This window comes from Diplotaxodon limnothrissa, linkage group LG8 (genome assembly GCF_057381915.1).
Source record: "Diplotaxodon limnothrissa isolate DT_005_m linkage group LG8, D_limnothrissa_male_GT1.1, whole genome shotgun sequence".
Lineage (NCBI taxonomy): Eukaryota > Metazoa > Chordata > Actinopteri > Cichliformes > Cichlidae > Diplotaxodon > Diplotaxodon limnothrissa.
In genome coordinates, this window is record NC_140603.1 from 16,427,746 (window position 1) to 16,498,240 (window position 70,495).

At 41.5% G+C, this 70,495-nt stretch overlaps 4 protein-coding genes and 2 long non-coding RNA genes across 9 annotated transcripts; 3 read left to right on the top strand and 3 right to left on the bottom strand.

Annotated features, from left to right (window-relative positions):
- Positions 1-12,537: 12,537 nt before the first annotated feature.
- Positions 12,538-22,954, top strand: adprh (ADP-ribosylarginine hydrolase). 3 transcript variants are annotated; one of them, XM_085361392.1, is made up of 8 exons: positions 12,538-12,846; positions 13,980-14,103; positions 14,273-14,381; positions 14,700-14,798; positions 14,872-14,977; positions 18,998-19,264; positions 20,517-20,731; positions 22,090-22,954. In XM_085361392.1, exons 1-8 carry the CDS (start codon positions 12,839-12,841, stop codon positions 22,236-22,238), a joined length of 1,077 nt encoding a protein of 358 aa, XP_085217518.1. In that variant the 5' UTR covers positions 12,538-12,838; the 3' UTR covers positions 22,239-22,954. The 3 variants fall into 3 exon arrangements, with proteins under 3 accessions (XP_085217518.1, XP_085217520.1, XP_085217519.1); XM_085361394.1 differs by having other exon boundaries at positions 20,517-20,766; positions 22,090-22,142; XM_085361393.1 differs by lacking the exon at positions 12,538-12,846 and adding an exon at positions 12,865-12,901.
- Positions 22,833-33,506, bottom strand: atxn2l (ataxin 2-like). Of its 2 annotated transcripts, XM_085361391.1 has the most exons (24): positions 33,313-33,506; positions 32,807-32,913; positions 31,459-31,498; positions 30,450-30,506; positions 30,115-30,186; positions 29,814-29,973; positions 29,512-29,633; positions 29,309-29,400; positions 28,913-29,161; positions 28,301-28,746; positions 28,129-28,215; positions 27,937-28,050; positions 27,722-27,802; positions 27,553-27,614; positions 26,470-26,825; positions 26,286-26,355; positions 26,032-26,172; positions 25,752-25,815; positions 25,277-25,455; positions 25,032-25,173; positions 24,821-24,930; positions 23,828-24,007; positions 23,573-23,732; positions 22,833-23,464 (listed from the first exon to the last, which is right to left on the bottom strand). In XM_085361391.1, the coding sequence occupies exons 2-24, from the start codon at positions 32,857-32,859 to the stop codon at positions 23,415-23,417; spliced, it is 3,087 nt and encodes a 1,028-aa protein (XP_085217517.1). In that variant the 5' UTR covers positions 32,860-32,913; positions 33,313-33,506; the 3' UTR covers positions 22,833-23,414. The 2 variants fall into 2 exon arrangements, with proteins under 2 accessions (XP_085217517.1, XP_085217516.1); XM_085361390.1 differs by having other exon boundaries at positions 32,807-33,506.
- Positions 33,507-34,824: 1,318 nt separating this feature from the next.
- On the top strand, positions 34,825-38,175 carry mto1 (mitochondrial tRNA translation optimization 1). Its single transcript, XM_085360699.1, has 12 exons — positions 34,825-35,014; positions 35,098-35,297; positions 35,401-35,518; positions 35,626-35,924; positions 36,014-36,126; positions 36,430-36,620; positions 36,773-36,903; positions 37,010-37,214; positions 37,309-37,480; positions 37,569-37,678; positions 37,759-37,916; positions 38,008-38,175. The coding sequence occupies exons 1-12, from the start codon at positions 34,825-34,827 to the stop codon at positions 38,173-38,175; spliced, it is 2,055 nt and encodes a 684-aa protein (XP_085216825.1).
- A 129-nt stretch (positions 38,176-38,304) lies between these two features.
- LOC146626633 (tectonic-3-like) lies at positions 38,305-42,758 on the bottom strand. Its single transcript, XM_085360700.1, has 14 exons — positions 42,443-42,758; positions 41,842-41,956; positions 41,667-41,764; positions 41,476-41,588; positions 41,286-41,397; positions 40,458-40,570; positions 40,324-40,362; positions 40,076-40,150; positions 39,863-39,982; positions 39,690-39,788; positions 39,502-39,605; positions 39,219-39,366; positions 38,655-38,789; positions 38,305-38,550 (listed from the first exon to the last, which is right to left on the bottom strand). The coding sequence occupies exons 1-14, from the start codon at positions 42,756-42,758 to the stop codon at positions 38,305-38,307; spliced, it is 1,833 nt and encodes a 610-aa protein (XP_085216826.1).
- Positions 42,759-62,037: 19,279 nt separating this feature from the next.
- LOC146626634 (uncharacterized) lies at positions 62,038-63,831 on the top strand. The gene is made up of 3 exons (XR_014906468.1): positions 62,038-62,464; positions 63,012-63,178; positions 63,512-63,831. It is a non-coding gene; the product is annotated as an uncharacterized LOC146626634 (long non-coding RNA).
- Positions 63,832-68,620: 4,789 nt separating this feature from the next.
- On the bottom strand, positions 68,621-69,724 carry LOC146626635 (uncharacterized). Its single transcript, XR_014906479.1, has 4 exons — positions 69,640-69,724; positions 69,245-69,330; positions 68,807-68,839; positions 68,621-68,710 (listed from the first exon to the last, which is right to left on the bottom strand). It is a non-coding gene; the product is annotated as an uncharacterized LOC146626635 (long non-coding RNA).
- Positions 69,725-70,495: the final 771 nt, after the last annotated feature.

Below are 70,495 nucleotides of genomic sequence, written 5' to 3' on the forward strand. Positions count from 1 at the left end.
CGGTATTGCAAATAACCATGCACTTAACTACGACCTGGTGGTGGCGCTAGAGTGCTTCAGGTGCAGACATGACTCATTTTGCCAAATTTCACAACCTATTAGCACACGGATCAAGGCTAAGATAAAAGACACACATTAAAAATGCCCATGCTGCTTTATTGATTGGTCTCCAGCAAAACTGAAGTGTCTGCCTTAAGATGTCTTTACAGGCCTGGTTCCTTTCAGTTAATAGCTGAATATTCAGTTTAGTTTCCAAAGACTTACTTCATGAGTCCACTCAAGCGATGGTAAAACAATTAATGAAAAAACAAAACAAAACACAGTTTTCTCACAGGTGCTTCTCTGAATTGAGCATGCTAATGAGCTTCTCTCTATATTACTGCATATAGGATGTGCCTTTGCTCTGCATATTATCCTGGGTGCTGTCCCAGTTACCCTCTCTATTTTTCCATCTCGTCCCCTATGGAGCTTTAAATCCAGAGATGAGAGAGCCTCTGCATAGATGTTAGACCTCCATTCGTGCAGGTACAATTTGGAAGTAAAACATAAAACGCATCTTGAATCTTTCTTGTTGAAAGGGATTTTCTCTGGTTAAAAACGTCTTGTTCAGTAACAAACAGTCAGTGGAGAGATGCTCGACCGTGGACTCATTCAGCGAGCAGTCTCAGTTGGCAGATGAGCTGCCGTAACACTCATGGAGGGCAGAAAACAAGTTTACATGAGCGCCTGACTGACTGTGACGTGTGCAGATGAGTGTGCTTACGAGCCCCGCGGCATCCACACAGCGACATGTTTGTTTGTCTGGGTACTCATGAGTGTTTTGTATGAGTGTGTGTGCATATTTATGTTTACAAACACCTATGTTGATATAATTAGAGCACGTACCTGAATCTCTTTGACGGGCACAGAGGAGACTTTTATGTGCCAGAAATGAGCAGCTCACACAATTTTAAGACTTATTAGATCCAAACTGACACTGCAAAAATCTTTATCGCTGAGATCTGTATTATACACAAGCCTGCAGGCTGGGAAAGATGACTTGAATGAGCATAACTGTTTCAGCTCACTAATTTTCTTATTGAATCGAGGAAACTACTGAGCAGAGGCAGCTATTAAAGATTATCGCCATTAGCCAGCCTTTGTGGACAGTAATGGCTTTTTACCACTCGACTGGAGTTTCAATCGTTACTCAGACACTTACATTCAAATTGGTATCTGTCACCATTACTTTGTGTTTTGGTGTCAAAATTAATTGAAAGACAGATCCTCCTAATTAATATTAAGGGCATCACATAGATTTGCATTGTGGTATCACTGTGGTATGTAGCTGAGATGCATTAGATAAGATGATAATATTTTCCTTTTTATGTATAGTAATGATGAAAATGTGTAACTGTGGCTCCGCTTAAATTGAAAGGTCTTGTGATAGTTTGCCACGGTGACCAGGTTTTTGTTTAATTCACCAATCCATGAAACATATTAGTATTTTAGGCACTACGCTTAAACATAGTAGCTATAAAGCAGCCTATGTAACAATTAAATTCAATTTTTTTCATATAACACTGATCTACAGCATCCGTCGCTTCAAGGCGATTTGTATTGTAAGGAAAATACCTTTCAATATTACAAATAAAACCCCACCAATCACAAGAGCCCTATGAGCAAGCACTTGCCAAAAGTGGGAAGGAAAAACTCCCTTTTAACAGGAAGATACCTCCAACAGAACTGGGCTCAGGAAGTGCAGTTATCTGTTGAGACAGGACAGGACAGACACTGTGGAGAGGACCCAAAACTAATAATTACTAATGATTAAATGCAGTATTGGTGTATAAAGTTTAAAGAGGTCAGTGAAGAAGAAAAGCTCAGTGCATCATGGGAAGTCCCACTTGCAGTCAAGGCCTATTGCAGCGTAACTAAGGGAGGGTTTAGGGTCACCTGATCCAGCCCAAATTATAAGCTTTTAAGGGTTTAAGCCTTTAAAGTAGATAATGCCTTCCTCTACAGATAGCAGCCTTGAAGCTTTTAAAAATTACGCTAGTTTTAATGTAATTTTGACTACATGCAGTCCACACGCAGTTCAATGATTATTATCACATTAGGCCAGGAGTGTTGATGAGTTTTTTATCAACTGTTAAACTGTCTATTTTCCCCTGCAACCTTTACTCTTTTGGATTTGGAATCCATAGCTCGGGTGATGTAAGAATATCTGTTTGTGTATATGTCCCTGGTAGCCACTATTGAGGTTAAGCAAAATTTTAAAGATAAATTGCATGGTGACAGGCACAGGCTTAATACACATATTCAAGCATTTTAAAAGAAAACTCAATGTATCAGCCAGACATTTTTAGAAGAGGAGAATGAAAAAAACATATCCAGTGTTTATTTCCATTTTCATATTCACTAATGTTTATGAAACATTAAACATTAATGAATGTTTAATGTTTCTCCACTGGTTTCCTTTGCCCACCTCCAAAGGAAACCAGTGGAGGTGGGTAAAAGAGAAACAAATTCACAACCCCTGACTGTGACTACATGAAGGATTTGATTAAATCTGCCAGTTTGCCCTTTTAGCATCTACTCATTTATGACTAAATAGCATTTTTAGCTCATCTGCAAGTAGTGGCTAGCATACAGGTCAATCATGTGATCACTTATGATTTGATGTGAATTTGTCTGCTGTTTAGAACGTGTACCAATGTAGGAGTAAGTTCCCAGTCACACAGATGGAGACTGGTCCGTGATCATCTGGTTGCTAAGGAAAAATGTTTATTCCCTGACCGCTCGCTAACTGGTCGGTGAATACATGTTTTCTCAACTGGTGGTTGCATCCCATCCAGCAAGGCAGACGACAACTCAAACAATTTCTGCCTGATGGTGAATGACAGAAAACTCTATGCCAGATATGTAAAATGCAACAAACACAACAGTACCTCAGTTATGATTTTCAAACAAGAAACTTGCAGCAGCTTAAACTGAACAAGACAGGAGGGAATAAATATATTACTGCACCTTTTTCCGTGAATGCAGGAATTGACTTCCAAGCCTTTAAAAATATTAAACATATAATTGTTTTTTAAAGCCAATTCATTTAAAAAGTAGTATGGATTACATGCATTGTGCAGCTTTCAGAATCCCTTCCTTGACTCCCTTGGTTGCCTCTAACAGCCTGTTTTCTGTGTGAAGCATGTGGGACATTGTGGGATTTTCTGTGAAAATCCAAAGGATGTGACGCTTATGCTCCCAAGTGTCTTGCCTCTGTGCTTCTATTTGGCACCTAGCGTCAACAGTGAGCAACACTAGCTAACAGTAGCTTATAAATGGAGTCCACTATTCACTAATGCCAACAAACAACAGGCTCCCAGGAGACTCCAACACAAACTCCAAATAGGAACAAATAAAACTGGTGTGACTGCTGATTCTGCTGTTTTGGGTCATGCAAACAAGATGAAGATGATGTCGTACACTTTATGCCAACAGGTGTCATTAATAACAATAGTTTTCTGAAATTTACACAGAGCACCTTCAGCTGCACAAGAGCTATGAGTAGAAAGTAAAGTAAGGAGCCGTGCTCTATTCAAAACTCTATTGAAGCAATAAAATTGCTATTTACAGCATATATGGCATTCATATATTTAGATAGGCATACTTTGTGTAGTACTTTGGTCAATGAAAGTAGGCCCTCAAATAAAATTTCTAATTAAATGTTACTTACTATATAGTATGTTGAGTTTTGAAAACCTTACATCATTTAAGTTGCACAACTTTGCATACAGTTGTTTACAAAATGCAAGCTGACAAGCTGCTGTGTCAGCAGTGCCTAAGGTAAAGTTTAACATGTTCTCTTGGTTTATTTTCTTCTCTCATAAGTACATACATGCCGCCTCAGGTAATGTGCAGCCAGTTGCTATAAAACTAGACATTCATATGCAGAAAGGCTTGAAAGGGCATTTGGAAAATTAACATTTTTACTCTGATGTTGGTTTGCTGTCGCCGGACAGTAGAAATGCTAAAGAAAAAACAGTTTTATTATCTATTTAGCACAAATAGAATTATGTCATAAAATTAAAAAGGACTAAAATCTTCAATCTTGACAATTAAAAAATAGTAAGACCTAATAATTCACAATGACAGCAGTGCAGATTTCACTGTGATATTTGTCCAACTTCAGTTTTTATCTGGGAAAAAATAAAAAACAGTTTTATGTAGTTTTTTTTTTCTTTTTAATGCAGATTTTATGGCTCTCAGCTGAGATGATTTGACGGTTTAATTAGATAGTGGCAAATGATGAGATGAATTTCATATGGGAATCTCAGACATGCTGTAATTTTAAACTGAGGAACTGACAGGGTGCTGTCTAACATACATGACACATGGTCCTAATTATTGAAAATCTGACAAATATAAATTAAAAATGTTTTTTTGAAGCGGCATTTTGTCATATTAATTTTTTTAAATAATTAGTTTTTTTTTTTAAACTACAGGGCAAGCTTAGGATCTAATCAGCAAGAGCGTAGTGTCAGTGATTTCTGAATTTGAATGATGGATACAAGCAGAATACAAAAAAAAGAGTGAGGGGAGAAAAGAAATGGAGAAAAAAGACAGAACGACAAAAGTAATGTAGGGGTGGGAATCAGATGAACTGCTTACAATGCTGAAGAAAATGTAAACAGTTTTATTTCATCTAAATGTCCAAAATAAGGATTGCAAATATAAGGAAGCCTTCACACCTGAAACATCCGACTAATCAAATCAGAAAAGTGAAGTTTTTCCAGCTCCGTGCAGATATTGATTTCATCAGGGACACCATCTACCTGTTTGAGAATGCCTCCGGGACACAGGATTTATTGAAAAAATATTCTTTTGTTGAGGAATGACAAATGTGTATCATCACACAAATACAATAAAGTGAAAATATATAAATATATAAAAACATATTCTCAGTAAAAACATTTGAAACCCCTCTGTTTACAGATTGCCTTATATATTACACAAGCAGTGCTCCTTTCCATTTACACCTCAGCCTTCAAGGCGCCGAAATGTTATTTCACAATATAAACCTAATTTGCAGCTGAGGTAACAACACAAATGAGAGAATAAGAGGAAACATTATCTGGAAGAGCCGCCCTTTGCAATTTGAATTTTCTATATCAAGAGTGTGACCCCTTAAAAAATACCTTAATTAGCTCTGTTAGATGAAAACCACATCAAGCCATGGCAGGAACATTAACTTCAAGAGTGAGCTTTCATTATGCAGCAGGGCACTCGTGCTTTCACAGCAAAGCTCACGGGACAACTCTCCGAGGCAAACTGATGTAAAGGGTTCAAATTATGTTTTATGTGAGAATTGGAAGAAAGTTGAAACAAAAGTTAAAACAGGAAATGTTATTTAAAGCAGTCGTTTTGCTTCTTTGATTAACTGAGATGGTGTTTGTTTATGAAGTCCGTAGCCTCGCTGCCAGTTAGCTTAGCCTAGCATAACACTGCCACAATGATTACATAGCTAGTCTCGTTATGTCCTGTTTAAATTTTGTGCATATTGAACATCTGAAATATAGCATGTTGATTTTTTTTTGTTATGTTGAGCTGACTGCTTTCTGCTCATGACTTCATGAGAATTGTATGTGTTATCGTGTGAAAAATAAAGTTTTCACTGAAGTCTGTGCAGTCTTTGGAAAACTAACTATACCCTCAAAGCTTCCATAGTAATTAAGAGTCTCAGTATGTTCTAGGTGCTGTTTATAACCAGCAAGTGTAAGCACCTCAAGCACCTCTATAAATGTAGATGTTTTAGCAGTTTGATGGTCTGGAGCATTCAGGTTTACATTAACACAGTGCTGCAATTTTCCGAGGAGCGCTCATCCCAGCAGGCTCGCCCCAAGGTCAGGTTGTGCAATGCTCAACTTGATTAAAACTCTGTGTTGGGACCTTAAGAAAGCGAATGACCACAAAACTCGATAATTTTAAGAAACATTGTAAAGAGTGGGTCCAAAATATCAAAAACCAGTCTTTCAAGATGGGGAACAGTTAAGTCCGGCACACACTGATATCCCAAGCATTGCAATCACTCTTCACTAGTTTGCAAGTAGGTACCTCCTTCCAGTTTTGTCTGCTGTGTGGTGAGGTAGTATACAAAGAAAGTAAAGAGCCTTACAGATACAAGTAGATGCAGGTTTGAAGATGTCAGCAGGTAGATTTGGACAAACTGTCATATCCTGATGTGTCCAGCAAACAATAGGTCACTTATAAGTCAAATGTTTAAAAATGCTTCAAGAAAAAGTTCTTTTCTGATAATGTCTTTTGGTTAAAGCCATTTTGCTAACCAACTTTGACAATATAGTAAAGCACCTCATTAGATTTAGGAAAAATAATGACTGACGTGGTAAAATCTAATGTTTTCCAGCTATCCTTTATCCAGCTAAAGTCTTCTTTTATTACGATTTTAATGTTGAAACACCAACAGTTGTTTTCTCTTTGGGTGGGCAGGGTTTTCAGAGTAATACACGTGGTGCTCCGCCTCAGTAAAAGCTGAACATATCCAGAGATCAAGATGACAGACACCTGGTCATCTACTTTCTTATGATCACACCTGCGAGGAAGTTTAGTAGCGGTATATTTCCTGGAAGTTACAGGAAGAACAGGGCACCGGTGACACATTTACATACGGTTCATACATGTCCACACATCCCTCTGACACTAGTTCCCTTTGCCCCAACAGACACACCAATGCATGCAGACACATTCACGTACTGTTTAAACACGCTGACACCCCCATAAATGGTGTTAAATCTCCAACACATTCAGCCCCAGTTGTATTCCGCCAGCCAGTTGCTAGGCAACACTGGAACCTGTAATAGCACTCGGGTCTCACGGCCCGCTACGGGTGGGGTTGGGGGTGCGTGTGTTGACAGGGGTGTCGGGTGAGGAGGATGCAAGGGGTTTTTTATTTTTGTTTTTTGAGAGGAAGCCTCTAAACTGGAGTGAGATGCCATGGTGGAGACTGGTTAGGCTGAACCATCTCTAACTGCTCTGGGACCCAGAGGTCTATGTTAATGTAGTTTCTGACATGGCACGTCAAAAAGGATGGTGATGATGTCAGGTGAGGATCTGAAGTGCAGCGATAGATAAGATGTTCTTTTAGTCTTTTTTTTTTTTTACAGCATCTTCTCACAGGAGAAATATTAAGAGTAGGGATGGAAGCAGGTGGTTATTTCGCTTTTACCAACCCTGGGATCTTTAGATTATTATCTTCATCTCTGCAAAGCTTTAGTCAGAGCCTCAAGCACTGACAATGAAATAAAATAAATGGAACATCATACACGTCTCAAAAAGGAATGAAAGGATAACTTCAAAGTGGAGTGCAGCATCAATTTCAAACTTTGGAGATACTGATCTGGCCAGTTAAATATCAGAGCAGGTTGTCAATCCGTTTCAGCTGCTTTGGTGTTAATTAAATTAAAAGCAGGTGTGCTAAAGGGGTTACAATGAGACAACCCCCAAAACAGGGATGGTTTTACAGGTGGAGGTCTCTGACATTGTTTCCCTAACTCATCAGTGTCACTAATGGTAGCGTGAGGTAACACCTGGACCCAATTAGGTTGCACAGGTAGTCAAACTGCTCCAAGATGGTACATCAATACGTCTAAGGAGTTTGGAAAGAAAAGCGTCTGGACTTCTTTGAGTTGCTTGAAATGTAGTTTCTGACAAAGCTTTAGTCAGAGCAACTTTCAAGCAACTCAAAGAAGTCCAGATGTTTTCTTTCCAAGCTCCATAGACTACGATGACCTGGATGACTGAGAACCTTCACGGACATACATCAATACGTGTCATTGTGTTGGGAGACACAGCAAACCTCCTGGCAGTCTTGAGAGTATGGAGGAGATTCCAGGAGACAGACAGTTAGTCTAGGAGAGCTGGACGGGGCCCTAGAAAGTCTTTAACTCATCACCCCGCTCCTCCAGCCTAAATCCAACACCTCTGGGACACCTCAGACTGTTCGGGAGGTTTAGTGATTCCCTAATCCAGATCTGGGAAGACATCCCCCGAATCATCCACATTTGTTTTCTCATTAGGAGCATTCCTCGACATTGCCGGGCATACATACAAGCATGTGGGGTCCATACAGACTCCTCAGTACCCCCCACAGGTGGAAGGAAAAAACTCCTTTTAACAGGAAGAAACCTCCAGCACAACCAGGCTCAGGTAGGGACAGCCATCTGCCATGACCAGGGGTGAGGGGAGGGAAACTGGACAGTAGTAGTAAAAAACAAAACCTAGATTGTTTAGGTATACTAAGTCTTTAAATGTCTGGGTAATTGTAATCAATAACCAAAAAGACCCAAACATGACTAAGAAAAGCATCAAAGATTCACTTTGGAGCAGCTGAAAGCAGAGTGTAGAGCTTTTTTTAAATTATTTGGTTGCCAGTACATTTTCAGGCTAATTGTTTCAAATATAGCCAGTGTTAAACAAACATGGGGAACATGCTCTTTGTTACTGGAAGCTTTACTGTCTGTAGCCTGAGTAGTTAGATCACAAACCTTCAAGGACACTTTGGTTGTATGGAGATAATCAGTCTGCGCGGACAGAGCATTGCAGATTGCATTTGCTGAAATGTGATTGCAAAGCAAGTCAAAACATAGTTTTTATGCCTCCCCCCCCTCTTGTTTTCAGTAGTCATGAACAATGACTGCAGTTGCCTGTTGCCTCCAGATGCTGAAGTTGGCAGACAGCTTAATACTGAAATAACTCTGAAGAGTACACAGTGTATTTAAGAGCAAGGTTAGGCGATAATAAAAATGGCAAATTCTGATGTGTTTAGAAGTCCACCAGAGACCGACGTGTGGAAAAGGAGGGAGAGGAAGCATTAGAGAATATGATTTGGTTGCAAAACCACACTCCAGCCCGTGTCCCTAAGAGGCAACCTGGGGGCGAGTTTGTCAGGCTTAGTCAAGCAGACTGTACCTTCTGCCTTTAACCAACCACCCCAGCAGAGAAGCAGTACCATGCCAGCGGGGGCAATTTAAAAAACATTATAATCACATGAGGAGAAATTTCTCTGGTTTCATAATTAGAAATGGCAAGTGGGGAATGAACTTGATGGCATTTGGTTTGGCCACAGTGCAACAGGATAACGGTGCTGCTTTATTATCTCGTTTTCAGTGTAAAGGGAATGAATGAATGAGTGCAGAGAGGGTAATGGTCTTTTCTCAGTGTGTGGATTAGCTGTGCAAAATTACACATGGCTATACCTCCAATTTTAAATAAAGCAACTCGTACCGGTGTGGTGGTACATGTCACAGTGTTGGATTAAGCAAAACGGGTAAAAACATGTTTGTTAAGGAGCTTAAAAAATGGAAATAGACAAGTTTTTGGCACAACCAAAACATGACCAGGGTGGCGCTTTAGTTTGCCCAGGAGCTTTCTGCAGATGGTGGAAATGGCACACTAAGAAAAACTGTGGAAATTCTGCCAGACAAAAGTCCCTCTGTCGAAGGAAGAGAAGAAGAAGAGGAGGGAAAGGGATAGAAATCAAAAGAACCTGAGAACAAATGGATGCAGAGCTGAATCAGTCTGCATTAATTCTACAGCGAGGAGGCAGCAGAACCTGCCTGCTTTATCCTGCTACAACCACGTGTTTTTTATAACTAAACAAATAATGGTTTGCAGTCTTTGTGACAGAGGCACATGGCAGTGAGGAAAGAAGGGGAAGCTGTCTATTGCCACTTTATTAAATAGCATTGATGGCTGATTTTTTCTTGTCTTTTCTTTGTTTACTTTGCACAGAGCCATTCTTTATCCTGTCTGCTGGATAGACATGGAAGTAATCAATGTTCTCTGTGGTTGCTTAAATAAGAGCGCTGTGTATACCAAATCAGTTTGTAACCTGGACTGAAGGACATTTGTTGTGCAGCCAGCTGCCTTGGTATGACATGTTTTTGACTGCTGCAGACATTTCTTATCTTCTTAAAATATCTTATCAGCACAGCAATGCAGCTACAACACTGCTGACACAGTCCTAAACTGCAGGCACCTCCACAATCCATCCAAACATATCTGCACATGCACCATCCGTTTTTATTTCACCACTCTTTCTCTCTGTGGCTCTCTGTAATCACCATAGTTTTTATGGCCCCAGGCCTGACAATTCATATGACAAATAGCCTCCAGGCCTTCTCCCTCCTGATACATCACCTCCTCAATTTGCACTTCCCCTTTGATGATAATTGCGCGGTATAGTGAGGAGTGACCATGCACATCAGCCATGGGGAATCACTGTCTGGCATCAGGATCCACCAGCTGGCAGCATCAATCACCGGGTCTCTTTAAAAGCAGCTGTTGATTTGTTGCAGTGAAATCATGCCACCCTGTGGCAGGAAGAGCTTCAGAACACATCAGATTGATGGGCAGATCACTGGCAGTGGAAGCTTTGGCTCCATCTAAAGTGGACTCTAAGAGCATAGAATTGATTATAATGTGATGTAATGCTTTTCTGAACCCCGAAGGAGAACTGTGGAGTCATTTCTTTGAAGAGAAAAATCCTGACAGAGCCTTAAATGTGTTTAGCTGTAGTCACTCGCTGTTATTTCTATCTCCTAATATCCTCTGTACATACTGACGATGATGCGAACCAGCAGTTTCACACTTCCATCAGACCTGTTGCCACGAGCTTTCAGTCCAGTTCTTGTGTACTTTGACAAACCTCAGCCTTTGTTCTTTGTTTCTCTTCCTTAGGAATGGCTTCTTGACAACAACCCTTCCACTGAGATCATTTCTGATGAGACTTCATGAAACTCTACATGAATCAAATAAAGTTTCAGATGCATGTCTCAGGTTTGGTGTCAAGTCTTTGCTGGATTTCTTTTTCTATTTCTTAAAATTGATTCTGATTTGCTTAAGATGCTATAAGGTCATCACTGCAGTGTAGCCGGCCTGTAACTGTGTGTGTTGTCCCTTAACCTTTATGCATCATGTACTGTGTCTGGGACTGGTTCCCTTGATTTTTAGTGTTTTGTGTAATACATTGACCTGAAATCTGTGTGTACGTATGTTTCACAGACTTATGTTTTGAAGTGATATTTCGGGGAGCTGTGTTCCTCTCTCTCATCTTTATTTCCTTCCCGTCCCAAATATACTTGAATATAAAAAATGACATTAAATATTCAGCCTTTCATTGATATGTGAGTCTTTTGTCTGGTGACGAGCACTTACAGACACTGCCTGTCTTGTTTCTTAGGACTGCTTCGTGATTTTCAAGTTCTGCTCGCCAAACTTTTATTGTTCTTGTAATGCATATTCAGGAACTCTTTTCTTTGTTTCCACAGTTTATGTGTGCTGTTTATCTTCAGTGAAGTGATGAAGTGTCTTGAAGCATTTTGTTTTAAAAGCAGTTTCTCTGTGAGATCAGTTAATGTCACAAAGCTGGATACAAACTGATTTTCTGATGCAGCTCACAGGACAGAGATGCTACAAACATCTGCTCACATCAGGCCACCCATCTAGTGCTGTGCAATACTGCAAATTTTGGTATTGATCCGACACCAAGTAAATACAGGGCCAGTATCGCTGATACCAATATTGATACTTTTAACCTATAAAAGCAGCTTATGTGGGGGATAGCAGCGTATCATGATTTATGAGGTGAATCGTCATCACTTTGCCTAATTCTGAGCACATTTGAATGACCACTGTGATGTGACTGTGATTTTTAGTTTCCACAATAATTAACATGACATAACACACCTTTCAGTTTATCATGTATAGTGCATCTCGCTTATTTTGGAGATCTGAAATGTAAATGTGCGTCTCTCTAAAGCACCTTGGGTCAGCTTCTGTAGATTAAATGTGCTGTATATGCTATAAATAAAATAGACGAGACAGTCGTGGTTCAGACATTGGGGTGGCAGTCAGGAGGTGGAGTGGGTCACCTACTGATCAAAAGGTCGGTGGTTTGATCATGACATCCAAAATGTCCTTGGGCAAGATACTAACTCCAAGTTGCTCTCTAATGCATCCATCAGGGTATGAATGTGTGTGAATGATGGGTAGAAAGCAATGGATGATGGGGTATGTTGTATAAAGCGCTTTAAGTGCTCCAGGAGAGTAGAAAAGCACTATATAGAAGCTAAGTATCGATGCTATTGGGCTAGTATTGATTTAATTCCTATACCAGCACTGGTATAAATACTCTCAGTATTTGGATCAATCCACTTATACATATTACACTTATTCCTATGCTTAGGTGGAGCTGATGGTGGTGTCTGGTTGTCAGTAAGGTTATGCAAGCACCACTTTGGTGCAAATGTGAAGAATGGACAAGGAAGAAACTTGATCAAGGAGAAATGTCTGTATGAAGAAAATACCAAACAGTCAGGTTTTGTCCAGAAAAAATCCCCCTGACATTTACTGACCATAAAAATCCATCACCTTCAGATCTCCACACACAGAAATGGTGTGTGTGTGTGTGTGTGTGTGTGTGTGTGTGTGTGTGTGTGTGTGTGTGTGTGTGTGTGTGTGTGTGTGTGTGTGTGTGAGATCGGTGCTTGGGAACTCGTCAGAGATCGTGCTGTTAAACATTTGTCCCCATCTTGCCAGCTGGAGAGCTAAACTTGGTTCGTCTCTGTGTCCTTTTTTTAGCCCGCACGTTTTCTCGCGAGTCCGGCTGTTGGCTGTGGTTTGAAAAGTAGTTGTTACCATAACTTTTCTAAATGAACGCAATTTTTTGAGCTAGGAGTCTGAGCTACTGCTTGCAACAACCAAGCAGGGCCCGTGTGCAGCCGCGGTGTTAACTGGACGCGTGTAACCGCCTCCTGAGGATCGTTTGTGGGAACAACACGCTGCAATGGAGCGGTGAGGCTGCAGCTGCACGGAGGGAGGACGTCCTGCGTTACTTAGTTTGAATCAGGTTTCTCTGTGATTGACCTGTCCTGTTAGATCAACTCTCTTCACACGTGATATTGTTTATATGTGACATTTCATGACTTCTAGAGACACAGTTTTTGCGATTTACGCTGAATGTACAATGCACGTTAACATATTTGGATATTTATAGTTACAGTGTATGTCTAGACTAGACATAAGTCTAGTACTAGACTTATGTCAAGTAACTGTAAATTAGCCTCATAGTAACTTAGAAGAATGACTGCTTTGACACAACAGCGCATTTCTCCTATAAAGCACATTTTTAATTCAGAGCTATTATTTAAGGGTTAAATGTTATCTGTGAATATTGCTTTTTAAAAAGTAAACGTAAATTACTGTGCAATTACTGTTCTTTATATTTTGCTAGAAAAATGGGAGATTTGTTGAAAAAAATGTGTAAACTTCAATAGAGTGCAGTGTATAAGACAAAAACAGAGTTGGTACAATTCCAACCATGTTGTAAGTCAATATTTGCTATGACCAAATTTATACTTCAACACAGCCTGAACTCTCTTAGGCACACCTTTAGGGGGCTTCTTAAAGGACATTTGAAGTTCTGTTTTGTTTTTTCATGTTAGCTGCCTTTTGTTTTTGTTCTCTGTCAAGATAATCCCTCTAAAGTAATGTTGAGATCCAGCTGCTGGGGAGGCCAATCTATGACTGAGCTAAATCAAGACTTTAGCTCATTGACTTCTCCAATGAGTTTTCTTTATTTAACGTAAAGTTAAAAGCACTATGAGCTGATCGGGTTGTCCGTCTGTGGCCTTTAGTGCAGCGGTCCCCAACCTTTATGCCCAACAATATTTTCATGGACCGGCCTTTTATTCATAACACACGTGAAAAGACCCAGGAAAACCGAGTAAACGATAACAAAATAACGCTGAAAACCGATAAAAACCCTGAAAACTATACATTTCACACCTGAGCCTCAACTCTCGCGGCCCGGTACCAAACGACTCACGGACTGGTACCGGTCCGAGGCCCGGGGGTTGGGGACCGCTGCTTTAGTGCATTTTAGGTGATCTTTGCAAAGTTCAGCAGGCTAACTGTGATCTTTTCAGCCCCAGCAGGTCTGCTACGCTTGAGCTCTACAAGGCAGCCATGTTGCTGAGTGGAGTTGGTGATGCCTTGGGCTACAGGAACCAGCTGTGGGAGTACAATGAATCAGGACCAGCTATTCACCAGGTCAGTACTGGACCAGCAAAGCATTTCCATCCAGGGTTCCTATTTTTTCTTATGCATAAAGATGAAGGTATCATCTAATTTATGAGTTACATGTAGTTTTTATTGATGATGACTTAGAAGGGAGTTATTAAGAAAGGAGTGTTCATCATCATCCTCTCTGTCCATGCAGGAGCTTCAGGAACTTGGTGGCCTAAAGAACATCAAGGCTGAGCTCCCTGACTGGCCTGTGAGTGACGACACAGTTCTGCATCTGGCTACAGCTGAAGGACTAGCAACAGGCGAGTCCAAAGCCACATTAAAACATTTTGTTCTACTTGGTTTTTCCTCTGTTGCACATCTTGCTGGAAGCGAGGAGCTGATTGGATTGACCTTACAGCCGCTGTTCACGCCTCTTCAAGAGCTCCACAAAAAAAGGTCAAATCTAATTTCCAGCCTTGCCTTGATTTAGCGCTCTATTAGGTGCTACCCAAGTGGGGGAAAAAGAGGCAGAAATTCAACTTGACCTTTAGTGGGATACGGCAAACCAGGCAGTCCTGTTAACAGATCAGTTACCTCTTTAAAGTCTGCAGTTTGAACAATGTGTGTCATCCTAACAGGAAAGACTGGGGAGGAGCTCATGCATGAGGTGGCTGCTCGTTATGTGGAAGCCATGAAGGACATGGAGGGCAGGAAACCAGGGCCTTCGAGCATTCTGGGTAAAACATAATTTTGAAGTCATTTAACATCTGTTTATGGAGGCGATATAGAGCTAAAGCTTTGTTCTTTTAGGGGTTTCCCAGCTAAAGCCTGGGGAGGAAGGGGGATACAGAGTGGCATATAACCCTGACGGGACAGGCTGTGGAGCAGCCATGAGGTCCATGTGCATTGGCCTGAGGTAAAAAGCTCTTACTTTTCAATCTTCATGTTGTTTGTTCTTTCCCTGAGTCCGCAGTGGGTTTGGTTATTACTTTTTAATTGGCAATAATTCTGAAATATGGCTGTCTTGAGCAGATGCAGCACATCTTAATCATGAACTGAGTCTGAGTCGTGCTTTTTCTGAGAGAGTGTTTTGCTGTGTTCTCAGAGCAGTTTTTTAATAAAAAAGTAAGTGAAAGGCGTTCCAAATTATTATTATTTTTAATTAAAAATTTTAATTACATTAGGTTAATTAGGTAGTCCTATTTAGAACTCTTATTCGAGTGAGAGTTGTGTACAAAACCCACATATAAAAAATGCACAGAAACATGCATGCTAGTTGAACATAAGACAAGGATACATTGTGCATGCTCATAAATGAAGAAAAGCTCATGCAGTGTAGTTGGAGATCATTTATAAAACCATTAAAATATTCCAATCAAAGCAGAAATTGTATTTTTTTTTCTTTTTTTTTTAAACTTGTTCTATTTATCAACAGCAACATATTTCAATCCGTGCCACTTTTTTCATAAAAGACACAATTTTGACTAAGAAAAGAATGACCCATGATAACATATATGAGTGTATATCAGAGGTGTGGACTCGAGTCACATGACTTGGACTCGAGTCAGACTCGAGTCATTAATTTTATGACTTTAGACTTGACTTGAAAAAATGTTCTAAGACTTGTGACTTGACTTGGACTTTTACACCAATGACTTGGGACTTGAATTGGACTTGAACCGGTTTACTTGAAAAGACTTGATATTTTACCCCAAATATAAAATTTAACATGCATATTATATAGAGATTGAAAATGTGACGTCATTCACGGGTAGAACCGCAAAGGATTCTGGGAACTCGTGGCAAGCGGTACTAGCGCACGCAGGCTTTCAATTGAAATCAGTTATACAGCGATAAAAAGAAACACAAAAATGTCAAGAAGCTGTTGTTATTAACTGCAATAGCCGGTCGCATGACAGCCACGGGAAGCCGACGGGTAAAGAGATCGGTTGTTATCGGATTACGTCGTTGAAGAGAAATTGTTCGAGCCATGTTTCCAAAGTAACAAAGACGCGACGGATGGTCTGGATTGCAGCCATTCAAAGATCAAATATAACGTCCCAGAACACTCCAGCTCACAGGTTAGTCTGCTCCAAGCATTTACACAAAGGTCAGTCTGCTGTTGTAGTTAATGCGTCATTTTCATAACATAATTGGTGATATAGGTTACAAGCAAGTCTGGCGCTGAACAGAAATTGTCGCGCTATGCTCCTTTGTTTATTGTGCATAAATAGTGAATTGTCCTGACACAATATTGCGTTTCGCTTCTGTTATTATGGTACATTGACAAAAACATATACTTTTATTCACAGGATAAAACAGGTTTTTTGTATCACTAATTGCCCAGTACGATTACAGCATACAGTATTATTGTCACTGCTACATTTCTGTGATGGGTACCAGAAATTATTTCCACTACTAATTAATTACCGTTGAGCTCAAAGGTCCTATTAATAAACGGTTAAGGAATGTGTATTTATGACGACGATTTGTGAGACTGGTAAACTTATGATATGTACGATGGTCTTTCGTTCTACACGGTGCATTTCAAGGTCCTGCACCCATCCGTCGGTAAACTGTACCTGGGCTTGTTGCAGTGACCGGAAGTTACTAAACTTCATGAGTGTGTGCACTCACTCCAAGAACCGTATAATTATAAATATGCATATAAATATGCTAAGATGAGATAGCTGACTTCATCTAACTAGCAAATGTTTTCCAGGCTACGTTGGTGATACAGTTTTTTTAATGTGTATGATATTTTTGTCATGCGATTTTAAAGCCGGTCCTACAACCGCATCCAAGAATAACATGCAGCTTATCTCAGAACTGTCGGTGAAAATTATTCTTGGAGCTAGGTTTAATTGAGCTGCATTTTAAAGAGGTGCAATTTCACAATTTGTGTATATTTTCTAAGTTCACTATTTTGTATGTGTTGAGAAAAACACAGATTAAAAAATTACATGGTCTAATATTTACATTTAGCATAACTGCAACATTATTTTTTCGTTTTTTTTTTTTTAAAGACTCGAAAGGACTTGAAATTCAAAGTTTCAGACTTGTGACTTGACTCGGACTTTTACACCAGTGACTTGAGACTCGACTCTGACTTGCCTGACATTACTTGAGACTTGACTTGAGACTTGAGGATAAAGACTTGAGACTTACTTGAGACTTGCAAAACAATGACTTGGTCCCACCTCTGGTGTATATATTAACAATATCACCACAATATCACCATAATTGTGTATAATTAATACGTAATTGTATAAGTGCAGATAAAATAGTTAAGAAACAAGATTTGTTTCTCTATAAAAAGCTCATCTTTGTCTTTAATTTTCTTTTTTTTTCTTTTTTTTTTTTCTCTTTTCTTTTTTTTTTTTTTTCCTTCTTTTTTTTTCTGGAAGTCTTTAATTTTCTTAACAGGTGTTCCACATGGGTCTTAAAAGCGAGTCTAGCATCCAACCAGGGTCCTAAGTATGCAAAGTAATTAACAGTTTAAAGACTAAGAAGAGTTTGAATATGGACTGTACCATCCCATACTCTTGTCTTTATCTAATTCTAAAACAAGCTTATGTTTAATAAGAGAATTTTGAAATGTATCAATAGCGAACTGTAGATTTTTAATGCAAAGGAAGAGACTGTGGTATATATAGTGGTGTCATCTGCATAAAAATTGGCATTACAGTTTTGGGTGGCAGAGAGTATTATTTGTGTAAAGGGCAAATAAAAGAGCTCCAAGAATAGATCCTTGTGGAACACCTGTACAAATGGCAAATGGACTTGACCTGAAGTCTTTTGGAGACTATTTTAATTCTGTTAGAAAGATAATCAGCAAACTAACCAACATCTAAACTGAGAACCATCTTTGTGCTAAATGCAATACAGATGAGGACAGAATTATTTCTGTGTTTCTAGTTTTATTTTTGATCCTAAATTATTTTACCGAGCACAAAAGTCTAGTATTATAATGTAAAAGGTAAATCCATTTTTATTTGTGTATCACATTATACAAGAAATAAGTTTAATATCCTCAACGTTACAACCACCCAAAGACAATAATGATCCCAGATCCAGGTCCAAGTCATCAGTTATAATAGTCCACATTGGCTGAGAGTAATATTTTTCTCTTGGACTCTGTTTATCTGTTTTTGAGGTGCAAAGTGTTGCCCTTCTTATGCAACTCACATGACTTTCAAAGGTGAAGGTTTCCTGTGGAGTTTTTGACTTCTTTGTGGGGTTTTTGTCTCCTGCATAGAAGAGGAGGTCACACAGGTGATCTCACGTTATTCTGCTCATCTACATGTAGCAGAAACAAGGAGCAATATTTAATATATGTATACTTTACTTATTTTAAGTTTAAGATCTCTCTTTCAGGATACCCCCGGGGGCAAGAAACAAAAATCAGTCATGACAGTTAATGCAGTTGAGACAAAACTACTAAAATAAAACTGTTATTTAATATTAGGAAGGTGATCTGCAGTTCACTCCATTGAAATAGTTCTTAGTGTCTAAAATGAGTGATTCAAGTTCATCTGTTAACGTAGACTGCATTAAAAAAAAAAAACGAGCTTATGACTATAATGCTGATTTTGACTCTTTGACAGTGCCAGATATGCTGAGTTTTTATTTTTATTTTATATAAAAACACAGAAAAAGTGAAAAATATCTACTATTAGCATTTTAACAACAAATAATTTACTAGTTTTTTTTTTAGCTCTCAACAAATACTGATAATTCAATTATTGGAAGAATAACAGCTTCTTTATGGAAAAAACATGTTTTTCCAGACGTATTTATCTGCACCATACTAACTCAGAATGATGATGCTCAGAAGTTCTGTGCATGTCAATGAGAAAACCTGAATATTTCAGGTGATAGATATTATCTTCCTTAATAAATACTGATAAGGTCTTTAATATTTCATCCCCATCAGGTATCCAAAGCCCGACCAGCTGTTGTCATTGGTGGCGGTTGCTGTTGAGACAGGCAGAATGACCCATCCTCACCCCACGGGCTTCCTGGGAGCCGTCGCGTCAGCCCTTTTCACTTCATACGCCATCCAGCGCAGGCCAATCACAACTTGGGGTCTGGGCCTGATAAACGAGGCCTGCCCAATAGCAAAGAACTTCGTTGAAGGTCGAGGCTATGCCGTGGAGGAGACCGAGAGAGACTGGGGCTACTTCTGTGACAAGTGGCAATGGTATGGGCTGCTGAAATTGAGCCTTGTTAGGCTGTCATGTTGAATTCAGATTAAAGTTTCCAGCATCAGCAAGTTCTATTAACCTATTTCAGCGTCAAGGTTAACAGACGGTGACATGAAATTGTACTAAAATGTCACCGGTCAGGTTTACTTAAGCAGAACAAATGTCATTTTTATCCTGCAGTACTACATCCTCTGACAAAGATCAATGTAAGTGCAAAACACTATATTCAGGTAAATGTGCGAAATGTGCCTTTTATATTTCTGGTAACTTGATGTAATATATGCTTGAATGAGATCATGTGATATAAAGGAAGAGTTTGTTATTTTGGGAAATAAACTTACAGACTTGGTTGGCTATATAGTGATTACACTGGAGGTACAGCCATCCTGTAAAGTCCAGTATTTGAGCTTACACTAATAAATCACATTGCAAAAGAAAACTGATGACAAATGCAAATTAAAACATGCAGAATACTTTTTAACATGAAATTCTTAATCACAAAAAGTAAGAAAACTCAATTTTCCTTCAACTTTCATACCGAACAGAAAAACTGCTAAGTTGTACAACAAAAGCAAAATGTTTCCAGATGGTCTAATTATAACTGAGAAACCCCAGAGTGAATCCTGCAATTATTGCAATATATATGAAAATGCTACACTGATGTTCAGAGTACCATCTGGAAACGCCACAATATTTGGATTAGCTGTCTAAAAATCATTTTTTAATGACTAACACATTTTGTGACAAACATTTTCATATTAAAGTATTCTTTAATATATATATTTATATATTAAGAAATTATCGCTAGTTGAATTTTGCAATGTTATTTTAAAAGTGTGCTCAAATATGGGACTTTAGAGGACGGCGTTATTTTTTGAATATTCGAACTAGCCAATTATCAGACATGTTTTGATATTTTATTTTTATATTACATATATGAAGCTAAAGAAATTCACTGCGATTATTATTATGTATGTTCACATTTTAAATCTGGCAAATCAAAAATGATTGAGTCATTTTGGTGATTTGAGATGGAATGACCCTAAAAGTAAGCGAGTGATTAAATGGTAGGAGTAGCTACTGGACACAGAAATATATTTTGATTTTGTCCAAAGGTAATAAAAAACAGACCTTTTTGTAGAAACAGTCATGACATGACTGCATTGTTTTATTTTTTTCATTTTAACAGAGAGAGAATGACACAGGTAGACCGTGTAGATGCTGTGAACCCCCCTTTCCTGTCTGCAGGTACTTGGATCTGAGGGGCCTCGCTCACGGTGTGGGCCCTGCGATTTGGCCTGCCTCTTACGGCCCTGCTGAAAGAGACGAAGCCTATAAGAGCTTCAGCTTGTCAGGTTGGGCCGGACGCAGTGGCCATGATGCTCCAATGATAGCGCTGGACGCCTTGCTAGGCGCAGGTTCAGACTGGGAAGAGCTGATGAGCAGGGCCGCCTTCCATGGAGGTCAGAGGTCTCACTGGTGTAATGTATTATAAGCTGTGAGTGAAGTCTTGCACTAAATGTAAAACCTTTACCTAAAATATGTGTTTAATTATATTAACACAAACTCAGCTTTAGTTTGAAGTCTGCTTTTTCTTTTTGACAATCTTTGGTTTAGTTTGATAGTGACTCCGGTAACCATCATGTTTATATATTAGCCAGCATTCCTCTTGTTTCAAACATTTACACACAGTCACTCAGAAAAAGGTGTTGTTGTTTTCAAGCAATGGATTATTAAATCCCTGTACAAAGTAAGTTATTAAACTAACAGCACCACTTGAGATGCACTTTCACCTAATTGCTAAATAATGTAACTACAGGGAACTATGAAGAAGGTATTTGGTGTATCCACTGACAGAGGAAGAAGACGAGGAGACATGATGGAGACAAATTGAGGGAATTGTGGCTGAGATGACAGAAAGTGGATAAAAGATGTTGTATTTGTAGCTGCCAGGCAGAGGAAAGGAGGCAGACCTCAGGGTTCATGGAAGTAGTGGAGGAGGGCCTGCAGAGGGTTGGTGTAACAGAAGGGTGCTGATCAGCTGTGGTGACCCCTAAAGAGAGCAGCTGAAGGAACAATGTAACCTTTCGTACAACTTCAAAGAAATCTTGTAAATTCCCTGGAAATTTCTCTCCCATGTAAACTGAGTTCGGCTGGTTGTTGCTTAAGCAGTTTGTGTCTCAAAGTGCAGATAATTAGAAACTAATGTGATTTCTGAACTCAGGAATGCAAATGTGTTGCAAATGCAAATTGTACTGCAATTGCACCCAATACTGGTCCGTTTTAAGGAAAGTAGCAACTTTGTGAACATGGAACAAGACTTAAGAAGTAAATCAGACATTAAACGGACAGCTTGATGTCAGCTGATAAAGTAAGGCATGAAGATTAAGCTGCCAGTTGTTTGACTTCTCAATAATTATGCAACAAGGTGTGAGACAAACTGTGTGAATGAAAAAAAATCTGGTGTCTTTGTTTAGTAAGAGAAAAAACAAACCAGAAGTACACCCTGGACAGGATCACCAATTAACCCAACCTCACTCTGTTTTCTTTGGATTGTGGGAGAGAACCTGTGAACCCCACACAGAAAGGCCTCGGCCAAATGGTGGGTTTGAACATGGGACCTTCTGTCTCTGAGGCAACAATATTAATCCCCACCAAAGAAGCCAGTCTAGTGATAGATGGATGGTTATTATTTCTAATAATAATATTAAAAAAAAATCATTAGTCACTTTTAAGATGGCCACAAAGATAAATGATAAATATCAGTGATGCATTATCACGCACACTAACTGCTCACTCTGCTCTCATCTCTCTTGTCCAGGTGACAGCGACAGCACCGCAGTGATTGCGTGCTGCTGTTGGGGTCTCCTCTACGGATTGCAGGGGGTCCCCGAAGGCAACTACGCCAACCTGGAGTACCGGGAGCGACTGGAGCGCAGTGCCGAGCAGCTCTACGCGCTGTCACACTGAGGAAGGTCGCTGCAACCCCGCCGTGCTGACAGAGCGTGTCCCGGCCCGCTGCGGCAAGGGGGAAACTGGGCCACGCACACTGACACACTGAAGTAGAGCTAGCTGGTGTGCTCAGTAGTACATTGATTTAGAGAGCTGTCACTGAGCCACAGTATGTTGTCATAGTCGCCTAAAGGGGAAGCAGAAGCAGTGTCCTACTAACCTAAAGAGTCCTCTCTGCCAGAACAAGGACAGAGTGCCTCGTGATGTTGGCACGGAGGCTAGCGTATAAGCAGGGGTCCCCCTAGTGACCGTTTTAAATCAACATATTTGCTCCTGTGAGCAGAACGAATCCAAGCTAATGAGAATATGAAATGAATGAGCAGCATCCTCTGGGAGGTAATTTGCTTTGTTCAATCTGACATAATGACAAACGCTCCAGCCTCAAATTAAATGTGCTTTTGCTAAAGGATAATGAAAAATAAATTGGTGTGCCTCATGGTCGTTAACTCCTGAAGTGAGAAGGCAAACTAATGCTCCAGACAAAAACATAATTAACAATACAATAAATTAAACGCTTTGTAGTTGAGTTGAAAACTTTATTTTTTGGTCATTGTTTATTTTTAAATTTTTTTTGTCTTGTCCATTTTTTTGTTTTTTAATTAGATTTTCCTACAAGGGAAAAGAAGGGGAAAGGGGATGTTTGTAACTACTGGATAGAGTTTAAAAAAAATTTGCTAAAAGTCCTCATCACGTCTTCAAATCCCTCCTTTCCTGTATTCATGAGAAACAGTCCGTTTCTCATTTGTGTCGTAGTACAAGGCTAAAAAACAATTCTGGAAGATAAAGAGTCTGCTGCTGTTTTCCCTCCGCGCCTGGTCCTCCCAGTAAGGTGCCTCGTGTCTCTGAATAGGGTAAATAAAAAGTCGGGGAGAAGAGCGGGACAGCACCAGGGGTCAGGCGCTGCTGCCGTCCGGTCACCTTCATCGTTAGCATTAAAAAGCTCCTAGTGCCGCACGGACACCGAGGTTTGTACTGAAGAAGCGTAAGGTGCTGCGAGGTTTCTGATTTCTTCTCTGCTCCGTGTGATCCTGTCACTTTCTTTGTTTTAAATGAGTCGCGTTCACTCTGGGCCTCTCATCCAGCAGACGGGGATTGGGAGAGGGGGAGAACAATCTGGGAGGTTGCAGAGAGGCTTTAGTTTCCAGGCGGATGGAAGGAAGCGGGGTGTGGCTGGACCTGCATCGCTGTGGGAGGTAAACAAAAATAAAACAGAGCCTGTAAAGCCCGCGCTTCAAACGACCCCTTTGTTTGACCCATAAAAGGGGAAATCTGAGGGAGGGGTTGTGTGATACCTTGCTGGATGTAGAAGTGTTGGTGTGCTCCTTGCTGAGGTCCGTGTTGGGGGTGCTGGGGCACTGCACCAGGGCCCTGCTGAGGCTGCAACATTACTATTTGGGGCTGACCATGGCTCCCCGAATGGTGGGGACCCGAAATGGCTCCTTGAACATGAGCCTGGGGGACAACAAGATCAGTTGACATGGTTTAGATCAGAAGTTAAAACACCACCTGCTGAGAAAAGGGGGAAAACAGGAAAATGGAGCACATACCTGTGCTATCTGTCCAAGGGGGTAGGTGGGTGGGATGCCCTGGTGACCATGGATGCTGTACCCCGGAATGGAGTAAGAACCCTGTGGAGACGTGTGGCCAGGCGGCATGTTGGGTGGGGTGGGTGCTGACAAGGGGCCTGAGTGGTACAAGGACTGGGGCTGTGGGCCCGACTGGGCGTTCTGAAAAGCACATCAAGGTGCGAAAATTCATCAAGGGCCATAAAAATAAAGCTGTAGAGAAGGAAAAGGTGCACATGTGCCTTTTCCAAAAGTGAGATTAGAACAAGTGCTATGCTTTTCAGCTTATTATTATTATTATTAAGTCAACATATCTAAATAGATCACCAAAAATCAACCTGATAGTGCAAGCTGCTTAATTTCAGAATTCATAGTCTAAGGAGCTTAAAAAGAAAAAGCATCTGGACTTCTTTAAGTTGCTTGAAGACGTTTACCTCTCATCTGAGAAGCTTCTGCAGTTTTAGGGTCAAATGATGGAGAGTCCCAGATTTAACCCCTGTGGGAGTGTCCCCCCAAGAGGGACAATGGATCCCCTATTGATCCTCTAACTAATCACACGAGCCAAGGTGTGAAAAACGGTGTAGGTCACAATCAGCCAAGGTTTTGGATGAGCTCACTGTGAAACCTAGCCCCACCCTATCATGTGATCAAATGGCCCAGGATGTGAGCGGGCGCTAAGGTGTCTGCCATCTATTATCCAAAACTGGATTATAGATGGCAGACTCTGTTCAAAGATGGTTGTTCACGGCAACTTAAAGAAGTCCAGACGCTTTTCTTCCCAGGCGCCTTAGACAACGATGACCTGGATGATTGAGAACCTTCACAGATATAATTGGAATGAATTCTGAACATATTTCACACAATCCAGTCTGAAAATGTAAGGTGTGTCGAAGCTGTTGACATAAAGCAGCAATGAGCAGCCCACACTGCACAGACCAGGTGGACGGTCCCTTCTCCTTTTCGGGGGCGTCCTACCTGTCCAGGGCTAGGTGCAGTGTGCTGGGGTGGGGGCTGATTGCCTGTTGGTGTACTGGAGGGCTGAGGCTGATGAACTGCGCCTGTGTGATGGGAGAATGACTGTGGAGCTACAGAGGAAGAGAATTCACGTCAGGGTCGACTCTGTATCTACAAATCAATCGATTCGGGTCACGTGGATATTTTGTCGTTCACATCCATCTCCACTCACCGTAGATGCCCTGCTGTGGGCCTTGAGGTCCATCTCCCTGTGCAGAGAACTGGGGCCCTCCTGGTGGACCGAGGGCTTGTGGGTGGGGACCCCCACCTTGACCTATCATCCTGGCTCCACCTTGCAGCATTGAGTACATGGGCTTTTGAGGATGGAGAAAAGAAAGGAAAAAGGTGTTATTCTGCTGAATGAGAAATAATGTAAAACCCCGACTACAGAATGTGTTTGGAGGGCAGACGTGCTACCTGTCCAGGGTAGGGTGTCATGGCCTGGATGACCTGCTGCTGGCCATACTGCTGAGGGTTGTACTGAAGGTAGGACTGGGGGTAAGGGGACGCTACCAGCGGGGCCCCAGCAGCTGATGCAGCTTGCAGCATGGAGGGTGCTGAAGAACCATGGTCAGAGCGCTGAGCCACAACCGAGCCTAATGAGAGGAGCCAATCATCAAGAGAACAGAAACATGGAGGACAAAAACACCATCTTTCCCGTTCCTCACTGCAGATTCCAGAGTTCAGTCGTCTCTAATTTAAGTGTTTAAGCGTTTCTGCAAGTTTAAAGCATGACGGCTCTGTGTTTCACAGCAGATCACAACTCAAGGTTAACATTGAGGTAACAGTCAGCACTTTCTCTGGAGCCGAAAGTCAAGCCTCTGACAAGAGCTGACAGGAAATTCATTTTAAATATGTGGGAAACTATATAAAAAGCACACGCTGCAGTTACCTTTTGCTCTGGGGTATTTTCCCTGGCCCACTGTAGACATGGTGTACTGATACATTTGTGGGGGCTGAAAGACAAAAAGATGAACAGGTGAGCACAAGAACTGTGGCTTTAATGTGAAAAGAAAAACTGCAAACAGTATCCGATTGCAGTTCCACGTGAATATTTGGCTTTTTATTGGCATGTTTCAAATGCCAGCAAGATATTTGTAGAAGGTGTTAAGCACGACATTTAGAGAAAGACGCCTTAAGTGATCATGTTTATTTATTTTTGGCTTGCGTACCGGCACAGAGTGGATCTGTGAGATGTAGGAGGAGAGGTAGGGTTGGGGGTTGTAGAGCGGCCCCTGTCCTCCTGGATGCTGCAGCACCACGGGGCTCTGAGGAGTTGGCCGAGGTGGGGTGGGCGCAGTGTTGGGCTTCGTCTGTCAGAAACACATCACGGGTAAATAAATATAGATTCAATATATGAAATAATATCTTAATTTCTGTGTGTGTTTTTTAAGTTTTAATGACTTAACAGATTCAAGTGTCTTACCATAGGCATCTGAGGTTTGATAGGATTGAACTCTTTAGCATTTGGGTTTAAGGTTGATTTCTTTACTTGGCTGCAAAAGAGAAAATAGTTGTTATAAATTATGATGAGTGCAATAAACTGAGTTAAAAAAAATAAATCACACAGTTCACAGTCAGAAATCTTTAGTCCTTTTATTTAAACTCACTCTGCTACGCCTTCTGTCCTCTCCGCTGCCTCGGACCTGACCTCCTCACTTCCTGGGGTCCTGGCAGGCTGAGGGGTGGCTGGGGACTGCCTGTCTGAGAGGGGTGCCGTGGCGGCAGCTGTTGTGGTGCCCAGTGTAGCTGCAGTGTCCTTGGAGGGGTCCTCGGAGACGGCTGGCAAAGGCTGGGTCTGGGAAGGACTGGGAGCTGCAGGCTGAGGTTTAGACTCTGATGGAGGATGAGCGTCTGATGGCGCGGGGTTGGCTGCGCTGGGCTGGCTGACCTCGCTTACAGCAGGAGGGGTCGTCCCTGCTGCAGGAGAACTGGGAGAGCTGGAGTTAGCTCCGCTGGGTGGGAGCTGGAAGATAAAAAGGAGTCGAGGGATAAGCAGTTGGTCTGTAAAAGCAAAATTGTTGTTGTTTCATCCAACAAATCAAATAATTAATTTACTATCAGACATGACAGCAAAGCCTCACAACTGAGGAGCCTGTTATAACTACTGAGGTTTAATTTAAGTTCACAAGAATATAAAACGTGTTGATTAGCAATCCCGCTATAATAGGTCATAATAGTATCCAAATGAGGAGTACTGTTTCTAAGAAAAGGTGGAAAAGGAGACTGAAACACAAGAATCTTGAGTCCAATCCAACAATGTGCACAGAAACAGAGTCATAACAGATTAATCTGAGGCTTTGCAGCAGCCTGATGTCATAATCAACTTTCAGCTCAGTCACATTTAATAACAATCAAGTATTGTAATCTTATGTGCCTTTTATTTTAGACATGTACTGCCTGTGAATTGCTGGGCTGACACCAATGTTGTAAAATAATTTAATACTGATCATTGTTTCCTTTTTACTTTGTTACTGTGGCAGTTCAGTTGAATAAAAGCTGTTACTGGTCAGTGACACTGTAAAGACCGAGATGGATGACTAGCATTGAGCGTCATCTGCTAAAGTTGATCATCACAACATGATTAAGATGGGAGTGATGTTGGAGGGAGGTCTGACATCACTGATGTCAGCACGCAGCCTTGTGATTGGTGACGGATTTTCTCATTTCACACGTCGCTGAAACACTCTTACCCTGAACTCTTTGCCAAATTTTCGCAGCTCCTCAATGTGGGACCTCTGCTGAACCGACGGCGCTGGTGGAAGAGAAAAGAGTTTTGAGAACTTCAAACAACAACACAAAGGGTGCGTAACTAGGCAAAAAGCTCACTTCCAGCGTTTAGCCAGCACCAAACTTAAATACCTTTACTCGTCTTGCTTTCCTCTGTTGTGCTCGGGCTCTCGCCGGAGCGTTCCTTTGCAGCTGCACCGAGGATCTCATTCACTGTGAAAACGGCACAATAATCCAGTTAGTTGCAGAATTTCTAATTCCAAGCTGATGCATACTGTTAAGAGCCTCGTGCTTTAACTTTCGTTTTAAAATTGTTCTATGAACACAAACATTAGGAGAGACTGTACCATCTACAGGGAAGAGAGGGGCGGGGCCTGATGTCTTCTGAGCAGGCAGCGAGACAGAAGATGTGTCCAAGTAAGGTGTGTCCTGGGAAGAGCCTGATTTAGGGGAACGAGTAGCTGTAAGAAAATTGAAAGTGAAGTTAGTTTGATTGAATTTCATAATTAACATGGGGGGTGACCAGAACGTCACTGTACCTGTGGACTGAGCGTGAGAGTTCTGAGTGCGGCTTGTCCGGCTTGACTGTGGAGGTCTTTGGGCTTTAGGAGAGGTCCTTGCAGCAACTGAAAGCACAGAAACATCTGCTTTAGCGACAGGCATAGATGCTACAGCTGTGAAGTCGATCCTGAGAAAAGTTAACACACTCACCTCCATTAACTGGTCTGCTAGCGTCGGACAGCGAGTGCGGGAGTGAGTGGGAATGAGGAACCGTGTGTCCGTGTGGAGCGGGCGGGCTGGCTGGGGACGGGACAGTTGAAGCGGAAGCTGAACTGGATGATGGGCCGCCAGGTGAAGCAGGCGTGTAGGGGCTGGCTGGGCCGGAGCCTGGACTCGGGCTGGCGTTTCCCTGTGGGTGGTGAGGGGCGTAGGCACCGACACGACCCGACAGAGGGCTGCTTCTCTCTGAGGGGGTGACACCGGGCTGGGGCCCAGCTGCAGAGGGCAGGGGTGGTTTTGGGGACGAGGAGGATGGAGGGTTGGAGCGGTAACCTCCACTCAGGCGATTGTGAGATGGAGGCCCGCCAGAGCCTCTCTCAGCTCGTTCCCGGTTCATCTCTCTTTGACGCTGAGGTAATGGAATGTACTTGCCCTCCCTGGTGGAGAAAAGAGGGGAGCAAACGCGTTTCAAACTTTACTCTTTAGCTTTAAGTTGGAACCCCCCCACAAAAAGAGGGGGAAAAAAGTGAGTGAACATCTAAAATAAGTACAACCCTTATATCTATGTTCCTGACAAGCATTTCAGAATAAACCTCCTCTCACCTGTTGCTGGCTCCTGGACTGTCTCTACCCCTTTCCCGTTCTTTGTCACGTGGGCTCTCACGGCCCCTCTCTCGATCATTGCCGTCCCGCGCCACGGCGCTGAACTTGTCCTCCTCGGTTCTGCCCTCATCATTTTCCAGGTTGACACGACTGCGGTACTGGGGGCTCGACTCAATCTCTTGGGCCAGGCGGGCAGCGCGTGCCTCCCTCTGCCGATAGTTCTCAGAGTTGCCCCTCTCCAGCGGTACACTGGGCGGTGGGAGAAATAAAAACTGACTTAATCTGCATGTTTGTGTCAGATGTGTGTCCTACAGTAAAAATACTGATACTTATAACCTTACTGACTAGTTAAGGGAATGTTTTTGGCGTATTTTACAAACTGCTGCAGTAACTTACGTGTACATTGAGAGGCTGGAATCATACGTTGATGTGACACCATATTTGACTTCATTGTAACGAAACATCTCGTTGGCATCCCAGCCGTTAGACTGGAGACAAAAAAAAGGGAGATTAATGGGGTAGTAAAGGAATCAGCGCAAGAGTTAACAATAAGTAACAGTCTGTATACACAGAAACTTGACAGAGTGTATGAAACCTACTGTATCAGTTTCCAAATCGTAACTCTCTCCGTTGCTGTCACCTCCGTCCCATCTCTGCAAAACCTTCTCTTTATGTTCTCCATTGATGCGGCTGGAGCTGATGGCTGTGTCTGTGAAGGTGTCTGAAAAATCAAACGCAAGAAGACGTCAAAACAAGGTGGATAAATCTGAAATAGTTTCCCCATTACATCTGCAGCCATTCAAACTGAATGAAGAAGCGCCACGTTTACATTCTTTTAACCAGATTGCAGAAACCCAGAGCCTGCCCTGACTTGACCCTCGGCACACGTGCATTTTCATACCTCTGGTGGCGTAATTGAGGTCGACGTCTCTGCAGATCATCGTGACCAGGTCTGAGGGGCTGAAGATCATGGTGTCGGTGATGTCCTCCCTCCGTGGCGGAGCTGATGTTGAGCCCTCCTCCTCATTGCGTTTGTGTACAGCATCCACAGCCAACTCGCACTAAGGACATTGAGAAAGCACTCAGCGCTCAGCAAGTATTAAACAACCACAGAAAAGATGACCATCACTCTAACCATCACTCTAACAGCCCGAATAAGGCGGCAAACTGATGTGCATGCCTGTGTGACCTGAGCTTCTTACCTTAGAACTGAGAGTCTTAAATATGCCCTCAAATGCACTGCCATTCTTCACTTTTATGTCACATGTGGATCCCTGAGAGAGACAAGACAGTCTTTAAAAACTATAGCTAACCAGAGAAGTGTTTATATCAGTATTAAATCAATAACTGCTATATTATTTGTGGAAAAACTGCATAAAAAAGTGAAACAAATTTAACCAGTGTACAGATCCCACCATGAAATAAAGAGTGCCTTTACAGTAGGTAAGTTTACCTATAAGACTATTGTTTACAAAATAAATAATAATAATAACAACAACATGGTCTGAAGAAGACAACAACCAGCCAAATGACTCACCACAACAGCTGTGAGGAAATGAAGCATTCTGGCATTGTTATAGACACCCTCAAACACCTACACATGGGGAAACAAGGATTTTCAAAACAAAGCTTTACAAAGACGCAATATATTTAAATTAACGCGGGCTGACGCTGACAAACTAGAACAGAGTTAAACATTAACCCTCAGAGGCCCTTCGCACCAAGAAGTGCTTATTCCTGGTCTTAAGTTAATCCGTCATAACTTGGCTTTTTAAGTCCGACCCGGCAGCTATGCCTGTTACATCATCAGCTTAAACCGTCTTCTGACTATGACCGTGTGTAAATCCTGCAATTAGTCCAGAGCAGGTAAGGTAAAAATTTTTCTGCACAGGTTACGCTAAAGGTGACGTCCCGTGCCATATAACAGACTTTTTGTTTTTACACGTGGTGGAGAGAAGAAATCATAAATTACTCAAGACGTGTCACTGGATTTAAAGTTAGTGTCGAACCGCGACTCAACATCTGGCCACCTCGGCTACTTTACACGACGAACAATCCACGAGGCAAGGGTAAAACCTCTTTTCAAATGCCTCAAAAACGCCAACGTTTATATTGATTTCAATATCTTTCCACTTTTAGAAGCTGCCAGTGTCTAAACAATGACTTGTTTCCTGGTTGCGTTTTTCAAAAAATTTAATCTGTCCTTGGTGTGTTCTTGCGCTGACTGGACAGCTTGACTCTTTAATTTCACTCTTACTCAACTACCTTTACTTTCACTTTTGATCCTTTACATCTGCCGTATCAGATATTAACCAACCTCCACAGTCTTGTGTACAATCACATAACCGCACACGCAGTTTTAACCCCAATCTGATGACTGGTCATAACAGAGTAACTTTGTGGATCGGATCAGGTATAGTAAAGACCAGCTAATGCAATCAGCCACAGCTGAGTGAAGAGCAGCTGTAGATAAACCTTTCAATGGCCCTTTTACAGAGGAGGACTTTATCAAACACAGGTCATACTCATATCATCGGGATACTTACAGGAGATGACTGGAATGATGGCTTTGCAGAAGATCGATTCCTGAAAAACAAAACAAACGTATCGCTGTTCAGAAGGAGAAGAACTTGTTTAAGTCTGAGGAGTCAGTGTCACAGTCCACATCACACACTAGAAAAATTGGTTATTCGAGAAGCAGACAAAGTTAGAGTGGCAGGACAAGTTCTTATGTCACTCCTGCTCACCAGAAAAGCTCCACAGTTAATTTATTCTCAATCCACGCACTCTAACTGAGGGACTTAAAGGAAAAACTGGCATACGAACATAGATATTGTTTAAAGAAATAATATTTGTTTACAGATTAATCTCCCCCCCCATCTGTCCCATCCCCCTTCACCTCACTGCAGGTATGTCTGGCTCTAGAGCTTCAAGTTTCTCCCCAGTGTTTATTACCACACTGTTTGTTGATTCCCCTGCCCTCTCCCTTTTCCCCTCACCCCAACCAGTTGAGGCAGATGGTCGACCCTCCCCGGGGCCTGGCTATGCAAGTTTCTGTAGGTTTCCTTCTGTTTAAAGAGATGTTTCTCCCAACTCTCACTGCCTGCTTGCTGAAAGGGTATTGATTGGTTTCTCTGTAATATTCGTAATCCAATTTGCCCTATAATAACTGCTGACATAAATAAAATATAATTAGACATAAATAACGTATGTCAGTTTAGTTTGAATTTTTTTTTAAATATGCGTCCTTAAGATAGAAAACAGGAAGTCTAAATCGAAAATTAAAAACACATTTCTGCCCAAAGACGTTTGATATACGACTGGAAAAGCCATGAAAGGGTGATGTAGACCAATCTGCATGCTAAACGTAACTCCACCGTGAATGGCCACTGTGGCTCGTATCAATGCTTGCTACATGCTCGGTTACAAAACAAAGACGGAGCCAACAAGACTTCAGTAAACGCGCTCATCTCACAAATCAGCAGCACACGCGACCTCGTACTGGTCATAACAACTGTGTAATGTTAACACAGCCATTGTATCAGGCGTTTTTATTAAGCATTTGGGACGTGAGGTTATACATGTAAACAGTTTCTCCCTCCCCTCTCTTTCGCCCCTTCTCAACCAAAAACAGGCCAAATAAACTTTGTATCACCTCTATGCTGATTTGCTACTCCTAGCTTTCGCCACTTCGCTGATTCGGTTGAGGTTCGATTCGAGCGTGCTGATTGGTCAACATATGATGCCAATCTAAGAAGAGTGAATCCCATTGGCTCCTAGGTAAGCTCTATTTTTGGGGTTACGCCCACTGGGAAACAGCGCTTTAACCGGTAGGCCTTTAAGTCACGGGACAATCCCCGGACTGTCCTGAAAGAAAAATCCCAGCCCTCTTACCTTCCAGCCGGTGCCCTGTTGGCGTTGTTGATCCCGCTGACTGGAGAAGACATACCGGCAGGGCCCGATGTCCCGTTAGACGCCTTTCTCCCGCCGGATCCGGGTTGCTGTTGTTTCAGCATTGCGAAGCACAAGGCTTAGACAGTATCAAGTGTAAGCTCACTTAAAAACACCGATACCTCCTATGTGAAGTAGCTTTGAAAGCGAACTCTCTTTAGCAGTTATCAGCTGCCCTAAGAAGCGCAGAGCCGGTGTAACCTCCCCGGCTATTGTGGCTAATCTTGCTAGGTGAACACCAGTCGCGTGTGGCCTAACATGTAAAAGCAAAAACACCTCGATAATATAACTAAATCGAACACATAACTTAACAAATTACCCCACGCTATCTACTCTACAACCACACAGGCTACGCCAAAGCAAGCGACAATTAAAAATTACACCAGCTTCCGTGTAATTATTTAGCCAAGGCTGGCTAGGTTAGCATTAGCTGTGATCCTCGGGCTCACTTCGGACGCTCTCCCTCCGGGGTTTACTTTGTATCCTCGGCCGCGTCGCCTTAAATCCAACACCGCTGAACCGTCGGTTAAAAAATTACTGCTCGGCGTTACTGTCCTCTGCCGTGGAACTTAGATTTTCAGGTTTCCTTTGGAAAACCTGCTGCGGTCGGTCAACACCTCCTCTCGCTAGGACAGCTTGACTGAACCCGCGCGCGGCTGACTGCAAACCGGCTGAAAGGGGGAGGGGGCGTTGACGTGAGCGCGCTTACGTGGAAGAATGTGTGCATTGATTAAATCAGGACTTAATCGATACCACTGTATCGCTGATATAATCAAGGATGGGTGGTCCCTGCTGTAAACGTGGCAGTCACCATACAGAACACTTAATGTTTTGTTTACAAATCACCACCTTGGTTTCTGTTAATTTAATCATCTCCCATTATTTTTTTCCTATCTGTATTGATCGCATGTATTTATTTATTAATTTATTATATTTGATTCATGATTGTAACATTAACCAAACGAAGACACCAACAGCACAGGCGAAAGGCTGAAACATGCTGAGCATCGTTTTTTTCAGTGCGTCTGTAAACCAGTTATTACGGTTGTGAGCTACAGACATCATGGCGGCCTCCATAGGGAGACTTATGTAGCAGGAGTTTGGTAATTTTCCTAAATGATCTTTGCCTTTCTGTTAGTCTCAGTTTCTGCTACAGAGAGTCTGAAATAAAAACAACAATACGCCTTCTCCCAAATAAACCGTAAGTGCATTTCAAACCTGAGGGGAGAGTTTGTTGTGGATCCACACGTGCGCTGAGTAAACGAAGCCGTATTTAAACTGTTTACGTATTTGTACGTTGTGCTCTTACTAACAGAGAGCGAGGATGCGGTTTGATTCACAGCTGTACATGTTCAACATAACAAATTTTTAGAATTAAATTGGATTTAGGGCCAAAATGCTTTGTTGATGCCAGAGGTCAGAGAAAGGCGTACTGTTTCCAGCTGGCAGGAAGGCAACAGTAACTCAAACAACTACTCCTTGCAGTCAAGGTACACAGAAGAGCATCTCTCAGTGTGTATAACGTGGACCCTTAAAGCAGATGGGCTGCAGCAGCACAAAACCACACCTGGTGTTACTTTAGTCAGGAACAGGAAACTGAGGTCAAGTTTGGAATGAACCAGCTGATATTAATCTGCAATAAATGCCAGGATTATTTTCCAGTTACTGACAGATTTCAGCCGTTGTCATCATGGCATCTATGTTTTGATTTCTTTGGATGTGTGGATTGGATGGATTGTTACTGAAATCTGGTGAGATTTTTTTATGTCAAAATCACCTTTAGAAATATATTTACTTAGAAAGTTGGTGACATGTTCATTGCTTATTTTACCCACTGTAAACAACAAAGTTATTTTTCCAAGTTGAGAGTTGAAATAAAGCTGATGGGTCACGAAAGTAATGGAGTATCTAACAGGGATACACCATCATTTAACTTTTACTCTGACAGGTGTGCGTCTCACATGTTGAGAAAGAAGCTTCCCTTCCTGCACAGTCTCCTCTCACCGGTTTCCAGACATGTCGGTCACCTCACCGGACATCAGTATGATGTCATCGTGGTGGGCGGGGGTCACGCAGGGACCGAGGCAGCGGCGGCAGCAGCCAGAGTTGGGGCTGAAACACTCCTCATCACGCAGAAAATTCACACCATCGGTGAGGATAAAGGGACACCTAAACAAAGAAGCTCTTTTTCCTCCAGCAGGGAAAACTAGACTTCTCTGATAATATTCCCACAGGTGCTCTGTCCTGTAACCCCTCCCTGGGAGGAGTAGGGAAGGGCCAGCTCGTGAAGGAGGTTGATGCTCTGGATGGGCTGTGTGGTCGGGCAGGGGACTGGGCTGGGATTCATTTCTCCATCCTGAATCGTAGAAAAGGGCCTGCCGTGTGGGGTCCGAGAGCCCAGCTGGACCGTCAGCGCTACCGAGACTTCATTCAGGTTAAGAAAAAAACCCAAAACTTGAATTACTCGTCCATTAAAGTAAAATATTTGTCTGCGAGTGAATTAAAATGTTTGTTTTCTACATATTTTTTTTCTTCAGTCCGAGCTGCTGTCCACTCCCAGGCTGACCGTGGTGGAGGGCTCAGTGGAGGAGCTGTTGGTAACAGAACCAAACCCGGAGGAGCCCGGGCACCACAGAGTCACTGGGATACGTTTGGGTACACAGCAGATTACCTCTTTTAAGGACAAGGACCTAAATGGCAAACGGTACATATTATACACTGAATTTACTTTCTCATGTTTTTTGCACTTCCTGAACAACCAGCTAATGGCAGCCACGCCATCTCAGCTAGATCAGTGGTTCTTACCACTGGTACGTTCCTGTCTGGCTCCCTCTTTGTGGGTCAAACTACCTCCCCCGGGGGTCGGATTGGAGACGCTCCATCAAGCGCTGGGCTGTCCCATACGCTGAGGGAGAGGCTGGGGCTAAGGACAGGCAGACTGAGGACCGGTACCCCTCCCAGGATTGTGAAGGACTCAGTAGACCTGTCTTTGGCTAAGCTTCACCTCCCTGACAGTCACCCGACTCCTTTCAGCTTCCTCAATACCCACACCCACTGCAAGGTACAGCTGAATGAATGGACTTTTATTCTTTAACTCACTGTCTAGTTTATTGTTCCTCCTGCTTTATTTTGAAACGTAACCCTCTGTAGCCAGAAGAGCAGCTGCCTTGCTACCTCACCTTTACTACACCGGGTGTGGAGAGAGTGGTGAGGGAGAGCCTTCAACTAAACTGTCACATACAGCAAGACACCAAAGGTCCCAGGTACACACACACACACACACACACACACACACACACACACACACACACACACACACACACACACACACACACACACTTTGGACTCAATGGTTTGAAACTCAGAAGGAATCACTTCAGTTATTCCATCATTTTCTGCTCATTAATGCAAAATAAAGCATGTAGATTCGTTTTAACATGAAGGTTTTTGCAAAGAAAATGCCACAAAAACAAAAACATCAGTGTAACTGTGTATCATAAAATTTTTATGCAAAACTGAAACAATCGAGCTGAATTGGAATGACGTGCAGTCTTCGTCTCTAACAGGTACTGCCCCTCCATCGAGTCGAGAGTGCTGCGCTTTCCAGGCCGAAGCCACCAGGTGTGGCTGGAGCCCGAGGGCGTGACCTCTGACCTCCTGTATCCACAGGGTCTGTCCATGACAATGCCCCCTGACATACAGCTACGCCTCATCAGAGAAATCCCTCCCATGCGCAGAGCTGAGATCCACACGCCAGGTAGGTCTTTAGATCCTGTTTGATCTGCCTAGTAACAAGTGAGAGCAGTGACAGTTCCCTCAATTCTTCCCTAATTCTAAAAAAAATGGATTGACAGAAGTAAGCTGGTTTCCAGAACTGAAAGTCTAATGTTTGTTTTCTGGGATTTCCAGGTTATGGCGTGCAGTACGACTTTGTGTGTCCCACTCAGCTGAGCCCGGCGCTGCAGGTGAAGAGCACTCAAGGTCTGTTTCTGGCCGGTCAGATCAATGGAACCACGGGGTACGAGGAGGCTGCCGCACAGGTAGCTGCTTCTTTCCTTAAAGACACACACACACACACACACACACACACACACACAGCTGGAAGCAGCTTAGGAGTAACTGATTTTTCTTCTTCTATCTGAGCAGGGTTTGTGGGCGGGAGCAAACGCTGCCCGCTCGGCGCTCTCCATGCCCACAGTGACGCTGTCTCGAACAGAGAGCTATATTGGAGTTCTCATTGATGACCTGGTGAGTCGAGGCGTGACAGAGCCTTACCGCATGTTCACCAGCCGGGCCGAGTTTCGAACTTCTCTAAGGCCGGACAACGCCGACCTCCGCCTGACCCCGAAGGGTAGGTGTAGCATCTTCAACGTGTCATTGTGCTTGCGTTTGTTTTGTTTTTTCCCCTTCTTTTCCTCCTCTCATTACCTTTTGTTTCCCATCAGGCTTTGAGGAGGTGGGATGTGTGTCTTCCGTGCGCTACCAGGAGTCTTTAAGAGTGAGGAACAGCCTCCAGGATGCACTGACAGCCCTTCAGGCTCTCTTTCTGTCTACATCGAGCTGGAAGAAGAAGCTTCCCAGTGTTCCCATCAGTGAGACCAAGAGCACCTTACTGACGTGAGCGATAGATATCTGCCAAGCTAATAATTAAATTTTTCATGTCACAACAGTTTAAAAATGTTTCCCGTTAATGTTTGTTTTTCAGTGGCTTAGATCTTCTTCAGTACAACGACGTGACCTTTGAAATGTTGGCATCTGCCTTCCCCGAGAGCCTTTCGTCTTTTATGGAATTCGCACAGAGACTTAAGATAGAAGGTAAGAAAAAAATAACCCCGCCTGAAATGTTAATCTACAATAAAACTCTTGCTAAAACGTTTCTCTTGTCTGTCACGCAGCTGTGTACAAGCCTCACTGCGACTTAAACAAGAAAGAGATCGAGAGAATTCAGAGGGAGGAGAACATGTCCCTGCCGCAGGACATTGACTATTTCTCTCTGCCGGTGTCGCTTTCCGACGAAGTTCGAGAGATCCTGGACAGAGTTCGACCGAGCACAGTGAGCCCACTCCTTTCAAAATAATAGTGTGAAATATTTATTTTAATAAAAGAGAAAAAATATGCCCTGACTCTTCTGCTCTGTCCTCCAGCTGGGAGCTGCTACTCGCTTGGAAGGTATAACTCCCGCTGCAGTCGTCAATCTCCTCAACTATGTGCGCGTCACAGAGAAAAAGAAGGAAACGCACAGAAACCAGCGACAGCAGGAGGCGCAGAGAGATGAGGAGCTGTGTGCAAACAGTGCCTCTTTACCTCAGTGATGCAGTCTAAAAATGACTCAAACTGTCTTGTGAAAATGTATTTATTTCTGAGAAATAATTGAAACAATAAATTAGGTATTTTAGAAAACTTTTCCTCGAGTTCCAGTGCTGCTCCAGTTACCCGTCAAGTTACCTGCAGAGGAATTCTAATCCTGTTAGTGACATGACTGTGAGCAGCATTAAACTCCATGTGACCTTCTCTGTGCTGCTGCTGTTCATAATAATGTGGCCGTCCAGCTCAGCGGAGCCTCTCGTGAAGAAGCCAAAAGGAAACTTCCAGAAAGGCTGAGGCAAACCCCTGGGGGGTTCTGGGTAGACTGTGCTGTCAGCGAACGTAACTCTAGTGGTCAGAGCGAGAGAGGATGACAGAGGACACTGAGGAGGAAAAAGAAAACAAAAAATAAAGACAGGAGGAGAGGAATGTTAAAGGTCAATTTGTCAGAAAAAACAGAGAAAAAAGTGAGATGTAGAGAGCACACCTTGAAATTTTGACACTGGAAAAGGTATCTGGCCCCTAGGATGTAGTTTTGGGGAATGTCGAGGGGACCCAGGCGAGCCCACAGTACTTCGATGGAGAGAGAGTGAGGGAGGACACAGCCTGATTCACACGTTTCCTGAGAAGGAACAACATAAATGTCTCTGTGAAACGTGTCTGTGTACAGATACTCAGGTCAGTTTTATTTATATAGCACCAAATCACAACAACAGCTGCCCCAGGGCACTTTATATTGTAAGGTAAAGACCGTACAATAATACAGAGAAACCCCCAACAATCAGATGATCTTGTATGAGCTAGCACTTTGGCGACAGTGGGAAGGAAAAACTCCCTTTTAACAGGAAGCACTTGCTCATAGGGGGTTTGATTGTTGGGTTACAGTATAAAGCGCCCTGAGGCAGCTGTTGTTGTGATTTGGTGCTATATAAATAAAACTGAATTGAATTGCTGCGACTGGCTGAAGGGAGATACAAAGCACCGACACTAGGTGCTGCTGCAGACACCAGAACAGCTGTAACGGTGTATGGGGGTCAGATTTCGGTTATACCTGCAGGCTGAAGGGACACTCCTGTGTGAGGACTCTCGCCCAGTCTGGCTGGGAGCCCGAGCTCATGGCGATCTCATCAGGAGTAGCAAGTCCCTGCAAAATCCCATAAATCTGCGAGCGCAGCTCTGAGCAGTCGTTGGCTGGAGAGCTTGTAGCACGGAAATAAATTTTTTTTAAAAAGCAGAGGATATTGCTCATTATTTTAGCGACATCTCCACTTGTCCTAATGTAAGCTAACTAGAACCACAGACAACAGAGGCAAAAAGAAATAATGCAGACTCACCTGAATGTGCAGCCAGTGATGATGTTGTGCGTGAAGAGGATGGGCGTTCGCGTGGTTGTATCAGGGGAACAGGTCCCACTTTGTGACACCCCCAGTGAGGTCAGCTGGCTCACTGTTAAGGAGCCAAACTTCCCCGAAGCTTGGCAGATAAATTAAAAGATACAATCTTAAAATTGTAGTTAGGATACAGGCATCGCTTCCTTTAAAAAGCGACCGATGAGAGGAGATCCAACTTTAAGTCCGACTGCAGGGTTCAGTATTGCGGGAGTGGGAATCGGTTTGGTCAGCTAAAAGAGAAAAACGACATTACTTGGCACATTAAACTGTTTAAAATTAGTTTTTTTAATTCTTTTGGCTCTACCTGGAACTCTACGGAGTGCATCTGGAGCAACAGCTGACTCTGATTCACGTCGGCTAGGGTTACATCAACCGTTGCGTTTGCGAGTTCCCCTCTGCCGGTGTAAAATATGACAAACTTCACCTGCAGGAAAGGCAGAAACAGCAGAGTCAACGTCAATGTTTCGTCACACACTTGAGCACTCGTGGTTCACCACACAGTTGTGCACTTGTTCACCTTCTGCACTGCATTAATACAGGAGCTGTTCCGCAGCGTTGGTGAAGGCCAAACTGACAGGTTGGTCACTGGGATCTAAAACAGTCAGGAAAACATTAGCCTGTAAGAATAATCAATAACTGTGAAATATTAGCCCAGCAACAACTATTAAGTCCTATTTTTGCCTTTCCAGTGTAGTACATGTACTATAGACAAAGTATTTTAAGTGGAGTGTCAAAGCGCATTTACAACAGCAATGTACGACTTACCAGAAAATCTGACACTGGTGCCATCTCAGCTTTTGGGATCTGTCACAGAAAAACACGATATTAGTCCATCTGCGGTGAGAGTCTCACAGCTAATCATGCACTTAAAAGGATTTAGTGCAAATGGACTCGCTGACCTTGACGAGATGCAGGTCGGAGAAGTAGGAGTTGGCGCTGAGGCTTGGATCTGTGATGCATGACTGAGGAGTCACCATCCGTGCACAAGACAGAGACACAGACCTCAAGAACTCTACAAGAAGGGGAGGAATTAAGGTGGATAAAATGTGGCGTAGGAAACAGCGTGTTGTTGTAATAATTCTGCATGTGTGTACCAACTTTTGATAAGTAAGACATTGTTTACAGTACAATATGAGCAGAATGTGGTTGTGTGCAAGTCTTTTCCTGACAAAGTCATCACCTGGATGGCAGCACACATCACTCTAACACCTGTAAACACCTGTTTAGTAGTGATGGAGCCTTAAAACATGTGCAAGATTTCCTCTGAGCACCCCCACATGCACACAAATTGGTGTGGTGTCTCTGTACGGACTGTTGTCGTGACAAGAGAGCTGAGTGTGAAATCAGTCTACATTCCTACCGTCACCTATGGCAACAAGCAGAAAGAATGATATTGCGGCGTTTCCTCTGAACAGTGTTTGGGCTCAGCCTGGGACACAATGTGGAGATTGGTCCTTGATCAGGAGGGGCTAAGAGATGAGTCAGTTATAGGATACTTGCTGGCCTCCCCAGTATAAAAGGCTATCATGTATACTGCCACAAACCCACACGTCTGAGTTGGGCTGCTGTGTCTAAGACATCTGTAGAAAATATCCTAAACTAATTCTCCCAAAACTGTCCAAAGTAAATATGAAGAAGCAACTCTAGGTGGCAGGGCTGCACTTAAAATGGTGTAACAGCACTTTGCCACTCAACAGTTCAACATTTAACTTTTTATGTGATCTTACTTGCAGGGTTGCGGTCGATGCAAAAAGCTGACGCTGCCGGTCCTGGAGATGGCTGACGGAGGAGACCCCGCACGGAGGAGTTGGGGAAATATGTCTGGATGACATCATCAACCTACAGAAAAAAAGTTGTGATGATTTCAAATATCTTACGTTTTTTTTGTTTTAATTATTTAAGTCTGTGAGCACTTACCATGTAAAAACCTCTGCTGGGGCCTACAGTTGGACTCTTCTGTAGAGAGAAGTGGTACGAGTCCCCTAAAACTGGATGCTGAGGTTGGGCTGGGAAAGACTGGGACGTGTTATCTGTTTGGAGGTTGGAAAACGATAATGATATACGTTGACCTTACCTGTAATTTTTAAAAAAAAAGTTATGCCATTTACCTGAAGGCTGCACACAAAACAGAGAGTCGGTCACTGTGATAAGAGACGAATCCACATTGGCTCTGAACATCAGCCATTTCTCAATGCAAACACCTGATCTGTAAAGTTAAAAATGGTATTTTAAATGCTGAAGCTGTGTACTACACGTGTTATAGAGCTAACGACCAACACTCACATGGCTCTCTGCGGACATCCAGTGAAGACAGCGCTCAAGCTAGGGACCCCACAGTCAGCTGTGTCACAGCAGCAGCCGATGTCACAGAAACCAGGGGTTAAATCACAGAGACACGCTGGAAAACATCAGGAAAAGGGTTGGACATGCTTGGGAGTACTTATGCTAGGTGTGGTATCACCGTCAGATCCACAAAGTCTAGCTTGAGTAATTAGCGGGAAGCCTGATCGAAGCAACAAAAAGACTTAACCGCCCCAACAAACGATGTAGGTCAGGGGTGTCAAACTCAAATTCACAGTGGGCCAAAATTCAAAACTGGAACAAGGTCGCGGGCTAACATTAATATTTATTGGAAAAAAATCTTCCTCCAGATTTAAGAATGAATCTTTTCTTATGGAGTCAAACAAGTTTTGCTGAAAAACTGAATATGGAACAAGCAAAGCTTAATACTAAACAATATATATATTAGCTGTATAATACCAGTAGGCCAGCTCTAATAATAATTTGGTATGGCTTCGCGGGCCAAATGTAATTAGGCTGCGGGCCATATTTGGCCCGCGGGCCAGAGTTTGACACCTATGATGTAGGTGGAGGTGTAATTTACCCTGTGGAGACACCGCACGCTGGACGGTGGTTGCAGTTGGACTCTCGGCGGCCGCAGTGGGCGCTTCGGTCGCGGACAGCGTCGTGTTCATCGTGGAGTTCACGGTGGCAAGCGTAGGGACCTCCGTGGTGTTGACACCAGTGGAGTTCACGGCCTCCGTACCGCTCGGTTCAGGGGTGGCAGAGCTGATCGGTTCCCCATTAGCGGGGGTGGCACTGATGGAGGAACTCCCCACTGGGTCTGTAGCTCCGTGTGCCAGACGTCCACATATGACCGTCAATATAAGGGGTAAAAAACACCACTGGATGGAAGTCATTTCCTCTAAAGAGCCATGAAAAACGAGCGGGAATATGGACACTTTACCCGAAGAGTTTCTCCGCTGTCTCGCGTCACAGTAAAATTAAATTAAAGGTCAAATAAATTTTGTCTTTATGACTTAAACACGTTGGAAAACGTAGCAAGAAGGCTACAAGCTAAAAAATCAACACACAATCGGAGTGCGAGCGTCTTGTAACTAAGGAAGTTCTCATTGAGACTTCCGTTTCTAAGAGAAAATTACCGTAAAGCACGTAAAAGAGAAGACGCAGTCATTTCAGGTTAATGAATTCACCACAATCAGTAAACGAGCAAGGTTAACATAGTTAACTAAAATCAAACTAAAAACTATAACTAAATCTGAAAAAAGAATCATTTTTGATTGAGATATTATTTAAAACTAGACTTAGAATATTTGTTAATAACTGTTTTTAATAATGTAACCAACACAGAATACATGCATAATAGTCTAATGACTGACACATGTAGCATGAAGAGACATTGGGGTGTATGTTTATCTGAGCAAAGTTTTTATATTATAATAGCTGGTTTGGAGTTCTTCAATCTCACCTCTTTCTCAAATACCTCCCATTAAAGAAACTAAAACTAACCCTGGATCTATATCGGACAACCATCCATCTAAAAGTAGCGAAGTAAGGTCCGAAAATCTTTTGAAAAGTAAAAGGCCACAGGGAAAGCTAAAGGCTAGGCCTGAAACTCTGATTGTGGGTGACTCTGCCGTAAAAGATGTACAAAGGATGTGCGGTAAGAACACTAAAGTCCTCTGCTTTCCTAACGATATGGTCAACAACCTGAAGGAGAGAATTCTTCAAATTGCAGATGAATATCCAACTGTGACAAACATTGTTCTGCATACAGGGTCAAACGATGTGTCCAAACAACAGTCGGAGGTTCTGAAACTGGACTTTACTGGATTATTAAATACTGTAAACTCTCTGAATGCAGCTGTATTCATCAGTGGACCTGTACCGCCCGTCAGAGGAGGAGACGAGAGATTCAGCAGGTTGTTTACACTGAATAAATGGCTCATATCAGCATGTACTGACCACTCAGTGCATTTTATCAACAACTTTAATATTTTTTGGGAACGCAGGCATCTGTTTAAAGCAAATTGATTTAATTTTAACAAGTCAGGGGTGAAACTGTTCACCTTCAACTTGTTTTATTCCACACGTCATCCATCTGTGCTTGGTGCCAAGGCTGAGATAAATGAGGAGTTATCTCATAAAGAGGAACAAACAGTACTCCAAGAACAGACAAAGCCCAGCAGAAACCTTGAGGAGGAGCTCCATTTGCCCCCACCTGGGAAGAGCCTCAGAAAGGAGAGACATCTGAGGCAAGAAGAGGGGTCCCTATTTGCCTCCAACTCTCTCAACAACACCAACAACCAGGACCAGGGACCCAAGGTCCCCCAAACCCCTGACAGGCCATCACCCCCATCACCTTCCTCCCCCTCCCTTTCTCCCTCCTCCCCACACCTGAAATTCACTGAGGAGATGATGGAGCGGGTCAATGCTGGGCTCAGATCTACCCCCCGGCCCAATCCCTTTTTGTCCCCCATAAACCCCCCACCAGAGCAGCCAAAGGTTCGCCATCGAGCCCCACCCTCAACAGAGCAATCGAAGTCACATTGCCCAGCCTCGCCCCCCTTAGTTCCTCCTTACCACCTTCATGCTCTGTCTCCGCAGTCTGATGTGTGATGTGTGGAGGGTCCGGGCTGCGAGGATTATGGCAGTGGTGACTTTTCCCAGGAGAAGCTGGGACCCTGTTTACTAGAAGGTTTTAAAATTTCTGTACTTTTAGGTGACAGGAGACATGTGGCCTGGTCAAAACACAGAGAGCTGCACTCTAAAAGATCTTTAAATATAGTAAACATACCTTGTGTGCCACAGACTACTCCCAAACACAAGGGGACAAGTAATACCTCTAAAACACTTAAGTTGGCTTTATTAAATGTTAGATCCTTAGCTGGGAAAACATTTTTAATTAATGATTTAATCACTGAGCACAGCCTTGATTTTATGTTTTTAACTGAAACTTGGTTGGACCAAAGTAACAGTGGAGCTGTTCTCATCGAGACGACCCCTCCTAACTACAGTTTATCAGTGAGGCCAGGGTGAGCATGAGAGGAGGAGGGGTCGCTGTCTTATTTAATGAATCATTTCAATGTAAGCAGCTATCTCCTGGAAGTTTTCAGTCTTTTTGAATATGTGGCTTTACAGCTGAAGGCCCCATCCAAAGTTGTGTTTCTTAATGTTTACAGGCCTCCCAAATACTGCACAGACTTTTTTAATGACCTCAGTGAACTGCTGTCTGTGATCTGTGTTGATTTCGACTGTGTAATTATTGCTGGGGATTTTAACATTCATGTGGACAACCCTCAGGACAAAGGGACTAAAGACCTGAGTAACACTCTGGGCAACTTTGGGCTGACTCAGCATGTAACAGAGGCCACACATAATAGAGGACACACTCTTGACCTACTGCTCTCCAAGAGCCTGAGCATTTCAAACATTACTGTGTCTGATGTGGGCCTGTCTGATCATTAGTGTTTTCTTTGAAAGTAAAATCTCAGCCCACACAAATATATGAACAGCAGTGATCACAAAACGGTGTATAACTGAAGACAGTAGTGAGATCTTTAACCAGGTCTTCCCATTAACACCTGAGCTGTCCAGAGGGTCAGTCAATGAGCTCGTCAATAGCTTCAATGCAAAAATGTTAAATGTAATGGACACTATTGCTCCCATTAAGGTGAAGGTTATCTCTGGAAGGAAAAAGTCTCCATGGAGAAACTCCACACTAGTGAAAAATGAAAAAAGAGAGTGTAGGAAAGCTGAGCGCAGATGGAGAAAAACAAACCTCCAGGTTCATTATGACATCTATAAAGAGAAACTTCACAATTATAATTTACAACTGAGGAGTGCAAGGAGGTCCTACTTCTCTGACATCATCACTAAAAACAGCCATACTGCTCGGGTCTTATTTTCTACAGTTGACAGGCTAACAAACCCTCCTGTGTCAGTGGCAGCTGAACTTCATTCAACCATTGGCCTGCAATGACTTTGCCAAATTCTTCACAGACAAAATCCAAAAGATTAGACAAGCAATTGGTACATCAACAGCAGATCCAGGATATGTACTGTGTCCACCGAAAAACTGTTTAAACACCATCAAACAGTTTCACCCTATTAACAGCAAAGACCTGGAGGACATCTTAGGTCAACTGAACACCTCCTCCTGCTGTTTAGATGTCCTGCCAACAAGTTTTTTCAAAAAGGTCTCAAAGACTTTAGAGTCAGACCTGTTACAGATCGTCAACTTTTCTTTATTATCAGGTGTGTTTCCAGAATCACTAAAAACTGCTGTAATCAAACCTATACTGAAAAAGGACAATCTTGACAGGACACAAATGAACAACTACAGGCCGATCTCAAATCTCCCATTTTTAAGTAAGATCATTGAAAAACCAGTTTCTCAACAGCTCAATTACTTATTAAAACAGAATAACTTCTATGATGCCTTCCAGTCAGGTTTTAGACAGAACCACAGCACTGAAACTGCTCTGACCAAAGTGTTTAATGACATATGTCTGAATACAGACAGTGGAAAAATGTCAGTCTTAGTTTTACTGGATCTCAGTGCAGCATTTGATACAGTTGACCACAACATATTACTCAAACGACTGGAGAACTGGGCAGGTCTTTCAGGAACTGTACTAAACTGGTTCAAAACATACTTAGAAAACAGGAAATACTTTGTATCAATAGGTAACTTCACATCTGAGCAGACAAGTATCACATGTGGAGTTCCCCAAGGTTCCATCTTGGGACCCCTTCTGTTTAACATTTACATGCTCCCACTGGCACAGATTATAAAGAACAACAAAATAAACTACCACAGCTATGCAGATGACACACAAATATATATCACAATGTCACCAGGAGACCGAGGCCCTGTACAGGCTCTTGGTAAATGCATTGAGGAAATTAATGACTGGCTGTGCCACAATTTTCTCCAGCTAAACAAAAACAAAACTGAGGTAATAGTCTTTGGCGCCAAAAAAAACGATTACAGGTCACCAGAGAACTTCAATCTATACACCTAAAAACCACAAACCAGGCGAGAAATTTGGGTGTAGTGATGGATGCAGACCTAAACTTAGAAAAACACATTAAGACAATAACAAAATCAGCTTACTATCACCTCAAGAATATATCAAGGATAAAAGATCTGATGTCTCAACAGGACCTGGAAAAACTAGTCCATGCATTCATTTTTAGTAGGCTTGATTACTGTAACAGCATCTTTACAGGTCTACCTAAAAAATCAGTCAGACAGCTCATTCAGAACTCTGCTGCTCGAGTCCTCACTAAGACCAAAAAAGTGGACCACATCAGTCCAGCTCTGAGGTCTTTACACTGGCTGCCTGTCCGTCAGAGGATAGACTTTAAAGTTCTGATGCTGGTCTATAAAGCTCTGAATGGTTTAGGACCAAAATACATCAATGACCTCCTGACCCAGTATGAACCTTCCAGATCCCTCAGGTCATCTGGATCTGGTCTTTTATCAGTTCCCAGAGTCAGAACCAGACACAGAGAAGCTGCATTCAGCTTTTATGCTCCTTATATCTGGAACAAACTCCCAGAAAGCCTCAGATCAGCTGAAACACTCAGTTTATTTAAATCCAGGTTGAAGACTCACCTGTTCTCAGCTGCATTTGAATAAAGCACCAAATCCACACTTTTAAGCTTAAATTTCAAAACTAACATTTTAACTACTGATTTTATCTATTTCTGATTTTATCTGTTTTGATTTTATATACTGTTTTGTTTGTTTGTTTGTTAATTAGTTTGTTTGTTTGTTTGCTTGTTTTAATCAATTTTAAATCATGCTTTTTATTTGTTTTTGTTTCTAATGTCTCTGTAAAGCACTTTGAATCACCTTGTTGTTGAATTGTGCTATACAAATAAACTTGCCTTGCCTTGCCTTACTGAAACTAAGATAACCACATGGGATAACCACATCTACTCAGGGCCTTCTTGATGTGATGGTCTTCTGCTTCCCTGGCCGCTGTGGCCTTTTCAAAACTGATCCGTATGCGTAGGTTTACGGTACATATTAACTTTTGAATGTCCCCCATTACTGATGGAAATCTCTGTCTAAGAATGCTAGCCTTCTTGAGTGACTAAATGTTTCTCCTGCTGAAAACGCTATATCCAGATGAACAGAATAAATTTTTGGGGATTAATTTTGATACCACTTTATTATTGCAGCTGGAGATGATTTTAGTTTTAAACCTGCAAAAAATATGAGGTGAGACCACACATAGTCTTCAGATTGTATTTCAGCTAAATAAAGAAACAAAACTATGTGACTGTCAGTATGTCAGAATGGATGGTAAATGTATGAGTGTGTGCATATGAAACGAAAGCTCTGTCAGCCACTGGAAAAGACGGTGTTGGAGGATTTGATAAACTGCTCTTGTCCCTCCAAGCCAAGCCGAGCCTGCACAGGTGTAGTGAAATGTGAGCCAGGTCAGCTCCACCCACCAGTTTCACTTAAAGAAATAAAATGGCAAAAGCTAATTACACAAACAGAAGAGAACCAACAGGACAACCTCATGGGTCACACATAAGTTGTTGTTTTCCCCTCTCAATGTTAATTCAATCTTTTGCAGTGTAAACTCTGCATTGGATCACTAAAAGCAAGAACTGCTTCAGAATTCACATCTTCCTGTGTTTCATATGAGAAAAACTCAGTGTTCCTTCATCATCAACTTAAGACATCTGTGTGGTTATGCACTTTTTCCACTGCATGACCACACAAAGATAGCTGTTTTGTCAGCTTGGTGCATGCCACATCTTCTTGTATAAAACCCATAAACACCAAGCTTCCAATAAACTATCCCTTAATGGATTAGTCTACAACAGAGACCATTCTTGTATTTATGTGCTAGTAGATTCATGCTCTTGAGATGTTTTGCTGCCAGTGATACTGGTGCATTGCACAAACCGGATGGAATAATGACGGAGGATGATCGTCAAACTCTTCAACTTCACCTCAAATCAACAGCCATAAAGGTAAATCTTGGATATAGTTGGTTGTTCCAACAGGTCAATGATGCCAAACAAGTCAAAAGTGGTTTTAGCAATGGATTAAGCTTCTGGAATGGCCGGCCCAAAGCCCCAACTTCAACCCTGTTTAAAATTTGTGGACTGCACTTAGAAAACTTAGAAGTCCGTGCCAGGAGGGCCACAGATCTAAATAAACTATTGATTCTGCCAAGAAAAGCGGTCAAATATTCAGCCTGATTTATACCAGATGCCAGCTGTTAGCTACAAACAGTGTCTGGTCAAGGTGTAACTTGATAAAGGACATTAACCAAATATATACTGTGTAAGTATATATTTGAGCCTGTATGTACAATTCTGACCGTTGTATTAAAGAAAATCCAAAATAAATTCAAACATGTGCCATCAATTCTACTTTTTTAAAGTCATTGATGCATGCTGTGCAATCAGTTCAAAGAAATCATTAAAAGCCCACAATTACCATGAAAACAACCCTGGCGATGTCATGTGTAATAAATTATTGTTTGTGCACATGATAAATAATTACCACATACAAGATAATAAGTTGTTCAAGGACACATTTGTGTGTACAAGATAAAAAATAATCAGCTTATGGTACATTAGCCTCGCTCAGATAAGCTCAGATAATTAAAACTATGCAATAAAATGTAAACGTTTAACTCCATGTTGGACTTTGCTCACTGCAAAATAGAGTAGAACAAAATGACACATCTGCACTGCTGTCTTCTACTACTTTAGGTATTGAATAGTAATATTTTGAAAACTCGACTATGCTCTGAACTCCTTCTTTACTCAGTCGTCTCTTGCTGTGCTGTCATTTTTCTCTGAGACATCAAGAACACAAAGAACTTTTTGTTAATAATGCATCTCCTTGTGAATCACCATGTGTTTTGCTACTATTCATTTATGCAGGGAGTCCTTTTTCAGTCAAAATGCCCCCCATCTGCCAGCAAGTGGACTGAATGAAGTGGATTACAGTGGAATGAAGCTTTTATGGAAAGATACAAAATTAAAATCACTTCTTTTAGTAATTAGTTTGATTTTAGGCAGGTCAACTGAAAACTACCATGAAAATCTCAGCAGAAAATGAGCAATCACTTAGCCTTGACTTATTATTGCCTGTCAGTGAGGTGTACCGTACGCAGTGAGGTGTACCCTGTTTTAATCTTTAATGGTTTCAGGCTGTTGATTTATTAATGAAATCTCATTTGACTGCTGTTTCATTTCCAGAAATACATACCTGCCCTGATGGAGCTGCACAGCAGACAGCCAAGAGAAGCAAACACGAGCGATTCCCCAGATGTGAATGTGGGGAGTTGCACAGATTTAACACAGCTGTTGTTCTACTTACTCAGCCTACATCTGGACCTAACACGGTGAGGGACGAGAAAAACATTTTGACCTTTATCTGCAGAACTGCATGTTGGAATGCTTAAAGCATGTATGTTACAGGCTGTATGTGGGATATTTTTATGAAATAATTTCCTAAAGCTGAAAATCACAAAAGGATATCCCTTAGAAATGGAATAGAAATATCAGTAAACACATCCCAACATGTTTTCCAGGCAGAACAGGAATAAATGCTTCAGATAAGGTGCTAAAAGCATGCTCCATGGTCACAGCACTGAGTTCATCCCAGCTGTAAAGTCTTTGTATAAAACCTGTTTGTGCTTGGCTCTATTTTTCATGTTAAGTCAAAATATTTAGTACGATTGACAGAAGAAATTCTTAAAACTAGAAACAAGTTCTCTTTATTTTTCTTGACTAGAGCATCCACTGTCTCCAGAAGCCAGAAACACAACCAAATTTAGTGTGCTGCATCTGTCAGATCTAAGTCAGCTTATTAAGACTTGCTGCTGTTAATAATTTAGGCAGAATCTGGGCTACTGAGCAGTCAAAGGACAAAACCTGCTCACCTTACCTGGTAAAAGAATTTAACTGACCAGACAGTTATCAAGGCAAGGGGACATTCAGCCTCCCAACTAAAAAAGAAAGAGCAATAACAACAACATTGTCAGGGGGCCGGGGCTGTGACCCAGCATTTTGAGTTATTTTGCATTTTTTGATTACTTATGAGATAATGTTAAGTTCTAGGGTTATTATTAGCTTGTCTTAGTTTAGGTTTAGTCTAGTTCATGTTATCATCCACTTCTCCTTGTATATGTGTCTTTTTCTGTTTGTCATGTGTTATAACTTGCACATTACCTTTCTCAGTTTATATATACACTAACTTATTGGAAGTTACATGTCAATTTTTTAATGCGCAGGTACAATACACAATCTGCACTTTTCTAATTATTCTAAATATTCTTAACTATTTAAACATCTTTCAGTATCCTGCTCTGTTTGCACACTACAACCTGGGTTTGCCTCTTATATGCACTCTATTTTTAATAACTGTACAGTACTCTGCTTTGGTAACTATTGTCCATGATATAAATATGTAAAAATTGTGTTTCTGTTCTGTGTCCTGTTCTGTTTGTATATGTGTGTTTTTGCTGCTGATACAACCAAATTTCCCCTTGTGGGACAATGAAAGGATTATTCTATTCTACCTATTCTATTCTTCTATCTCCTTGTCTGTGTACTTTCCCCACGTCTTTCTCCTCGGTGTTGCTCTATCACTCTCGCTCGTTCTCTCTGTCTCTTGTTTCAAGCTTGCGTGTCCCAGTTCATGTCTGTACATGTTTCCTGTTTTATTTTGAAAGTCTTGTTTCCTTGTTATGTCATCTCTGTTTCCCAGGTGTTTCCACTTTCCTCATTATCCTTCAGTGTATTTACGTTCTGTTTCCCTCTGTTTAGTGTTGGGTTGTCTGCTTATCTCGTATCATGTCACTGCAAGTCTCCATGTCACAGTTTTCATGTTTAGTTTTAGTTTAGCCCAGTTTAAGTTTTTAGTTTCCTTTTTTCCGCAACTCGCCTTGTCTTGTTTTTGCTTCGGATGCCAGCCTCAATAAATGGCTCGCTTTCTGTTAAGATTGAGTTTTGTTCTCCCGTGTCTGCTTTTGGGTCCACAGCTCAAACACTCCGGCTGCTCCGCCACAACAAACATGCATGCAGCTTAATCTAGACTAGGGATGTTAAGACCAGTGAAGCTACATGGTTACAAAGTTCACTGCACTGACTCTCCTCTGATTACAACAAATAAAGTGTTTGTTAATTTATTGTGAACTCAATAATAGCACATAAACAGGAACTTTCCTGTGACTTAATTTGTTATCTATTATTTAATTACTTTGGCGTAGTATGAATGGCACTGAGGGTTAAACGTTTTTAGCATCAGGAAAAGGTGTAAAACTTATGAAAAGTTAGTTAAAAGTTCCAAAATCTCTTAACTCCTTCACATTTTCTAAAGCTGCCCAGTGGGGCTGAATTAGAGTCTTGGTTGGACCGATTCTGGCCGCCGGGCCTTATGTTTGACACCTCTGTTAGAACCAGAGCAGACACTTCTGGTTATTACACAGAATCCAGGGTTAATGCACTTCAGCATTGGCTTCTTTTTTAAGACATGGAAACGATATCCTTCTTTTGTGGTGGGTACTACTGATTATAATTAATGGCCACCACTTATAGCAGTTTGTTAAATAATATAATTTTGTTATATTGTGCAGATTGAAAGATCAGGAAACTGAAAATCTTATTTGAAAATGGACATTTTGATATAGAAATTGCACACTGTGAGAACAAGAATGAGCACATAACATTTCTTAATCATAAACATGGTTATTTCCTGTTTTGTTTTTTTTATCCTTGCATCAAAACTTCAAACAATGAATAATAATAATAAAATTATTTTATACTACTACCACTACACTGCTAATGAGCATTTCTGCTCTTATCAGTATGTTTCTGCCTAAAGACAAATTTATGTGCACACTAGAGGCGGGCAAAGATCGTTGTACTGTGTCCAACGGAGGATTCAGATCCACCTCAGACATAACTGGTTGTGGTAAAGCAGAAAAGCTGTATTCAAGTCAGGAACGGTACTATTAATGAAGATATGACAGTGTTCCATCAATTTACGGTTTGTGGGATTATAATATTATTTTATGCCATGTTATACCCCTAATTAAAGATTGTGAATTATTATGATGTTTTAGTTTGCATTATTCTCCTGAATTAGAAGAAGGTGATAACTATTGCATTTGTTAAACTGATTTGCATTACATTAGACTGCTGATTTATTGTGAATGAATGATATTGTTTTATGATGCATTATACTGCTGAGTTATAAGAAATACTGTTCACAGAAAGTCATCGCCTTATTTGTCTGATTAGAAGGGAACAGAATATACTGGAGAGGTTTTCTGCTCCATCTCAGCAGGAGCAGATAAACAGGGAGCCAAGGTCGTAGCTTAGGCGCCGTGTGAGAGAAAGCATGTGAATGTTTAGGCTTTTATGATTAGGTGGGGGCCACTAGAGGCTATAAGAGTTTGATCAATGCTCCACCATTTTGAGATCTGATGCTGTCTGCGTACGGTGTCCATCTCCCACGCGTGTGATCATTAAAATCATCGTTTGACTCAACCCAGTGTTGGGGCTCGGCCAGGAGCTGACCTCTGAGAAGAGCCGAACAGCAGAGCCGCAGAAGGCCGTGGAGCAAAGCAAGGAAACACATGATTTTTGTGAAAAGGGGGGCAAATGTTAGAATTAAAAATGCCTAATTTGTTTTTGATGTCTTTTGTTAAAATGAGTGGTTTTAATAATTTTCAGACACACCTTGCAAATGTTATTATAATGAGTTGGCACTTGGTCTTTTGAAGGTCATAAGCTTCCTTCGGCGTGATGATATATTGCAGGTATTGACTTTGAGTGCAGAGGGCTAAATGCAAACACGCTTACACACACATAGGATATGATTAGAATAAGTCCCTGGGACATTCTGAATATTCCAAACCAATTCTGAATCGCCAGAAGATCAGTAGATGACAACATTAGATTATTAGAGCTAGGAAGAGAGGTGTTTTGGTTTTCTGTCTCTTACAGAGAAAGGAACAGACACCAGACGAGGTCACAGATATACGGGGATCCTTCGCAGCAGAGACAGACACGGTGACTGCCGAGACACCAACTGGGTCCAAGTGTCATGGCGTTTGGGCTCCGATTAGTCACCTCAAAGGATGGATCCCATAAACACAGCAATAACCATGAAGGGGTTGGCGGAAATCCAGGAACACCAGACCAGCGAGGCTCTTGGTCAAAAGGGGGACGTGTTCCTGATCTTTTTCTGGAGGATACACAGGATACACAGGACCCGAGGATACACAGATCTTTGTTTGAAATCGGGGCAGAATAATCCCCTGATCTGTGCCACGACTGAAGGGTTGTCTAACCCCTGAGGTTGAAGAAAGAAGAGCAGAGGTTCACCCAACTGGAAGACACTGGTAGCTGCAGCAATAAAATAAAGGCTAAAAGCTCCTCGGACAGAGGTTCTAGTCTGAGTACGTCTGAAGGGTATAAGGTAGCACCAAAATGAAGCTGTGGGAGAACTGAGGAGTGTCATCTGTACCGGCTACTGTTGTAATAATAGTTTTTCTTGCATCTGAACTGCGCAAACACAGAGGTCATCTCACATATGGTTCACCCAACAGGGGGACAAAGGGCCTCAGGGGTAAGAAGAAATGAACCCGATAACACTGGATTACAGGGTGTAGGTGAGCTCTTTATTCTAAAGAGCTCAACAGGGGGAGTGTGGGATTATAATATTATTTTATGCCATGTTATACCCCTAATTAAAGATTGTGAATTATTATGTAGTTTTAGTTTGCATTATTCTCCTGAATTAGAAGAAGGTGATAACTATTGCATTTGTTAAACTGATTTGCATTACATTAGACTGCTGATTTATTGTGAATGAATGATATTGTTTTATGATGCATTATACTGCTGAGTTATAAGAAATACTGTTCACAGAAAGTCATCGCCTTATTTGTCTGATTAGAAGGGAACAGAATATACTGGAGAGGTTTTCTGCCCCATCTCAGCAGGAGCAGATAAACAGGGAGCCAAGGTCGTAGCTTAGGCGCCGTGCGAGAGAAAGCATGTGAATGTTTAGGCTTTTATGATAAGGTGGGGGCCACTAGAGGCTATAAGAGTTTGATCAATGCTCCACCATTTTGAGATCTTATGCTGGGACGATCTGATTTCCTCGTGTCAGCGTTGTTCCCACATCATCATAATTAATGTTGTTCCAGGTTCAACATTACAAGTGACCAATCACCTTCTTGTGACGTCATTCCATTGCGACTTCGAAATACCCGCCTTCGAGTATTTTGAAATACAAGTGAAAAAGCGAGAAACCGCCGCCTGTCCGCCGAATTTGAAGTCAATATAGGATACTTTCCTTTAATAAACGGTAAGCATTAAACATATGTTCCTCACTTGGCTTGCTGTTTGTTTGCTAGCGATAAGCTACTTGACGACAGCATTAGCTAACCAGTGTTCTCTAGACCAGCGTTCCCCAACTTTTTGGGTGTTTCGTGGCCCGGGGGTTGGGTCAGGCAAAATTGCAGTAGCTTCCCTGATCATTTTACAAACGTAAGTGAAGAGAATCTGGACTAAAAGGCCTAGACTTATGGTTTTGTGCCGAATCTATGAATCAAACTATCACCTGGAAACATAATTAACTGGTCCATAGCTGTGAAACTGGACATGAGTTCTTGATTCTATGGAGATTAACAGTAATCCAGAAATTTACAAATTTGTCCTGGTACATCGCGTAAATGTTGTCCCTGGGACATTGTGTAGATGTTGTCCCTGGGACATCGCGTAAATGTTGTCCCTGGGACATCGTGTAAATGTTGTCCCTGGGACATCGTGTAAATGTTGTCCCTGGGACATCGTGTAGATGTTGTCCCTGGGACATCGCGTAAATGTTGTCCCTGGGACATCATGTAGAAGTTGCCCTGGGACATCGCGTAAATGTTGTCCCTGGGACATCATGTAGAAGTTGTCCCTGGGACATCATGTTAAAGTTGCCAGAGACATACCATATGAAAGTTTAGCTTCTTCTAGCCCCTGTTTGTTTTATATATATATATATATATATATATATATTAGGGGTGCAACGATACACAAAATTCACGGTTCGGTTCGGTTCGATACTTTGGTGTCACGGTTCGATATTTTTTCGATACAAAAAAAATGTTCATGCCTTTTTAATTTGTCATTTATTAAAATTATATATATATATTTTAACTCAAAAGTACAGTTTTTAAATTTAACCCTAACCCTTGTGCGCGTTTTTTATTTTGACAGCGAATGCGCACCTGCGGACCACTTATGTGCAGCCCTGGTTATTTAGCTTGTCATATTGCAGCCACAGAAATTATTTTGTCCATGAAACCATAAAGCTGCACTTTCTTTTTGCCTTATAGTCTGATTTGTCATAACTTCTCCGTTTTGTGGTAAGCTTTTCTTTGGCTGTCACTTCTTCACCCTGACCTGTCTTATTTGGCTCAGCAGAACTAAAATATATATCTGTCTGTGAAGGTTCTCAGTCATCCAGGTCATCGTAGTCAAATATAAATCCTGCTGCTTTTACACACGCACTCACATAAGCTCAGCGATTCTCTGCGCGATCAACCTCTCACATGTTTAAGCTTGCTGCGGGAGATTTCACTTGTCATGTTTGCATAGTAAGCTAACGATTAATAAGACTATGTCAGAGGAATTGGTGCGCAAATTATCATCACTCACAGATCAGTGCTGTCGCTCTCTATACACAGTTCGCACGATTGCAAAGTGAAAGCAAAAAAACAAGCGCAAATTCAAACGCGATTTCAATATGTCACATATTGACAGTGGCTCACCGATGCCAATGACATAATTACCCAGCTACATTTCTGAAAGAATGCAAAAGCATTGACATATATTTTTCCTTCCTACAATAGCCCGACGAGCAGGGAAGAGATAGATTTTGGTAGCCCGACTGAAAAAATCGCTAGCCCCAGGACGTCAGGCTAGCGATATTGCAAGCCCTGTATCTGATTGAGGAATCATGCATCTTTGGAAAAGAGAGTTTATTACAGAGAAATGGCTCTTTCCAAAATAAAAGCTATACTATCCGCTTCTTCTGGGCTATATTCTCAGCAGCATAAGGAGAATCATGTGCTAACAGCTGTCTAAATGACTCGGCTAAAGTTAGTAGCATGCTTGTTGTTTTTGTCTTTGCACTAGGATGATGTCGGCGTAAATGTGCAGTCATATTCGTTGTGTTCCCACTAGTGCTTTCAGGTTGATCTCGTTGAAATGACCTTAACGCCACAACACGGCAAATCTCCGTTAACGAGCTACCGCCGATCGCCCCGTGCATGGGGCTAGACGGCCAACACGTTAACGAGCTAACTGCGCTAACACACTAGTTCCCACCAATGTAATTGAGCATTGCATGGCACATCCAACATACTGTTTTACTTTAGTCCATGACTCGCTTACCTTCAGGGTCATACGTCACATGAAAACCAAAATAATTCCAAACGCCAGATCTGAATGAGGGTGGGGGAGGTGCCCTGCGCTCTTCCTTCTGACTATGCTGTCTGTGTTGAGCGCTCAGTGGATCTGCGCTCGACAGTGCAGCCTAGGCGGAGTAGTCGAACGCAGATTCACTGAGCGCTCAACAAAGACAGCATCGTCAGAAGGAAAGTTGATAAAATAAATTACAAATGTTGTATTGTTCGATACATATGCGTACCGAACCGAAAGCACTGTATCGAACGGTTCAATATCGATACGAATATCGTTGCACCCCTAATATATATATATATATATATATATATATATATATATATATATATATATATATATATATATATATATATAGCGATAGGAGAAGGATCGTTGAGTGCGAGAGGAACTGACCTGAAATATAGGATCATGGCCAAGCTTGAAACCTGTATCCCCCGTAGTCGGTGACCAAGATTACGTGAAGTACCCTCAGAAGGTCTGCTAGATGATGTTAATGCAGCACTACGGACGATACCTACAACCACGATTACCGACACTAACAAGCTGATCTACAATACGGCAGCAGTGATCAGTGACATGCTTGGCTACAAGTTGAACAGCCACAAGGGGCAGTACCCTCCATGGAGAAGGAGGCTAGAGGGCAAGATCAAAGTAGCACGGAGGGAGGTTAGCCAACTAACGGAGTTGCAGAAAGGTGCGACAAAGAAGGTGCATAAGAAATACAGCAAGCTGTCCATACCTGAGGCCTTGGAAACTGCCAAGCAAAGACTCATAGCCTTGGCCAGCCGCTTGAGGAGGTACACCAGAGAGATAGAAGGCAGGAGAATAAACCAGCTGTTCTCCACAGAACCAGCAAAGGTGTACTCTCAGTGGCAAGGGAACAATAAGAGAACAGCACCACCAAGGCTGGAGACGGAGCAATACTGGAAGAGCATATGGGAGAAGGACGCAACCCATAACAGCAATGCTCAGTGGCTAGTGGATCTGAGGGCAGACCACAGCGACCTCCCTGAACAGGGTCCAGTAACCATCACAGTGGCAGATATCCAAGAAAGGGTCTCCAGTATGAAGAGTTGGACAGCACCAGGGCCCGACATGGTTCACGCCTACTGGCTAAAGAAGCTGACTGCACTCCACGAGCGTCTGGCAGCACAAATGAACCAGCTGCTAGTTAACGAGAGACACCCGGAATGGCTAACCGAAGGTCGGACGGTCCTGATCCCCAAGGACCCCAAGAAGGGACCGGTCCCCTCCAACTACCGACCAATAACCTGCCTCAGTACTACATGGAAGCTCCTGTCAGGCATCATATCGGCTAAGATGAACAGGCACATGGGTCAATACATGAGCGGGACACAGAAAGGGATTGGCAAGAATACCAGAGGCGCAAAACACCAGCTACTGGTAGACAGAACAGTCAGCCGAGACTGCAAGACCAGACTGACCAACCTGTGCACTGCCTGGATTGATTACAAGAAGGCCTATGACTCAATGCCCCACAGCTGGATACTGGAATGCCTAGAATTGTACAAGATCAATGGGACCCTAAGAGCCTTCATCAGGAACTCAATGGGGATGTGGCGTACAACACTAGAGGCCAACTCCAAGCCCATAGCACAAGTCACCATCAAGTGCGGGATCTACCAAGGAGATGCTCTGTCCCCACTGCTGTTCTGCATAGGCCTGAACCCCCTCAGTGAGATCATTAACAAGACTGGCTACGGATACCGACTACGGAACGAAGCAGTTGTCAGCCACCTCCTGTACATGGATGACATCAAGCTGTATGCCAAGAGTGAACGAGACATTGATTCACTGATCCACACTACCAGGCTATACAGCAATGACATTGGAATGTCATTCGGACTGGAGAAGTGTAGTCGGATGGTAACAAAGAGAGGGAAGGTAGTCAGAACTGAGGGGATTGAACTACCAGAAGGCAACATTGCAGATATAGAGGACAGTTACAAGTACCTGGGGATCCCGCAGGCGAATGGGAACCATGAAGAGGCCGCTAGAAAAGCTGCAACCACCAAGTACCTGCAGAGGGTCAGGCAAGTCCTGAGGAGTCAGCTGAATGGTAAGAACAAGATCCGGGCCATCAACACGTACGCCCTGCCCGTGATCAGGTACCCTGCTGGGATAATAGGCTGGCCAAAGGAGGAGATAGAAGCCACTGACATAAAGACAAGAAAGCTCCTTACCATGCATGGAGGGTTTCACCCCAAGTCCAGCACCCTGAGGCTGTACGCTAAGCGGAAGGAAGGGGGCCGGGGACTGGTGAGTGTCAGCACCACAGTCCAGGATGAGACAACGAACATCCAAGAATACATTGGGAAGATGGCCCCAACTGACCGAGTGCTCAGTGAATACCTCAGGCAGCAGAAACCCAAGAAAGAGGAGGGAGACGAGGAACCATCATGGAAGGACAGGCCCCTGCACGGTATGTACCACCGGCAGATAGAGGAGGTGGCTGATATCCAGAAATCCTACCAGTGTCTGGACAAAGCTGGACTGAAAGACAGCACAGAGGCACTAATCATGGCAGCACAAGAACAAGCTCTGAGCACAAGATCCATAGAGGCTGGGGTCTATCACACCAGGCAAGACCCCAGGTGCAGGCTGTGTAAAGATGCCCCAGAGACAATCCAGCACATAACAGCAGGTTGCAAGATGCTAGCAGGCAAGGCATACATGGAACGCCATAACCAAGTGGCCGGCATAGTGTACAGGAACATCTGTGCCGAGTATAATCTGGAAGTCCCGAGGTCAAAATGGGAGATGCCCTCAAGGGTGGTGGAGAATGACCGAGCTAAGATCCTGTGGGACTTCCAGATACAGACGGACAAAATGGTGGTGGCTAACCAACCGGACATAGTGGTGGTAGACAAACAGAAGAAGACGGCCGTAGTGATCGATGTAGCGGTTCCGAATGACAGCAATATCAGGAAGAAGGAACACGAGAAGCTGGAGAAATACCAAGGGCTCGGAGAAGAGCTCGAGAGGATGTGGAGGGTGAAGGCAACGGTGGTCCCCGTGGTAATCGGAGCACTAGGTGCGGTGACTCCCAAGCTAGGCGAGTGGCTCCAGCAGATCCCAGGAACAACATCGGAGATCTCTGTCCAGAAGAGCGCAGTCCTGGGAACAGCTAAGATACTGCGCAGGACCCTCAAGCTCCCAGGCCTCTGGTAGAGGACCCGAGCTTGAAGGATAAACCGCCCGCAGGGGCGTGCTGGGTGTTTTTATTTTTATATATATATATATATATATATTTTTTTTTTTTAATATTATATTTAATATTTACATTGTATTGCAAAAAAACCCAAAACAAGTTAAGATGAATTAATGAATATTGACTAATTAAACCTTCGTTATTTTTCCACCAGAAATGGACGATATAATTAGAAGAAGTGTTCTGAATGACGAAAAAAAAAGAACTGGAAAAGATACACAACTTTGTGTGCATGTGTCACAATGCCAGGAGGACCCATTCAGTGTTGTGTTAGAAAAATTGAACTCATTAACCCTTCATGGACATTATAAATGTTTAAATGTTGCCTCAGGTAAAGACAGGAAAAGAGACTATTACAAATTCAACTGCATCAGAGCTGGGAAAAAAAGTCGAAACAGCTACAGAGCAGTGGGCTGTAAGGCCTATGTTTCATTTAAAGTACTCAAATGTTGGAAAGACCACACAGTCATCGTGCAGCGTACATATGATAAGCATGATGGGCATGATCCTTCGGACCCAAAAGACGCACATTTCAACAATATTTCCAGTGATTTGAGGAGGAAGATTGAGGAACTGCTTTCCCTTGGAACTAAGCCAGCCATCATACTAACCGAATGTCATAAATGAGCCAAAGAACATGGACACAGAGATCTTCACAACAGAGAGCATTTTGTCACACCATGTGACATTGACAGTGTTAAAACCTGCATGATGAGGAAGAAGCACTTTAACTGTGGAGACAGTCAAAGTGTACATACCTTACTTAATGGAAAACATCAAGAACATGTTCTCTTCTATCAACCATACACATCTGACCAAGAACTAATGATTGTTTTGCAGACACCTGTGATGAAATCAAACATGGAGAACTATGCAAAACAGTTAGTATTTGTTGACACCACGCACTGCGTTAACCATTATTCATTTCCCTTATTCACACTTGTTGTAAGAGATGATCATGGGCATGGAGTCCCTGTGGCCTATGCTATTGTCAGCAACGAAAGTCAGAAAACCCTGGAAACTGTTCTTGGAATAGTTTGTGAGCATTTCCCAACTTCCCCGAGGTAAATAATACATTGACAGCTATTAATTTTGAAATAATTCCTTTTCAAAAAAGTTATAACATGTCAGAATCTAATGCTATAGCTGCAGCATGGGCTGCAAAAAACTTTCCTTTCCAGTTGTTGAAGTTATTCCTATAGGCTGTATGCAGTATTTTATATATCTACTTGTGAGTTGAAATGTTTAATTTGGCATTGAAGTGGTGCTTTGAGATAGCAAAAACATTTTCATACTGTTTAATCTCATTTAGTGTTTTCTTTTTTTCTGTAGAGCATTTATGGTTGACAAAGACTTTGCGGAAATAAATGCTTTGCAGAAGGTTTTTCCAGAGTCAGCTATCCTTCTATGCTGGTACCGTGTCTTGCAGGTAACGTTGTCTAAGATGCACCTGAAACACATTTTTACAACAGGGTCCTGTTGTTATGATTTGCCTCATTGTGATATTCACCTACTCAGGTTAATGAATATAAAGGGATAAAATGTTGAGTGACTTTGTCCATTCATTTAAGACCACAGTGCACTCATCTTCTGGTGGCTGCTTCCCAAAGCTCTTTTTGACATTTAAAAATATGTTTGCCTGGTTGATTTCTGTAATGCACAGGTCCTCTTGTCCAGTGAGTGACAAAGTTATTTTTGGACGTCAGCTTTCTTTTATGCTTTTTGTACAGCTGCTCCTCTGTCTCTCTCTCCAGATTAACTTTTTTTCTCTTACATTCACAGGCTGTTAATCGATGGCTTTCAAAATCAGAGTCCGGGGTCCATGGGCTTTCTAACACCCAAAAGAGAAATGAAATCATTTCTTTCTTTTGTAAGCTGAAAGCTTGCACATCTGTAAGTGTAATTTGTCTATTTCACATTTTGATTTCTTGATTACACTAAGAGCATAATAACTTTCAGTTGCTAAAAAAAAGTTACAGAGAGATACAAAATAGATTTTTGAAACAATTTCTAAAACTGGCTTCTTAGCTTGCTTATCAAAACAAGTACTTAAGCTGTGCAGACCATCATTGTGTCACCCACTGTGCAGTAGAACTTGTGAGTGGGATTCTTTCACAGACAGATGCTGAAACCAAATATGCTTATAGGTTTAGTGTTCCTTCTTAGCCATTGTAAGGGAAGAAATAATTGCTTCTTAATACAAAAACACGACATATTATTAACTCATTCACTGCCATTGACATCTATAGCCGTCAATTGCAGTGAATGAGTCAATGGGTTTAACTCATTCACTGCCAATGGCTGGCAGTGAATGAGTTAATAACTTAAAATTCTTAATGTTATTCAATAAAAGGAAAAGGGCTTCAATACATAATATTAAAGATTTCAATAGGTCTGTTAAATGGATTGAAATATATTCTGTTGCATCCAATTCTCTTAGGAGGACGACTTTAAAGCCACATCAGCAGAGTTCTGCCAGACATTTAAGCAATACCCTTTGGTGTGCCAGTATTTTCAGAAGCACTGGGAAGGCATTGGCCACATGTGGTGTGACTACGGCCGTCGCTTCAGTCACGCTCGTTCTGAAACAAACAATGTGATTGAAAGGTATGATTTATTATTTTGAACTCATTCGATTGTATTGCTGAAAAAAAGATATTATGCTTTAATCCAAGAGGCTAAACTGAGTAGGTTCTTCATGTCATTGCCAGAACAGGTTTTAGGCAAATCCTTTAAATTCTAGCAGCGTTTTTTATGTTATCACAACAAAAAACAGAGTAGGTGGATTTGCCTAAATCAGCTAAACCGGCACAGAGCATTCCTTTATAAAAGACGTGTGCAATAGGTATTCCAATTTTTTTAAAAATAATTTCAGTCTTGATTAAAACTTTAAATTCCTTCAATTACAGTTACTAATCATTTCAAATAACTGTTTTTCAGATTTTTCCACCGCCTGAAATACCAGTTTTTATCTGGCTACAAGAATAGGCGTCTGGATGATCTGATTGAAGTGCTCCTAGGGAAGGCCGACGACTACTTCTCAGTCATAAAAACCCTGCAAGATGTGGGCCGCATGAAAAACAGGTTTGCTGACACCTTGTCTCAAGTTTCAGACTCTGCTTCAAGACTGATGGAAAATGGTTGGGCTCTTAAAATTACAGTCAAGAACAGCCATGGAGTTAATGCATATCAAGTCCCATCTGAGTCAAGAGAAGACATAGTGTATGATGTCTGCCCTGTTGAGTCCTACTGCAACTGTACATATGGCTTACGAGGACTTCTTTGCAAGCATCTAGTGTTAGTTGCAAAATTAGCAGAGGTTGACAATGACATCTATCCAAACATGGAAACAGACATTTCTAACTTGGCAAAAATTGCAGTGAAAGAAAGGCATTACTTTGTACACTGAGGACTTGAAAGTGATAAAAATGCCAAGTTTGTTTGGAAATCTGTGTTTTTTTGCATCGGCTGAAACACTTCAGTGCACTTGTTGTACGTTCTCTCACTATAACACATGTGCTTGCCTGAAGGTGGCTTGTAGCCATTTTAAACAAATGAAAAACTCTCTGAAAAGTCCTCCATCAACTTTAAATGACACTCCTGTAGTTGAAAGCACAGACAAAAAATGCACAGAAGATGCGGTTGGAAAACTAAATGCTGTTTTAGACACAGTTAAACAGTGGGCATTCATTCCAGAGGGTATTACTGCAATGCTAGATGAACTGCATACAAATGTCTTAAAAACAAAACAAGAAGTAGGCAAAAGTATATGCCAGTACGAAATGAAGACGACAGATAATGCACGCAAAATTAGGCCATTGTATTCTAGCAAGAAACGTTCGGCCAGCATCGACATTCCAACAGTCTGAAAATGAATGTGAACAGTCGATAACCACTGAAAGAGAGACATCCTCTGGAGAAAATGAAAACCTTTTGGAATACAAAACAAAAAAGAGAAGAGTTAAAGCTAAGTATATGCACAAGTAGACTTTTGTGTGACATTTCAAAGGGACTGCATCCATTACTTCTGTTTATTGAAACCTAAAGCTGAATAGCTGTCTTAACTTTCTGCCAAGGAACAGATGAAAAGAAATTGTTTGCTCTCTCAAGCAGTTGTTATTTATGTGTGTTATTCATTACTTTGGCTTGGTTGCTGTTTTTGATACAAATTCATCTGTGCCCATTGTAATATTTTCATATGTTGCTATTTTTATATTGCTATGCATTATAAATAAAGGATTACTTATTATTATTAAAGGTCTGCATTTGTAATTGTTGGTATTATTTATAAAATATGCGCTCTTAAGTTTTTTGCTCCATAAAACGATACCTGTCACTTTTTGGACATAGAGTATCAGCTGTTGAGAACCCCCGGCTCATACAAAATAGAAGTAAACGGTTTCAACATCCAGCCTTTTTATGATTAAATACAAAGTGTAATAACAGAGTTATTGGGGTGTGATTTTGTTAATAGTTAGTCTTAAGTATAAGTTTATTGGTAATGATGAGTAAGAAAATATAGCCAGAATAATGGAATGAGACTAACACCTGCCCTCACACTGAGATTTGGTATGAAGTGGCATGTTTGTGCTAATGCTGACATTGGGGCTCAGAGTTCCTGTGTGTATATATTTGTGAACGTTAACTTGGCTAATGTCCAAGGGTTTGACTGTTGGATTGTTGGATTGTATCACAAAGAACAGGGATAAGAGCACCAGTGGCCGTGCACACCCTCATCTCTCTCCTTCATCTCTCCTTCACCCGATCATTAGTGTTGGAAACCGGCATTAGCTCAGAGTAGATTAGACTTTAGTATAGTGCAAGTGATTTGATTTTATGATTATTTGATTCAGTTTTTTCTGTGTTCAAGTTCAATTACTTTAATAAAATATGTTGAATTCAAACAAATAAATAAACAAATAAACTGTGGACATTACCCTTTTAAACCTTTCTGAAACAAGACAGGTAAAAACCAGTGTATAAAAGTTTACATAGGTATAAATAGCTCTAACACTTTACTTCAGCCTGGCGTCCACATATGTGGACATCACATTTTGGGTTATTTAGACCAAAATACTAAATCTTGATCAACAAGTGCCTGATATACAGTTACGAGGACATTATACTGCAACTGTTCTATCGAAATTTCAAATGAATGTCCTCATATGTGGCTCTCATTTTTCTCAGAAACAAAAATTAGGTAAAAAAAAAACCAAAAAAAAAAAAACCTGGTAATTCTTTCTTTTTACATTCATCGGGTTCCAATCGGCCCAAATATCAAAGAGAAATTAAAAATGCATGCCATGGAAGATTTCGGGTCTTAGGGGGTTAAAATGACCAGACCCCTCCGGCCTGTTTTCCAGGCCACTAAATTAAACCCAGTCAATTACCAATTGCACAGAATAAAAACCTACGAGGTCCACTAATAGTCCAAAAGCCCAAATCTTTAATAGAAAAGACAGGCAGAACTCAAACAAACAATAATCCAAACAAGGAGCATATATACACACTAGAAAGTAAATAATTACAAGTTATTAAATCAGACTAATTAAATACAGTAAAACTAATAAGGGAAGACGAACACACGGGAAATAAAAATAACAGTGTAAACATACCAAAACTCAAAATAAAACAGGAAAGCTACTACAAACCGAGTGTGACACAATTACATTCATATTGAAACATATGTGATAATTTTCTTTCTTTGTAGCATTTTTAAGATATGTGTTAGAACAGTCATTATGCTGTTTGGATTAGGAACCAATCATTTTTGCCAAATAGTTAACACAAACTTAGAACAACAATGAACAATTTTCAAGATTCTGATTTACAGAACAAACAAAAGTCACAAAAGGTTTCATTATTTAAGAGACAAGATCAAGTTTTTCACACAGGAATGAAATGACAGAATCCAGTGCAGCGGGGCCAAAGGTGTGTGTCAGCAAACTGAAGGTTGAGGAATCAGTCAGCTCATGTTTAAGGTTGTGTTGGATTTTGAGAAGAGTCTGTCTGTTATTAGAAAGTAAGATTAACAATGTTACACCAATAACCCAAATACGGGGAAATGACAAATAATACCAAAAAAGATACAACTTTCATATTGTTTTACTAACTTACTTTGTCATATCAGCACTTGAATGGTCGATGCCTTTACAGACCATGTCTGTTGTGACATCGCAGGCCAATCTTCCGGCAAACCCGAGGGCTAGCTCCCCAGCCTCCTCTTCACTCAGAACACTAAACACTGTTACTTTAGTTTTGGCCTTCTTAGGCCTGTCAAGAATCATTGCGGGCAGTTTGGCTTTACGGCCCTAAAAAAGAAAAAGTGCAAACACCAAAAGAGCAGAGAGAGACACACGCACAAAGTTAAATGCTTTTGTTTACATGGTGTAATTGTGTATGTGTTGCAGCAAATGCACAATTTCCAGCCACATTGTCACTTCATTGATACGAGTAACCCGGATTTATTTCAGGTGACATCAAAATCACGAAATGTATACCTACCCCAATCAAACCTCTGAAAACATGAACTGACATGTTCTCTGCGTTGATTCTGCGCTTGATCTCGTCTTCTGTTATTGTGTAGGTTTTCTTTTTTGAGCTTGGTACAGATAAGCGACCATGCACTCTGTAAACTGTACTAGTTCCTTCTGAATCAGTTTGGAATTCTGTATCTGCATCGATCCTACAACATCAGCAGCAGCAGCATTATCTGTACTCAGCACTGACTGCACTTCCTAGTTCGATCTGCAAAATATAATTTGTTTAAGTACAAGTTACATTTTCCAATGTTAGAGAAAAAGAAAGCAGCTAATTTTATCTTTACCTATTGAGGAAAATAAGTAGTGGCAAAGTCGGGACCTGAGCTTTGTGACTTCAGTGTTGTACTCCTCCACTTGTGTTTTACCGTCAATGAGAGATTGGGCAAACTAATAATTGACGAAGAAGAAAAAAAAAAAAAAAAAGAACAAAAAGAATTAGATTAACAAAGAAATGTTTGTTTTTTTTTAACCCCCCCGAGAAAAAAAAACAGAGCAACCAAAGCAAAGCATTACTGCTGAAATGGTTCAATCTACAAAAAAAATTGAGATTTTACCATCCTGCCTCTAAGGCTTTAAAAGCTGAATAGGCAAAAATGTAAACATTACTTATATAGGTTAAAGCTATAGTTTTCAGTACCATTATGACATGCACTCCACATGAGTTCCCATCCTGTTGATGTGGGTGGCTCACATGTGACAAGGTCCACTCTCCAGTGCAGCCTCTTGCTGAAGCAAATGAGCTGAGAGATCGCAGTTATTACAAATAAAAAGCATATAGAGAAATCAATAACCACGTTCGGTAATGATTTCAATTAAATTAAATATGTTATGTTAAATATGTTAATTAATTACCTCCAGTTTTTCGACACCGCACTTTTTCTGACCTCCGACTCGCCAAATGAATTCATTTAGACTATGGTCCTCTTGGGTATGTCACAAAACTGTTTTGTAAAAAGATGGATATGGTAGGCTTGGGCCTTGAGCTTTCCTAATGAGGGACACTGAAAAGTATCATGCACTAGAGAGAGTGCAAAATCTGTGCAACTTACAAACAAGGTCCAGTGGCTGCCGTTTTCCAGACAGGCTCCAATCAATTTCTCAGATAAAGAATGTGACAAGTATGTTTTTCTGTCAAGAATGACACTGCAAAACTGCGAAAGCTTGTCAGGTGAGACTTGTAATTAATTCTGCAGATACACAAACATATAGAAAGTGTCATTTTTTGTTTACATTAATTAATTTCTATAGTGTGTACAAAACAAATCAAGACCACAGACTCAACACGCACCACTCAATTTTTGGTGTTCTTTATCAGTTGGCCAAGACAGAAATGTTTTAATCTGTGTGCATTGCTTTTGAGCAAGTCTTTACACAGAAAAGGTTTCAGAAAGGTATTTTTCAGGTTCTTCTGACAAGGCTTCAATTTTGGAAAATGCTGGTTTTTTTTATAGTGGCAACTTATAAACCCTTTGTGATAAGAACATAGTTACCACAGTCCAAGTCATACCTTCAAAAAGTATGCACTTTGTGCTCTTGTGGACCCATCCAAAATTTTTCCAGTGATTTGGCTTGGTATTGGATAAATGTGAGGGAAATTCTATAAAAATAACATAAATACACCTATGTTTTCAAATACATTACAAAAAACGTAAACATACTATGTCATTATGATCAAACAAGCTTTACAACATACCTCACACTGCAAATAGATTAGGCCATCTATTACCTTATAAAACAAATAAATAAATACATATAAAGAAAAACAGAACTAAGGAATACGATTCATTAAGTAAATTGTACAATAAAGTGTCTGTGAAGGTTCTCAGTCATCCAGGTCATCGTAGTCAAAGGAGCTTGCAAAGAAAAGCGTCTGGACTTCTTTAAGTTGCTTGAAGACATTTCACCTCTCATCCGAGAAGCTTCTTCAGTTCTAAGGTCAAATGGTGGAGAGTCCCAGATATAAACCTAGTGGGAGTATCCCCCCACAGAGGGACAAAAGGACCCCCTGATGATCCTCTAATCGCCTGAGCCAAGGTGTGAAACTGGGCGTGGGTCCCAATAAAGTGTATTTAAAGCAGAATTTAACATTAGTTTTATGACAACATAAAAGGATTTTTATGTCAAGAAGTACCTCATCTGAAATGTTTGTCTGGTCAAACAGGGATTTCAAACTTGAAATACCAATAGAGTTTGGTCCAGCTACTCCCACAAGGTAATCTGTGAGAAAGCATATGCTGTAGTCAACAGATATCATTTTCTTTTTGCATGCTGCAACCATCATCCATTTCAGTCTTCTAGGAGCTTTGTCTGGTTGTAGTTCTTTTTTCTCCTTCTCTCCCTTCATCTATTAATTAAATTGTTTTCTGACCTTCCTAACTGTTTCCGACCTGTCTTCCCAATGTGATGTTTAAGCAATATATGTATGGTCAGAAGGGGGTGAAATTTTCATTGCAGTTGTACGTGTAACATTGCATGTGATAATAAAAGGCTTGATTGGTTGATTATTCAACATGAGCTGACATTTACCTGACATTGTGAAGGAGTCACAGTTTCTGTAAGGGTGTAAGAACATAACATGTGGATTTGTTACACTTCTTTTTCACAAGTTAATAACAATCAATAATTTTCATTCCATTATTAACAAGCTATCACACGATGTTCCTGGGACAACATTTACACGATGTCCCTGGGACAACATCTACACGATGTCCCAGGGCAACTTCTACATGATGTCCCAGGGACAACATTTACGCGATGTCCCAGGGATAAGATAAGATAAGATAGAACTTTATTAATCCCTCGGGTGGGTTCCTCTGGGAAATTCGGTTTCCAAAAGCACAGCACCGACAGAAGTTACAGTTACAGAATGAGATATATATATATATATATATATATATATATATATATATATATATATATATATATATATATATATATATACACACACACACACACACACACAAATACAGAGACAAATATAAATAAAAATAAAATATACGAAGGGGATAAATAGAATAAATAGGAATAAAAAAAAAAATACAAGTGAATTGCACATTTCAAGTATTGAGGGCTATTTGTATGGAACGCCAGGACTGCCATAATGAATTAATTAAATACACCATTAAATAATTAATTAAATGTGGCAATAATTAATTAAAATTGGAATTAATTAATTAAATAAATAGTTATGACACATGTAATTAATTAATTATTGACACATTTAATTAATTATTTATGTATTTCACATTTTAATTAATTATTGACACATTTAATTAATTAATTATTGACACATTTAATTAATTATTTATGTATTTCACATTTTAATTAATTATTGACACATTTAATTAATTATTTAATGATATATTTATTTATTTCATTTTGG

What these genes read in the sequence shown, in the direction of transcription:
- LOC146626633 (XM_085360700.1), bottom strand. Translation starts at nt 42,758, where the DNA reads ATGACTTCCATCCAGTGGTGTTTTTTACCCCTTATATTGACGGTCATA. An exon ending in GCGTGCGGTGTCTCCACAGG is followed by an intron (nt 41,957 to 42,442) that starts GTAAATTACACC and finishes GATGTTTTCCAG; the next exon opens with CGTGTCTCTGTGATTTAACC. An exon ending in TTTTAAAGGAAGCGATGCCT is followed by an intron (nt 39,606 to 39,689) that starts GTATCCTAACTA and finishes ACAGTGAGCCAG; the next exon opens with CTGACCTCACTGGGGGTGTC.
- mto1 (XM_085360699.1), top strand. Translation starts at nt 34,825, where the DNA reads ATGTTGAGAAAGAAGCTTCCCTTCCTGCACAGTCTCCTCTCACCGGTT. An exon ending in ATACCCACACCCACTGCAAG is followed by an intron (nt 35,925 to 36,013) that starts GTACAGCTGAAT and finishes AACCCTCTGTAG; the next exon opens with CCAGAAGAGCAGCTGCCTTG. An exon ending in ACCAAGAGCACCTTACTGAC is followed by an intron (nt 37,481 to 37,568) that starts GTGAGCGATAGA and finishes TTTGTTTTTCAG; the next exon opens with TGGCTTAGATCTTCTTCAGT.
- adprh (XM_085361392.1), top strand. An exon ending in TCCATGTGCATTGGCCTGAG is followed by an intron (nt 14,978 to 18,997) that starts GTAAAAAGCTCT and finishes CATCCCCATCAG; the next exon opens with GTATCCAAAGCCCGACCAGC. An exon ending in CAGGGCCGCCTTCCATGGAG is followed by an intron (nt 20,732 to 22,089) that starts GTCAGAGGTCTC and finishes TCTCTTGTCCAG; the next exon opens with GTGACAGCGACAGCACCGCA.
- atxn2l (XM_085361390.1), bottom strand. Translation starts at nt 32,928, where the DNA reads ATGCTGAAACAACAGCAACCCGGATCCGGCGGGAGAAAGGCGTCTAAC. An exon ending in CCTCAATTACGCCACCAGAG is followed by an intron (nt 29,634 to 29,813) that starts GTATGAAAATGC and finishes TTGATTTTTCAG; the next exon opens with ACACCTTCACAGACACAGCC. An exon ending in ACACTTCTACATCCAGCAAG is followed by an intron (nt 23,465 to 23,572) that starts GTATCACACAAC and finishes TACCTCCCACAG; the next exon opens with CGATGCAGGTCCAGCCACAC.